Genomic DNA, 63,361 nt, shown 5'->3' on the forward strand with positions numbered 1-63,361 from the left:
AGAGAGGGTTTGTTGAATGAATTATGAGCATTAGAATGAGATAAGCACAATTGGGTGTGTGTATTTAAAGCAAAGCAAATCAAAGCAGTAGGAGTAGAGTGAGTGAGTGAGAAGTAAGAAAAGTAAAACAATGGAATCACCATATATATTATATGATCATTATTATGATTATGGGGGCTGAGGGCTGAGGGCGTGGCACTCTATCAGCATTTATAATTTTAATTCTTTCTCACCAAGCTTTCTAACGTTAACATTTTTTTTCATCTTCCCCATTTTACCCCTCGGCTTTACTATTTATTTCTCATACCCGCCCACCTTCTCTTTCAATTCAAATATAAATTTTAAATTATTGATACCTCCATATGTTTCTATACTCTAGTCCAAATGGTTTTTTTGGTTTTGTTATTGCATGTAGTAAATTAAGTGGTGTATATAAATAAATTAAATATATTCCTCAATAAATTAATCAACAGAATTGGAAAATTAAGGGGTGGGTTTCCCTTGGACAACATTGTATTTAACTACTATAGTTGGCTAGCACAAACTACAAACTACTGAAGAGACAGACATTGGATGCAAAACAAGTACTTCTATCAGAAGGTTGAAAGATTGACAACATTAAGTGCCCTATTGACTTCTACAACTATGGAATGAGTACTTCCTTTTTCTTTTTCTTTTTTTAATGTAAAGACAGAGTTTGTAATCAAATTTCAATGAGAAATGCCTATTCTGTTAATTATGGATTTCATTTATGATTTTTTTGCTTCATGATTGATTATAAATTTAATAATGATGCATTAAAGCTTGATTATTGGCTTTGGATTATTATTTAGGTTAAAAAAATTTATTCTAGAAGCCCTAATGTCATAAGGCATGCGATTGCATTCTTTTTCTTTATTGATGAATAGATTTCTTTACTTGTATGACTTAGAATTCTCGTAATTCTTAAAAAAAAACAATTCGATTAATGGGCTTCTCTAACTAGGTTTCCTATTTAAACAAATATTAGCAAGAGTATTACGTGAGAGATTATACATATAATAGATGAACGACATAATTGTAAAGAAGGCAATCAATTTCACAATAATGGATTTTTTTTCATAAAATAAAACGTAAAAAAGAATATTATAAACTGATGGTGTCACAAATAATCCCAAGTCCATAACTCGTCCATATGTCTCGTCCAACGACAGAAGCAACAATAGGCGGAGAGAATTGCAAGCGTACCAGCGACCCTCGTCCGTATATGGACGAGCTTAATACCTCAAGATCTACTCGTCATTTATGAACGACAAGCCTTCCAAGATGATCTCGTCCGTCTTTCACTAAAAGTGGACGAGATCATCCTGGAGGTCTCGTCCATCCTTACTATGGATGGACTAAAAGTGGACGAGCTCCTCATGAAGGTCTCGTCCATCCTCACTATGGATGGACGAGTTCATCGGCCCGACCGACCTAGGTAACTTCCACAGCGGTTACTCCCAATTCTCCGGACTCCTTGACACTGGGAACGGTTACCAAACAGATAACCGTTCCACACACACACTATATAAGGCTTCTTCGATGAAGGAAAAAGGTATTCAGACATTTTCTTACTTTTAAGAGAATACTTCTTCGTTACAGAAAGTTCAAAGTAACTAACTTGATCATCGGAGGATTTTTGGCCGGTCATCACTGGTCCCCTCTGATTCTGTGTCTTTGGTATTATAGGAGATAGCCCGAAGATCAACGTTCAAGTCTTATCAACCCACTGATAATCAAGGAATCATCAGTTGGCGCCGTCTGTGGGAACAATTGTTTTACAGTTTGTTTCTCCGTGACAAAGGGTTGATGGTTCGGACTAGATCAAGGGCTGCTAGCCCAGGCCATCAGGGAAGCAGCAACCCGCTTCGCGATCGCCAGTCTGCACCGGTCATGCAGTCATCTTCCCAACATGCACAATCTATGGCAGACGCTATGGCGGAGTTGACTCGCCAAAACCAAGAATTACGAATGGAGATTAATATGAGGAGGCAAACACAAGAAGAACGTGAAGGAAGACAAACAGATGGTCATGGTGGAAGAGAGAATACCGAAGTCGGAAGTCAGTTTAGAGGCACCACTTCGCGAACGGTACCATACTTGAAGGAAGAAATGGACCAAATGAAGAGAGTTATGGAGGAGATGAAAGAGAATATGAAAAGAGCGAATCCGATAGAAGACTTGGTTCACAGGACTGATTCTCCCTTTACGGCCTCCATCAACGGTCACCCACTACCATCAAAGTTCAAGTTGCCTTCTCTGGATTCATATGATGGAACACGTGACCCGTTTGATCACATAGCCACTTTCAAGACCACCATGCATCTTCAAGGAGTGCCTGATGAGATAATGTGTAGGGCCTTCCCAACCACCCTTAAGGGTTCGGCGCGAGTTTGGTTTAGTAAAATACCTCCAAATTCGGTGAGTTCTTTTGAAGAGTTGAGCAAGTTATTTGTTAACAATTTCATTGGAGGACAAAGGCACAAGCGTTCCTTGTCCAGTTTGTTGACGATAGAGCAGGGAGAGAACGAGAGCCTTCGGTCATTTATCACCCGTTTTAACAGGGAAGCACTCAGTGTGGACGAAGCAGATGATAAGCTTCTACTGGCAGCCTTCCACAACGGGGTGAATTCAGATCTGTTTATACATAAGCTCTACGAGAAAGAGCCCTAGTCCATGGCCGAACTCGTCCATTCGGCTCAAAATTTTATGAATGCGGAAGATGCAATCATTGCTAAGAAGAGGAAGAGGTCCGAGAGAATGGACGCAAATCCCAGTCGTCAGCACGAGCAGGGTACTCGTCTAAAGAAGGGACGGATGGAGGAAAGGAGAGATCGAGAAAGTAAGAAGCCAGGTCCTCCAGTACGGAACCAGCAGTATACCCCTTTAAACGCCCCACTTGAGCAAGTCCTTATGCAAATCAAGGATGATCCTTCCCTGAAGTGGCCGGAGAAAATGAAGGGTGATCCCAACAAGCGCAACAGGAACAAGTACTGTCGTTTCCATAGGGATCATGGTCATGACACGGACGAGTGTTTTGACTTGAAGCAACAAATTGAAAATCTCATAAGGCAAGGGAAGCTGAGGGGTTTCCTTGGACGAGACCAGAGGGACGAGAAACAAAAGGGAAAGATGGAAGATTCATCGCGACCACCACTCGGGGAGATAAGAGTCATCATTGGGGGAAGTACAACTGGCCAGTCGTCCAAGTCCAAGAAAGCTTACTTGAAGGTAGTACAAAGCGTCCAGCTTTCTGGACGATCACCAATAGCAAGATCCACGGACGAGCGGGCAATTACTTTCACGGACGAGGACGCTGACAGAATTCATCACCCTCATGATGATGCCCTCGTCATCTCCTTACTAATTGCAAACTACACAACCAGAAGAGTGCTTGTGGACAATGGAAGCTCAGCAGACATTTTATATTATCCAGCTTTTCAGCAGATGAGATTAGGACGAGACCAGCTCCGTCCAGTGAACTCCCCCCTAGTAGGCTTTGGTGGGATGAAGGTGCAACCAGTGGGTACCATTTCCTTATCCGTGATAGTGGGGGCATATCCACGACAGATTACCAAGGATGTGAACTTCCTTGTGGTAGACTGTCCATCCTCTTACAATGCCATCATTGGGAGGCCAACTTTGAATAGTTGGAAAGCTGTTACCTCTACTTACCACTTATCAGTCAAGTTTCCGACAGAACACGGGGTAGGACAGGTACAAGGTGACCAACTGGCAGCAAGAGAGTGTTACTTGGCCATGCTGGCCATGGATGAACAAGTTCAAGCAATGAACATTGAAGAAAAGAGGGTTGTAGCAGAACCTACTGAAGCATTGGAAGATATTCCCTTGGATGAAAATAACCCTGAGAGGTGTACCAGGGTTGGAGCAGATTTAGAAGAGAAGATTAAGACGGACCTCGTCCAATTTTTGAAGAACAACATCGACGTGTTTGCATGGAGTCACGATGATATGCCGGGTATAGACCCTAGTGTCATTACCCACCGTTTGAATGTATGTCCTTCCTCCAAGCCTGTGCGGCAAAAGAAGAGGGTGTTTGCCCCAGAAAGAATGGTCAAAAAAGCGAATGGAAAGTGGAGAATGTGCGTTGACTTCACTGATCTGAATAAGGCTTGCCCCAAGGACAGCTATCCGTTACCGCGCATTGACCAGTTAGTAGACTCAACTGCAGGCCACAAATTGCTCAGCTTCATGGATGCCTTTTCAGGATACAATCAGATAAGAATGGACGAGGCTGATCAAGAGAAGACATCTTTTGTCACCAGACAAGGCTTATTCTGCTATAAGGTGATGCCGTTTGGTTTAAAGAATGCAGGGGCGACATATCAGAGGTTGGTCAACCACATGTTCCGTCCGCAGATTGGGCGGAATGTGGAAGTCTATGTAGATGACATGCTGGTGAAAAGTCAGGACGAAGGAAGACATCTAGACGACCTGCAGGAGACATTTGAGACATTGAGGCGGTATCACATGAAGCTGAATCCTAGCAAATGTGCTTTTGGAGTATCATCAGGGAAATTCCTTGGCTTTATGGTATCCCACAGGGGAATTGAAGCAAATCCAGATAAAATTCAAGCAATACTGGACATGAAGCCACCGCAAAATACCAAGGAAATCCAATCCCTCACTGGACGAGTCACTGCGCTTAACAGGTTTGTCTCTAAAGCTACTGATAAATGTTTGCCATTTTTTAAGGTTCTCAAAAAAGCATTCGAATGGACCGACGAGTGTCAGAGAGCTTTCGAAGATTTGAAGGTATACCTTACCAGGGCACCGCTGCTAAGTCCATCAGTGGAAGGAGAAGAACTATATTTGTACCTAGCGGTAACCCCATATGCTGTGAGCTCAGCATTGATAAGAGAGGAAGATAAAGTCCAAAGACCTGTGTATTATACAAGCAAGGCATTGAAAGGAGCGGAAGGACGATATCCACAAATGGAGAAGTTGGCCTTCGCACTAATCACAACTTCAAGGAAGCTGAGGCATTATTTCCAAGCACATGTCATTAATGTTATGACAGATCATCCTCTCAAAAAAGCAATGAATAGACTGGAAGCTGCAGGGCGATTAATCCAGTGGGCTGTGGAGCTAAGTGAGTTCGATATCAGATATCAACCAAGGCATGCCATAAAAGCTCAAGCCCTAGCAGATTTTATCGCAGAGTTTACCCCAAGTCGTAATGAGGCAGAGGACAGCAAGAGATGGATCGTCCACGTGGATGGTTCGTCTACACGGCATGCAGGAGGAATTGGTGTGGTCCTGCAGTCCCCAGAGGGAGACAAACTGAAACATAAAGTCCGTCTACAGTACCAAGCGACAAACAATGAAGTCGAATATGAAGCCCTCCTCAAAGGGCTAGAATTGGCGAAGTCCGTGGAAGCCAAGTCCATATGTGTCATGGGAGATTCCCAACTGATCATGGGGCAAGTGAATGAGATGTATGAAGCGAAGGAAGGACGAATGAAGAAATACCTTGGTAGGGTGATGCGCCTTGTGAAAAGGTTCGAAAAAGCTGACTTCGTTCAAATCCCCAGGGAGGAGAACGTGGAAGCTGATACTATAGCAAAAGAGGCCTCAGCAGATGAATCATTAGAGAAGTCAGATGAAGTTCAGTATATGCCGAGTATAGATGCCCAGGAAGTACAGCAGGTGGATAACAGAGAAAATTGGATGACTCCCATTATATCATATTTGAAAGACGGACGACTACCAGAAGAAAAGGACGAGGCCAGAAAGGTGAGGGTGAGATCAGCTAGATACGTCCTTATGATTGAAGTGCTATACAAGAGAGGCTTCTCTCAACCTTACCTTAGGTGCCTAGCTCCGGACGAAGCGAACTACGTGCTGAGAGAAGTTCACGAAGGGGCATGTGGCAATCACTTAGGAGCCAGATCACTTGTCCACAAGGTCGTCCGTGCAGGATATTACTGGCCGAACATGCAAGCTGATGCAAAAGCATACGTTAAAGTCTACGACCAGTGCCAGCGATTTAGCAATGTCCCCAGGCAACCATCGGAATACCTCACCCCAATGGTAGCACCGTGGCCCTTCGCACAATGGGGATTGGACATTTTGGGTCCCTTCCCTTTGGGAGTAAGGCAGATGAAGTTTTTAGTTGTGGGCATCGATTACTTCACCAAATGGGTGGAGGCAGAACCGTTGGCAAATATCACACAACAGAATGTTAAGAACTTCGTGTGGAAGAACATTGTCTGCAGATTTGGAGTGCCGAAGGTATTGGTGTCTGACAACGGACGGCAATTTGACAATGCACTCTTCAAGGACTTTTGCTTACACTTTGGAATTCAGAACCATTACTCCTCGCCTGCACACCCCCAAGCCAACGGCCAGGCTGAAGTAGCAAACCGATCCTTGTTGAAAATCATCAAGACTCGGCTTGAGGGGGCAAAGGGAATATGGCCAGATGAATTACCAGGAGTTTTATGGGCATACAGGACCACTGTGAGGACCCCTACAGGGGAGACCCCTTTCAAGTTAGCCTATGGAAGCGATGCAGTCATACCTGCAGAAGTGCATATGGCTAATCACAGGGTGATGACGTATCAAGACAAGGATAATGAGGACCAGCTTCGTCTGAACCTCGATCTAATAGACGAGGTAAGGGCAAACGCAGAATACAGGGCAGCAAAGTATAAGAACCTCATGGCTAGGCAGTATGATGCGATGGTGAAGCCTAGGCGTTTCAATATAGGAGATCTCGTCCTGAGAAAGGTCTCTTTGTCAACCAAGAACCCAGCACATGGGAAGTTGGGCCCAAACTGGGAAGGACCCTATAGAGTAATCAACTGTAAAAGGCAAGGATCCTACTACCTGAAGGCCCTGGACGGGAGAAAATTGGAACATCCTTGGAATGTGGAGCACCTGAGGAGGTACTACCAGTAAGAGTGAACCTATGGACGAGACTTGGGTCTTATCTGTCTACTAGCGTACTATTATGAGTGATGCTGTTTGATACTACTATGTTTGGTATTGTTTGTGTGTGAAGTTTGAAACTATGATTTACTTTTTATAGTTGTGTTGTGGTTATGGACGAAGTCATGAAGTATGTATTTATTAAATAAAAAGGCATCAGTGTGCATGTGCCTTGTCTGTAAACAATATTTATGTTATGTACAAAATGTTGTGTGAATTCTCCATGATATTGTCGTCCAATTCAATCCTCAAGAGGGTTGAAAGATCCAAGACGAACAAAATCTCTGGACGCAGAGATGTAACGTCCAAATTTTCTTGAATAAAAGAAACCACATCCATACTCGTCCAACTCATGGACGAGGTAAAGCCAACTGAAACAATCCAAATTCTGGACGAGACAAAAAGTTGGCAAAATAAGTAGATGGTATGTAAAATTAGTTTGCAAGTCTTAAGACGAATCAAGCTAATTAAAAATACTACCTGCTAAGACGAGTTAGACTACATGAAAAATATGTATTCTCGACATGGACGAGCTAGGAGTAAAATAGCTTAGCAGCATCCGTCCATGCAAAGAAAATGAAATCACTCGTCCATACAAAGAAAATGAAATCATTTATCCATGCAAAGAAAATAAAACTTCATTCAAAGGGTGGACATCCTACGTCCAAAAACCCTTGATTAGTTTGAAAAGCAGAAATAGTATACTTAAAAAACCCGTCCTAAAACCATGGACGAGTATAATGTATTCTTGTTACATAAAGAAGGTCCAAAAACAAAGGACCAAACACAAAAGTTACAAAAAGAAAGAAAAAGCAAAACTACAAAGGTTAAAGTCTCGTCCTAAGAAGGGGGAGCATTCACAGCAGGCTCGTCCTGAGGAGGCTGAGTACTGGCGTCGTCTTCCACGTTGATGTCATCAGAGCCAGTCTGGAGGAGAGAGCTTGTGGCAGCAGCAAGGTTAAGCTTGATTGTGCTGAAGTCAACTTCAGGAAAGTTTTCAACAACGTCCATTCTGAAATCTTCAAAACCAGCTGCATAATTGCGATCCAAAGTGTCTGTATACTCTTTGGACGACTTGAACTCAGCCGCAACGTCCTCTCTTGCCTTGGAAAGACGAGCATTCAACTCATTGTTCATCTGTTGTAAGTGATCAATGCGCGTCTCCTTCTCCAATGCATCCGTCCTTAGCTCCTCAATCAACTTGTTACGCTCTTTGACCTCGTCCTTAGCTTTTTCAGCAAACCCAGCCCATTTCTTACAATCAGCGTTCACCTCCTGAATCCTTGTCTCCAACAAGACTCTCGTCTTGTCCAGCTCCGTTGCCTATCTAGACGCTGCTATAAACTTCGACATGGCCTGTGAATAGACAGAACAACATAGAATGATTAGATGAGGAAAATTTAATAACTGAACAAGGACGAGGGATACTGGCATACCTTGAAGAGGTCATGGACGCCTGAATGTTCAAATTCCTTCAAGCCCATGTTGTAGCACATGTTTATATCCTCGTCCTTGACGGCTGTCTGGAAACGTTCCCAAGCCAGATCTTCGCTCTCAATAATGTTCGTAGAAGGCTGGGACGAGCCAGGCATAGTAAACTTGGCTAAAGGAGTTCTGGGCGGAGTCTTGGACGGAGTGGATTCAACTGGAGTGGACGAGTCCACGTCGACTATTTGGACGGCAGGCTGAGTCTGAGGAGGTTTTGACTTAACCACCTTGGACGAGCTCTGCTTAACCCTTTTGTCTCTACGACTGGGGAGCCCTTCCAGGTCAATACTCTTTGGCAAGAATTTTCTTTTGTCCCCAGCCGTTGGACGCGTCTGACCCTCAGGACGATCCTGGGCTACACCCTCAGGACGCTTCCCTTCTCCAGCAATTTCCTTCCCTTTGTTCTCTTTCATGGTTGACATTCCTAAGACGAGATGAACAAGTTAAGAAATGTATACAAAGAAGAAAAGGGAAAGGAAGTTTAGCTAAAAACTTACTTTTCCGCACAGTAACCTCGTGAGCTATAGCTTCATCTGAAGGCTCGGGACCTAAACCCCACTTGGCTAGACGTCTAAGCGTGACAAGAGAATGGAAGCTCCTATCTGCGTGTAGACGAGCCCTGTGGACGCGGTCACGGTGAAATTTGCTCAAGGACGGACGTTTGGCAGCTACAACACAATGAACAAATAAAGGTTAGAAATTGTAAATGTACCAAATAGGAGTAAGAATAAAAATAGACAAGGGGAAGGGACGTACCTTCTGGACGAAGGTTCCCTAAGTCCCCAGTGTAAGGGGGAAAGGGATCCCTGCCAACGTCCACAGGGTTCCCTGCCCAGAAGCCTGAAAGAAAAATGAACTCCGTCTTCCACTTCCTATCAGACAAAGCTAGGGACTTGATCAACCTACAATCATTCCCTCTAGCAGTAAACTGATAAAAACCTTCAGACTGACTTATGGCAGAAGGTTTATAACAATAAAGGAACTCGTCCACTGTAAGAGGACGGTCCCCACCAAAAACTTCCCTCCACAAAATTTGCATGGAGATAATTAACCTCCATGCATTGGGATTGAATTGACAAACACCTAAACCTAACTTGACTAGTAACTCCCTAGCAAAGGCATTTAAAGGAAACCTAAGGCCACCTAAGAAATAAGATTCATAGACGCCTATTCCAAAACGGGGCTCACAACACCACTCTCCACGGACGGGTAGCCTAGGGTTAAACTCGTCTGGGATTTGATACCAGGACCTAAGGTTACCTAACCTTTGTTCGTCCGTCTTAGAATGGACGCCTACAGCGCAACTAAAGACGGTCTCTACCTCGTCCGTAGGATTGGACGGAGAACCAGCTTGAGAGCCAGAAGCTCTCCTAAGCTGTTCTTGGACGACTTCAATAGGGAGCCCAGGGGCCCCAGAAGAGTAGTTCTCGTCCGTGCTTCCTCCACTCTCATCACTAGCACTGCTAGAGCTAGACCTATCACTAGTATCATCACAATACTCGTCTATAACCTTATTAAGGCTATCTGTAGACGAGGAAGCGACAGACATCCCTAACAAGAAACTTAAACCTAAAGACGAGAAAAAGAAGAGTACCTGGCTCTAGACGGAAGAAGACTCTAGACGCAGAGAACTCCTAGACGAGGCTCTAGACGGTGGATGTCAAGGAAGAAAATTTCTGGAATGAGGAGGGTCAAGGGAGGCATTCCACTATTTATAGGATGCTGACCTGGGTAATCGAAACGACCCAACCAATACAGAAGCAACACGTGGCATCTACCTCGGAAAAATAAATCGACGGAATCAGTTTCTAATAAGAAAAAGACACGTGGTACAGTAATTATTAACCAATTGTGTCCAAGAACGTTCAACCTTTTGGACGACTCACATGGACGAGGGGGCAACTGATGGTGTCACAAATAATCCCAAGTCCATAACTCGTCCATATGTCTCGTCCAACAACAGAAGCAACAATAGGCGGAGAGAATTGCAAGCGTACCAGCGACCCTCGTCCGTATATGGACGAGCTTAATACCTCAAGATCTACTCGTCATTTATGAACGACAAGCCTTCCAAGATGATCTCGTCCGTCTTTCACTAAAAGTGGACGAGATCATCCTGGAGGTCTCGTCCATCCTTACTATGGATGGACTAAAAGTGGACGAGCTCCTCATGAAGGTCTCGTCCATCCTCACTATGGATGGACGAGTTCATCGGCCCGTCCGACCTAGGTAACTTCCACAGCGGTTACTCCCAATTCTCCGGACTCCTCGACACTGGGAACGGTTACCAAACAGATAACCGTTCCACACACACACTATATAAGGCTTCTTCGATGAAGGAAAAAGGTATTCAGACATTTTCTTACTTTTAAGAGAATACTTCTTCGTTACAGAAAGTTCAAAGTAACTAACTTGATCATCGGAGGATTTTTGGCCGGTCATCACCGGTCCCCTCTGATTCTGTGTCTTTGGTATTACAGGAGATAGCCCGAAGATCAACGTTCAAGTCTTATCAACCCATTGATAATCAAGGAATCATCATAAACCATTAAGATGGCAATGATAATTATTAGCAAAAATAAAATGCAAGCATTGAGAAACATAAGTACATACTAAATAACACACTCTCGTCCATACACCTAAAAAATAAAACAAAAATTTTCATTTGTCAAAAAAAAAAATCCTAATAATTTCAAAAGTAACAAATTAAGCCCTATAAAATATCAAAAAGTAAAAACTTAACTCTCAACTCATCTAAGTGGTTTAATATAGGTTGGATGTTTGATTTTTTACTTTTTGAAACCTCAAGGTTAGGGTTTGGTTTGTAAATTTGTTGACAATTTCACGTTGTAGTTACTTTTGAAATCACATAATTTAATTTGTTATACTTCATACATTATAGGTTTTTAAATGTAATCTATCAACATAAAAAATTATTTACCTTTTCTCTTTCTTCTAAAAAGTGATGAAGAATTAAAAATATCATATCATATTATATCTTTATATGATTAAAGTTGAATCCTATAAGATGTAGTTGAGCAATGTTTATGGTACACAAAATGAGCTTTTGTCATGTGCTTCATTAATTATTAAGACAGATTACTTTAAGATGAAACCTTATTACCAAAATATCAAGTGCTTTATTAATTGTTAAAATTGTGTATTTTAAGTACAACTTTATTACCTAAATTTCTAGAAATTTAAAATGATACTCAAACTGAAATTCTATTTCCAAAAGTTTCAAGAATTTTCAAAATAAAATTTATTTTAACTATTTGTTATAATTTTGTGCTTTACAATAATAAAAGTTACATCCTATTTATCGTTTTTACCCTAAGTGGCTCAACATTTGTGTTACAAATTATAAAAATTATAAAATTAATTTTTTTTTTATCAAGTGACCCATTAATTACTAAATATTTCATTTATTCTAGGTGCAAAAAGTTTCACGTTGTTCATTAATTATTAAGATAGTTTTCATAAATTCTTAAAATATTTTTTAATTAATGTGTGAATCATGTGAGAATATAGACAGTGTAGTTCAAATTAAAATGAAGGTCAAAAAAAAAAAAAAAAGATAGAATCAATAATAAAATGAAAGCAAATACAATTTTTTCAACCAAAAAAAAAAAAAATAAAAAGTCTATAGTCCAAAGAAAAGAAACCTTGTTTCAAAAAAAAAAAAAAAAAAACTGGGGTTTAAAAGTAAATAAACCAACTACACTAAAGAATTTAAATTTACTTGCTCCTCGCGTCTAAACCGACTTATGGAGGCTATATGTACAACGGCTATAAAAAAATTGCTTCAACACAAACCAAAAAAAATCAAAGAAATTTTGGTGTCAGTGCAACTCTCTCTCCTTTTCTCTCTCGGAAAAAGAAAGTTCTTCAACAATCAACATAACCCCACAAACCCATTCGTCAAAAAGAAATCAAATCTTGAATCAAGATTTCAATTTTGGTGAAACTCACTATTGCTGGAGACAAGCTCTTTGCCGCTGGTGCCGGCACAGCAATAAGATTAAGATTGAAACTCAGATCTTCTGAGTTTTTTATTTCTTAAACACAAAAATAAATTTTATAATCTGACATGTCAATTTTAATAGTTGATGTGGCATTTATTTTAAGAGTAATGCTACCGAATTATTTTATAATATTTTTACAAAAAGTTGATGTGGCCAACATCTTATTTTAGGCTTATTATTAATATCACTTTTTTATTTACCAATAATCACTCATCACATCAGCAATTTGTAAAATATTTTGTAAAATAATTTGTATTTCTAGCATTATTTTTATTTTAAGGCAGGGGTTGGCTCTTTAACAACAGAAAAGATCCATTTAATTGGATGAAAATCATTAAGCAATAAAACTGTAAATTTTTTGCTTCCCTGCATTCTACTATCTTTGTTTTATGAAGATATATATATATATATATATATATATTTTCCCCCCTTTATGTGGCCTTGACAAAACAGACATTGCAATGTTGAAGCAATAGGTGTGAATCGGTCAACTAGTCATTGCTGCTTTAAAGGCTATCCATAATATTATAATGACTCCTATGTAAGATGACAACTTGAAAGAACATAACAAATTAATGGTTACAAATTTTTTATAGATGCTCCATGAATTTTTATATTTGAGTTATATTTTTACCTTTCCCTTTCCTTTGCTCTTCTTCATTGAGTTATGCTTTCAATTGAATTAATACTTATTGAAACCAAAGAAATAAGATCAGTAAGGTTTCTAAATTCCAGATTTCAGTGATCTTGAGATCACCAAAGACAGAGATTTATAGCCTGCTATGCTGGAGAAAAAATGAGGCATTACTGGACAGTGACCCAGTAAAGCTGTCAGCATATGGTTGTCAAAGCTCAAAGATTCTGCTTATGATACTGACAACCTGCGCAATCAGTTTAATTCTAAAAAAAATGCTCATGGTGGCTCATAAAAATGATAATCAGTTATGAATCCTTTGATACAAAACCAACATCAGTAATTGTGATCAAGGCGAGAGAGATGCTTCAGACATTAATAATTCTAATATTAGTGTCAATGTTCAATACTTGAATCTTTTAGAAAATACCAAAAATGGTAATCTATACAATTCAACCCAAGTTCATGATAAACCAGAAAAGGAATACAAAAAATAAAGAAATGGAACAAATTTGTTGTCAGTATGACTAATGAGTGATTGTTAATGCCTAATGAGCAATTGTTTCAGTTGTTTTGTCAGGCCAAGGTAGAGTTCCTAGCACCTGGCATTGCATATCATTCTTCTATGTTGATCTCGTTGGTTCCTATTGATATTGCTCGCTTCTAGCCACTTAAATTCTTCAAATTCTGGTGGATTATAAAGATTTCCAGTCTATTGTTCAAAAGGGTTGGAGTAATCAGGTTTTTGGTAATCCATTGTTCAGAGCGAATAAAAGCTCGAGATTCTTTAGGCTAATTTCAGGAGGACAATTTGGCAGTTTGGAGAATAATTTATTGATGCCTGATTGGACATGGAGGAGAATCGAAGGGCTGTTCCAGCTAATCCTGGTTAGCAGGATTGTATTAAGAGAGAGAAGTTGACGCTGCATGAATTTTTGTCCTTGAGAAGACCTGAGGAGTCTGTTCAAAAAAAAAAAATCCTAAGTTGCTTGGTTGAACCCGGGAGACCAAAACACTGCATGCTTCCATACTATGGTGAAAGTGAAAAACGCAAGAAATTTGATCAAGTGAGAAGTAGATGGAGAAGGTAATAAGGTTGAACATATTGGAAAAGAACTGTGTAGACATGCACAAAGGGGCAGCACAACATGCTGACCACAAGAAGTCACCTTGCTCAACCCATGACATGCCTCCCTCATGCACATAGGTAGTTGAGTACAAGATGCCATATATAGCTTATAACTGGACCGTCCTTAAAATATTCTTGGGAGCACTGTAACCATGGCATTGCTATTTTTTAATGAGCAGACTGGTCATATTCCCATGTTAGTTGGGCAAGGAACATAAGTCCAAACAAAATTAACAAATAAAACAATATCTATGTTTGTCAAGTCTTAGAAAATAATTGTCAGCATAGGTCATAACCACTATATATGGATGCCTACAACTTCTGAGCTCCAACCACACCAAAGAGTGAGAGAATAAATGAGAAAAATGAATAATTCCGGTAGGTGTCTGCTTGTCATATTGGTTATGATCGGCGCACTAAAGATGTTCAATTTTTGTGGTGCTGATCTTACTGATGGCTTCACCCTTGTGCCATTAACAGAGTCAAATTTTGAGCTAAAGAAGCCATATGACATACCCCTAGACCAATGCTACAGTTTTGTTAATGGGGTTCACTATTTATGGGTCTATGCTGATGACAAGCCACACGACCCCGGTAGTCATACCCAGCCACGTACTGAAATTCGAATAAAGGTAATATGTATGCATGAATTCAGGTTTTTATTTATGCTCATAAATGCAAAAAGCATTAAGCAACTTCTTCCTTTTGTAGGGGCTTGACTATTCAAGTGGAGTCTGGCAATTTGAAGGCTATGGCTTTGCTCCAAATGGAACATCTGGTGCTACAGTAGCACAGATTCATGGTGCAGCTCAAGGTGCCACCACTTTGATACTAAGAATCTATGATGGGGACATGAGGTATTACAGTAGAGATCTGGTGGCTACTGATCTCTATGATAAGTGGTTCAGACTTAATATAATTCATAATGTTGATATGGGGATGGTAACTGTTTTCATTGATGGTGTCCAAAATTTTCAAGTAAAAGATGAAGGACCAGGAGACTTGTACTTCAAATGTGGTGTTTATGCTGCACCGACTAATATCAGCTACTACATGGAATCAAGATGGAGAGATATCAAAATATATAAACATTAATTGAGATAAATATATAAAATAAAAGATTTATGTTCCTATGTTGGTCTGTCCTGCAGACTTCTAAAATTAGACCTTGATCAGTTGACCTCTTCAGCGACCCAAAGATGTCTATAGCATCTGTATCTTTCTTCATAATATGATCAATTATCTCATTTTTTATCTGTTTCATGTTAGTACTAATGTTCAAAATTTGGTGTAAGGAAGAGGGATGCGTTGGTCACAGTTTGCTGACCCATCCTGCATCAAAGCTATGTTCAAGGAGAGAGTAATGCCAGACACAAATTTTCACAACATTTTTCACAACAGAAAAAAAAAAAAAAAAAAAAAAAAATTCATATCATCTAAGCAACAATTATAACAAGGTTACAAAAAGACTAAAATGGTACATTTCAAAATTTAGACTAAAACACAATGTATGTTTTTATTCCATAGCAATAATAATGATAATAGTAATTTTTTTTTAGAAACAAATACACACGTAAGGGAGAGGATATGGGGTTCTAAGTTTGACTCAAAGGCATACCACAAACTCCACTCAAAAGCCATGAAAACATAATAGCTATTTATGAAACTTGATTCTTTGATAGAAAACCAACATCAGTTAGTGCAGACCAGGTGAGAAAGATGCTTTAGACATTAATTAATTTTACTATTAGTGTCAATATTCAATACTTGAATCTTATAGAAAAAACCAAAAAGGTAATCTATTCATACCAAACCAAGTTCAGGATAACCAAGAAAAATAATACAAAAATAAAGAACTGGGACAACTTTTGATGTCAATATGACTAATGACTAATGAGTGATGGTTAATGGTTAATGGTTAATGGTTAATGGCTAATGAGCAATGGTTTCCGTTGTTTCCCTAGGTCAAGGAAAACAGTTCCTAGCACCTGGCATTTCATATCATTCGCCTATGTTGATCTCTTTGATTCCTGTTGATATTTCTGGCTCCAACCATCTAAATTCTTCAATTTCTGGTTGGAGTATGAGAATTTCTAGTCCATTGTTCAAAAGGGTTGGAGCAATCAAGTTTTGAGTAATCCATTGTTCAGAGCATATAAAAAGCTTGAGATTTTTAAGGGTGATTTCCGGAGGACAATTTGGCAGTTTGTAGAATAAATTTATTGAAGCCAGATTGAAAATGGAGGAGTGCACGATGTCATCCTATGTAGCCACAAGCCCACAACTCTTGTATCTCACGGGGCTTTAACACTCTATAACTGGGCCCTTATTCCTTGGTAGCATCGAAAACATGACATTGTTGTTTGCTAATGAGCAGATGTCATATTCCCATGTTAGTTGAACAAGGATAAGTCCAAACAAATAAAACAATATCTATGTTTCCAAATGCTTAGAAAATTATGGCCAGCAAAAGTCATGACCTATATAAATATAATATATGGATGCCTGCAACTTCTAAAGCTCCAACCACACTAAAGAAAGTGAGAAAAATGAATGATTTTCGTAGGTCTGCTTGTCTTATTAGTTCTGGTCGGCTCACTAGAGATGTTCAATTTATGTGGTGCTGATCCTACTGAAGGTTTCACCCTTGTCACATTAGCAGAGTCAAATTTTGAGCAACAGAAACTATATGACATACCACTCGAGCAACGGTACAGTTTTGTTAACGGGGTTTACTGATTATGGGTCTATTTCGATGACAAGCCATATAATCCCAATAGTCATACCAAACCACGGACTAAAACTCGAATAAAGGTAATATGTATGTATGAATTCATGTGTTTATTAATGCTCACAAAATGCAAAAGGATTAAGCAGCTGTTTCCTTTTGTAGGGGCTTGGCTATTCAAGTGGAATCTGGCAATTCGAAGGCTATGGCTTTGTTAAAAATGGAACATCTGGTGCTATAATATCACAAATTCAAGGTGCGAGAGAGATATTTTGTCAAACACATAATGTGCATGTTCCAAAATGGGAATGAAAAAATTATTTTGTAACGTGAATCCACTCAAATATTACACCAAAGACAAACTAAGTACATTACAATTGACAAAATTTTCATAAATCAAAATTTCCATGATCATACTCTTACATTAATTGACAATAGAAAATTAAAAAAAATAATAATAATAATAAACAATATTGACAACAGAGAAAGTTAATAGGTCATGAGTTATAACATATTGACATGATCTTGAATAAACTCTAAAGAAAATATCTAATTAAAAGAAAAATTGTCAAATAAAAAGGCCAAAATTAGTGTCATGCTGATTCCATATCTCTATTTTCTGCATCTCCGACTCTGCTACTGACAATACCGTGTACCCATTCTCTTCATTGGCTACTGCTACTTGCTCCCTCATTGCCACTACCACTACATTTGTTCTCTCCTGTGTTGACCACAACAAGAGCCTGTTTAGTTCCTCAACTCGTTCATTATATAATGATACCTTTGTCCGATATCTATTAATCATAGTATGAAAAATTTAGCAGAGGGCCCTGAAGAATTCAACTCAAGTTGATAAACATTTTTAAAGAATAACAGAGAAAGTCATTCTCTCAGATAGAATCAAGATTAGGATTCATCTCCGTCAGTTGGGCTTCGAGCAGTGCTACAATTTCAAGAGCCCTCTTTAGGTCACAAGCCTCACTAAGAGTTTCATCAGTCAAGATCACCTGAAGCTTTTCAGGGTCCACTAAGTCTTTCTGAATTCTGCAACCAGTACACAATGTTAAGCATGCTTCAAGATCATAATGATCCCCTGCTTCTTAAGAGTTCCACAAAAAGGACATACTGTTCCATATGCTTTATAAGAGCATTTTGCAAGTCGACAAGCCTTTTTTTTTTACACCAAAGACAAACTAAGTACATTACAATTGACAGAATTTTCATAAATCAAAATTTCTAGGAACTTCATTAATCAAAAATTTTAATGAACAGACTCTTTACATTAATTGACAATAAATCCCTATCTAAAATTAAGAATAAAAATAAAAAATACTAATAAACAATACGTCATGAGTCATAACATATTGACATGGTTGCTCTCTAATAAACTCTAAACAAAATAACTAATTACAAGAAAATTGGTCAATTGAAAAGGCCAAAATTAGTGTCAATCCATATCTCTTCCTTGCCTGCTGCTACTTGCTCCTTCATCGTTCTCCCCTGTGTTGACCACAACAAAAGCCAGGCAGAGTTGATCTTCATTACCAACTCTAAAAGACCAAATTTGGATCACTTGGTTAAGCTTTCTGCCAAGATCATTTTTTTCCACCACCTCATTCCAAGATTTTATCAGCACATAGCATGAGCTTTTCTTCCCTGAATCCTTGGGCATGTCCCATTGCCTCAAAACAATTTGTTTTACCTTACCAGAGGCCTCCATGAATGGGACTTCCATTGCTTGTTGTTGATCCAGATATTCTCTTTCTGCCTCCCTCAAGAAACTGCCATTGATTCGGCTTAAAGGCATGGACAACCGAGCGTTATGTCGGTTTAGGTCAGTCTTAGTGAGAGGCTTCTGTATGACCAAAACCAGTTGGGTTCCACCCATTTTGTCAATGATATTCTGGAAAGTTTGAGGCAGTTTTGGTGATGGGTTTGAGAGTGAAAGGGTTGGGTTCAATTTGGGCTTCTTTGGTGGCTTTTCTTCAATTTGGTCTTCCTTGGTGGCTTTTCTTCGCTTCTGGGTAACAAGCTTCAAACCTTGACAGTTGAAGCCATCAACTACTCTGGGTGGCGTGGGTTTGGGAGATTCAGAGTGGTTGGGAACAGCAATGGATGAAGCAGCAGAGATTCCCAAATGGGGTTTCTTGGGTGGGATTATTTTGAGGCGTGTGATGATCTTGGGGGAAGCACAAGCAAAACCCTCTGGTGGTAGTGAAGCTTTCCATTCCGGATCTGCAATGCCAGTGGATTGAGAAAATCTCTTCCTTTTGACGTTCAAATTTGGCAATTGGTAATGGGTACGAGGCTTGGAAGAACCAAGATTAGATCTTTTTCTTTGGAAGGAGCTCCAGGTGGGTTTGAAACGACATTGAAGTTTCTTCTCTTCTGAAGTCAGTGGCAGAGTGGGTTTTTTAGGGTGGAATAGAATCAAGTCCTCCAAAACCCTAAGAGTGAGCAAGTCCAAGTCCAGTTGTTCATCTCTGGTGCACTCTCTTTTGAGTTCATTAAATGACTCACACTCACAAAGTGAACCGGGAGTCACCATGGTTTTGATGATCAATTCTCTGTGAGTTACAGAGAGATAGAACAACAAGCAAAAAACAGAGACGAGAAAGAGACTCCAAATTCAATTCTGAAGTTGAATTGGCCTCCAAGAATCTTAATTTCTGTTTCTACACTCAGAAAAGGAAAGCAATTGTGGGCTACAAATTGGGTTTTCTCTGTGAGTTTCAGAGATAAAACCAGAAACAGAGAGAGAGAGAGAGGGTTTGTTCTTGGGTATGGAAATATGAGTGTTTTTTTTTTTTTTTTTTGTTGAGCAATGAGTGTATTTATATTAATTAAAAACATTGTAATATATCCTTCTCTGAGTGGGAGAATAAAAGCAGAGTCGGTCTCTCCGTCTCAGTCTCCGACTCGGAGTCGGAGAGACCAAAACAGAGGAGGGGTTGTATTTGTATGATTCAAAAATAACGGCTAGTTGGGATTTCTTTGTTCCCTATTTTACCCCTATCTTTTTACATTTATTTCTCATACCTGCCCAGTGCCCTCCCTGGTCAGCAAAAAAAGGCCACGCAATTAACCCTACCAACACAAATCAAATGACAATTTTGCCCTCAAACCCCCGCCACCGCCAGCAACTTTCTACCACTACGGAATATTTATTTATTTTATTTTATTTTGTAAGATGTAAGATCATTTTTTTTTTCCTTTCCTGTAAGTTACTATCTTTGATTAAATATTCATATTTTGGAATGTGTTTTCCTTGCAATTTTACTTACTCGGCAATGGCATGGGGAGACTGGAGAGTAAGGATTGGGGGTGACACACTGCATTGAGGTATATCTTTGTATTAGTGGTTTGATAATCTTTTTATTATTAGCTTTAATTAATGTTCTCTAAAAATTTGCAAGTCCATGAGTAAATTTCCACACTTCATATTTTGAAAATGAAAGCTTTCGGAATCGTGTCTTCCATCTTGGACAACCTTAAATTTTTTCAGGTTTCTTTAATTTTCATCCGTTCACACTTCACACTGATGTGAAATTCTTAGTAGCTGTACTACAAATATTGTTTTTTGTTTTTTTATTTTTTTCAAAAAGTTTTCATAAATGCTAGAAAAACAGGTCAGAACTACTTGAACATGCAAGAAAACCGGAGATTGATGATATTGCTATAGTGGGACCAGCAGTTTCTGCAGAAAATTTTCTTCATGGAAAAATTGATTACAAGGATTAAGTTTGGTATCTTTTTTTTTACTTGATTGGATTTAATGCTAGCTCTCCCACTAGGAACTACTTGGACACAGAAACCCATCTCATAGCAATTTTGAGATTGTACATGAATTTGCTGAAATCTGTCTTTGGCTATCAAAAATCCTTTTTTGCACAGTACAATTTCCGGAGGTCTGAAATCTAGCCTGTCTTTGATACTGAGAACTTCTCAAGAACATAAATTTGGTTAATGAATGGAGAGATGATAAAAAGTAGAGTGAAATTCATTGGTGCAATTAATTGGTTGGGTTTGGATGTTTTCATGGTGACGAATATATACACATGTGTGTGTATTAACTGTTAGTGACAATAATCGCACCTAATAAAAACACATCAATCCATAGTTTAAAAAAAAAAATCAATGGGCTTGTAAAAACTGTTAATTGCATAAAATTTTATTTATCAAGAAAAAATAATGATTGTCTTAGGGTTGATTCTTATTTGGCAAATGCTACTCATAAAAGCATAAAAAACTGAAGGTCATATTGGTCAGCTGCTTGCTCAGAACCCAGAAAGTCGTATGACATGCTTCATATTCAATGTTTCAGCTGAATATTGAGTATAGAATTATTACGGTGGCTTGACATTGCCAATGGTTATGTTACTTGTTTTGTGAATTCTCCCATACCAAACGCCACATAAATTCAATTTAAATTATATATACTTCCATTCATGTGTACCTTATCTTCTTCTGTCATCATAACTGCTACCACTGTCCATCTAAATCTAGGTTTCATTTTATTTTATGCTGAGGTGTGTTTATTTGATTTTGATCCACTCGGTTGTCTAAGTTATGTAATATAATTTTGTTGTGAACTTGGTTCTTCAAAAACAGTTAGTTTTATATCTCAAATGTGACTTACCCGTCTATACTGTAACTTCTTTGTGTAGTGATGCCAGAGAAATTTATGCAAAAAAAACTTACCAACTTCATTGAAAAGCGACTCAAGTCAGAAAGGGCTGCTTCTGTAAGCTTCAACCATATGCACAATTGTAATGTTTACAAATTTTGGTTTTCACTCTGAAGCAATACTTGTATGTTGATTCTTTGTTTATAGAACCATAGAGGATCTTACCCACTTTTCCTTCCCTTTGCTCAATAGACCTCCAAATAATCTACTTTCGTCTCTAACTCCTAACAGCTGATAAATTTAGGAATGTAAGTGTGATTTGGTTAACATTTTGGAATTAGTTTTCTTGCTTTAAGAAACAAATTGGTAATTACTGTTCCAAGATATTAACCACGCAGTAATATAACTGTTGAGGCCTTGGGGAAGCTTTATTTGTACACTTTTGGCTTCAATGTCTAAAATAGGTGACAATAGCTGGACCATATAGTCTTGGCCTTGAATGAGTAAATGTATTAAACTATTACTTAAAAAATGAAATATGTCTATTAATTTTTGACTATTTATACTTAACTAAGTGCTAATTTCTTTTTGGCTTTGTTGTGGTTTAGATTTGGACAAGCACATTGCAACAAACTATTGAAATGGCCAGAAAGTTAGAAATAGTTTTGTAAGCGATGTTGTGGAGACTTATGGCTTGAAATGGCTAAAAGATTTAGGTCCTGCATCTTTTGGAATAAGCGTAACAGAAGTATGATTTAACTTAGTAAGCACTCTCTACCACTATGGAATATTTATTTATTTTATTTTGTTGCACATAATTAATTCCCTCCTTGTTGATAATCTTAATCTTCCATTCTGACAAAAAAGGACAGGGAAGCCATTTAGACTTGGAGCCTTGAAGGTTTGCATGGACTTGATGTTATCGACCACCTAATCTGCAATAGAAAGTAGACAGCTCAACATTCTCAATCTCATCATTGCACTGCTGAAAGAAACCTTCAAATCCTCTAGCCAAGAAGGATTGGATGAGGTAAATAGCTCTCTAAAATTGGCTAAGAAGTATTCCTCAATCTCTTTGGATCATTTATCCACTAGTTATCCAAGTTTATCGTATCAATGTTGTTGGGCTTTCTTTGAATGATTGTGAATAAATGAAATTTTTTTGTATTTCTGTCACCTTCTTGAAGCCAAAGTTCTCTAGATTTTTGTGTTGATTCTCAATCATAACTGCATTCTCTGGAGTAGAACCATTAGCTTGGTAGACTTCTAGAAGCTGGAGCAATTCTTGTTTTTCAGATTGACACCACCCAAAGCACCTTTGTTCCACTTCCTATGAATTTACCCTTAACTTGTCCAACTTTCTCATAAATTGAAAATATATTGATCCATTGACACTCACATCCCACAAACTTCTAATTACATCATCACTCCTTTCATCTCTCAACCAAGTAGCCTGGTCTTGATCTTCTCCCTAATTTTATATTAGGATTTAGTATAATTGGGTTGTGGTCATTTTGTGGTTGACAAGAGCCTCATCCCCCCTGGTAACACACTGCCTTATATAGCCTCTATCTTATGCTGGAAATTTCTCCCTTTTATTACACCAAGTATGCCTAATTCCAATAAAACCCAAATTTATTCTTACATGAACTCTTTGAGACCTCTTCTTGAGGAAGAGCCAGCCTTGCATCCAAACTTTTTCTTCTCTTACAAGACAGTTGAAATCCCCACAGCAAACTCAAGGGCCTTAAATGCATTCACTGAGCTTGAAATGATCTTCCAGAATCTCTATTTCTTGAATCTTGGCAAAATAGGAAGCCCATAGCTGCGTACAAACAACCGATCCCTACAACCTGATTAAGAGATTACACCACTTACTTGCTAGGCAGATGCATCCACTACTTTTAAAACAACTTCCTTTTTTCCATAAAAAGCGCACTGGTACACAATGACAATCCACATAACCTAAGGTCATCGATTTTATTAATCTTATCCTTTTCCACCATAGTCTCAAATAAGAAAATAATGTATGGGTCATGGTCCCTCATGAAGACTCTAACCCTCACCATCTAGGCATTACCAATTCTTTAACAATTCCACACAAATACTTGCATTGCACATACTCTAAAACACTAAGAAAAAACTAGGAGGAAAATAAAGGGTCACCAGCTGACTCTGATCAATCAAATCCCCACTAAGAATGAAATCTTGTAGCTATTATACCTTAGTTTAGATTGAAACAAAAGCATGACCTGGTAAGGTAGTTGGGCAGTGATCAAGCAATGCAGGTGGAGAATGACAATAGAAACATACTAATGACCAGTTCCAGGAGAACAAGCTTGAGTCGCATCTAGACACATGAGGCAGAGGAGGAATCCAAATAACTGGGTGGGGATCAAAGCATTTTGCAGAGTGGAGCTTGTGATCAGCTTGGGAAAAGCTCAGTGCACTATAGCAAGAGGAAGTTATCATGTGTCTAGGGGAACGACATGGGGAAAGCTGCACCCTTTCATTAGGTGCTTTGGTTTACAACTTTAAGTTTCCTTGAAGGCTTGAAGCACTTTTTTGTACATTCAACCGTTTGAAAGAAATCTATTCATTATAGTTTTCATTTTTTGTTTTTTTTGTTTTATATATTCATTTTATTATTGTATGAAGAGTTGCAAATTTTAGTAGAATCTGTAGACAACTTCATATGCAGGTATTTGGTGCATGCCAATGGAATCTATGCCAGTTATTCCCTTCTTTCAACCATCATTGTAGCCATGCCTCGCCCCACTCCATGATTGTTTTCAAAACCTTAACTAATTGTACTTAGAATCATCATAAAAGCGAGAATTAAATCTTTAATTCTGGCTGCTGGAGACAACCATTACTTGAAGTGCAGCTTGTGGGTCTTTAGGTGCATTTTGTCATAAGGCCATAAAATTTTATAGCCCCGAAATTCATTGTAGTGGCTTGCCATGCAGTGCTTTGAATCATTTCCTTAAATGAACTTTTCAGCAGATATGTTCACCTGTGGCTAACCCCAGCAAGGACATTGACAATTCTGCCTTCCAAGGCTGACCACAATTGTGTTCTTACAGTGTATGTATTTAACGTGACGTCTTGCTCATACCATATATATATATATATATATATATATGCTTGATGGCCATTAGCGGTGCTGTTTGTAATCTTGCTAGTTTTGTGTATGCATTATGTTACTTGTTTTTGCTACTCATATGTAAGAAGTTTTCATTTTCAGGTTCCAGATTTTTATAGTTTTGATAATTATCATTGCTATAGAATTCACTCTTTCAAAGAGAAAGCAATGAGATATGGTCAAATATTGTACTTTAGGACCTGCATTAGCATTACCAAACCGATGCAAGTTCATCAAGTCCTGAGTGATTTTTAGTACAGGTTAATCAGAAGCCACTATTACATTTTACCATCATTGGTTCCCTGAAAGCATTAGACAAGCCCGATCACATGAGTATTTCTGTCATGGTGATGCAAGTGTAATGTAATATAATGAACGGGTAAAGTTGGCCAACCAATAACCATATTTGATTATTATATGTAATGGACAACTACCAGTGAACCTTAAGTCACTTACGAAAGTTTTAGCAAAATTGTAGTGTATCATTGCTGTTGGTCATCAACAAATTATTGATCAACCAAAAAATTAAAAAAAAGTTTATTGTGAGAACATAAATAAATAAACATTAAGACTTTAACACTTCGTTCGGAAGTTTATAAAGGAATGAAAATATTGTGTTTGGAAGAAAGGACACAAATAGTTTACTTCTAAATTAAAAAATAACAAGGTAGATACAATTAGTGTGTGTTTGGCAAAAATTAAAAAGTCAGTTTATTTTACTATCTAGCTTATTTTTGCCATTATTTATAGGTCTCACTGCACTTTTTGGTATTATTCATAAGTCTTACTGTACTATTTCAGCTAATTTTTACCTTTATTTATAGTACTTTCAGCAAAAAAAATTTAGTTTCAACAAAATAATCGGACCCGAAAATATACCCTTTATCTTTTTTCTCTTTTCTTTTGTTTTTTGGAAGATGAACCCAACAGTTTTGTTAAATACAGCCATGAATATTTAACATATTTCCAGCTTTCCTCCACTTATAATCACTGGCTTTTATTTGACATTCATCCAATAGATGATAAAGAAATACTTTGTTGTCAACTAATTAGACCTTGATTAAGGTTCACTCTACATGTCAAATTTCCACTCCATGAAAACTGGAAAGGTAGCTAGTAATTGAAGATTCTGAACCTGACAACACACTTTGCTTTCTTTAAGTCTTAATCAATAATTAAAACTAAAAAATCTACATCGCCGACCACAACTATGACCAGATAATTAAGTTCAAGCAGCCAAATAAAGTCAAAAAAAAAAGAAGGTGAGTGGTGGAATTCAATTTCAAGCTTATATGCCATTGAATGCAAGACTGAAGGTTTAGCCAAAAAAAAAAAAAAAAATGCAAGACTGAAGGAGTGAGACAAGACTTTTTTTTTTGGAGAAAGTGAGACAGACTTGGGATTGATGTTTATGTCTATTACTCCTTATTTTTTTAGATCCAAATTTTAGAATATGGTTTCACATAATTAAATCATTGGAGTTCTACGGACTGTTTGGTGTGATAAGATTACTCCACAACTTTTTGATTTAAGTCTCCTACAATTCTTCGTTGAGCAGTAATATTGATTTTATAGTACTAATTGGAGGTAAATTTTTTTACTAATCCCTCTTTCAAATTAATTTGTGCATTGGGTTTGGGTAGAAACTATAATTTAACAAAACTGGACTTAAACCCAATACATTTAAATTTTTGGATTAAGTCAAATATTAAAAAAAAAAAAATGGTAGAGGGGCGACCTGAGTTGGCGTCTTCCACCTAAGCATGACCATAGTGACACTCTACCTGCTGAACCCAGGCCTATATGTTCCTAATTTAACATTAAGTAATGTTCCTATATATTATTTTAACCTCAATAATATTCTTCCTAAGGTTTTATTTCCCCAATCTATATCTATATGTTACTAAAAGCTAAAGCGTAGTATTTTATGTTGCTTCGCTCACATTGAGCCATGTTAGCAGCCATATCATTCCCATCCTCTTTTCTAAATTTATCCTACAATTTTAAAATAATTTTTATCAATTTTAAAATACTAATAAAACTAAAATTATTTCCAAACTATCTCCACCATAAAACCCACTTCTTTTAAATTTAATTCCACCAGCCCATCACTTATTAATTAAATTCTAACTTAAAGCCTAAACCCAAGCCTTCTAAACTGAAAACCCTTTGAAAATCACAGTTTCAACCTCCTTAATTTCCTTCCCTTTTGTTTCTCACGTGTTCCTTCCCATTCCCCACCTTCTAACGGCAGTTTTCTCATGCAAATTTAATGTTGCTTCACTCACATTGAGCCATGTTAGCAGCCATATCATTCCCATCCTCTTTTCTAAATTTATCCTACAATTTTAAAATAATTTTTATCAATTTTAAAATACTAATAAAACTAAAATTATTTCCTAACTATCTCCACCATAAAACCCACTTCTTTTAAATTTAATTCCACCAGCCCATCACTTATTAATTAAATTCTAACTTAAAGCCTAAACCCAAGCCTTCTAAACTAAAAACCCTTTGAAAATCATGGTTTCAACCTCCTTAATTTCCTTCCCTTTTGTTTCTCACGTGTTCCTTCCCATTCCCCACCTTCTAACGGTAGTTTTCTCATGCAAACTGTGTGACTTCCCCTTCCCCACTTTCTAACCGCAGACTTCTTACGCAAAATATGTTCCTTCCCCTTCCCCACCTTCTAACGGCAGCCTCTCTATCTTCCTTACTCCTTTCCTCATAGTTTATAAATACTAACAGAAGCTGGATACTTCAGTTCAGGTATCTCTAAATCTCAGTTTGTTTTCTGCTCTATTCTTTTTGCTTGATTGCTTGATGTTTTTATTCACTTCTTACATTTTGTTACTGCCTACTGCCTCTTGAGTGTTGTGATGCGACTTAGATTAGTTCGTGTAGTATGTGCAAAATAAGGCAATATTGTTGCAGCTAAAACAATTTTCTGTGTTCTAAAACAATTTTCTGTGTTTGTGTCAATGTAGATTTAATGGATTTGATTATATACTTATATTTTGGTCGGACTGATGGGTTAAATTTGATTTTGATTAAGGAATATGGGTAAGAATGCTTTAAGTTTGGGGTGTTCGAGTTAAACTAGGGATTGGGTTTTATTTTTACTTTTCTCTTTTATTTCTTAAATCTAAACATGGGATGTGGAGTTTTTTTTTTGGGGGGGGGGGGGGTGGGTTGTGGGAATGTTTCTTTTTAATCTATACGTGGGAGTGTATTTCCGTGGCATTGGAGTGTTCTTTTTATAATATATGGATGCCTGCAACTTCTAAAGCTCCAACCATACTAAAGAGAGTGAGAAAAATGAATGATTTTCGTAGGTCTGCTTGTCTTATTAGTTCTGGTCGGCTCACTAGAGATGTTCAATTTATGTGGTGCTGATCCTACTGAAGGTTTCACCCTTGTCACATTAGCAGAGTCAAATTTTGAGCAACAGAAACTATATGACATACAACTCGAGCAACGGTACAGTTTTGTTAATGGGGTTTACTGATTATGGGTCTATTCCGATGACAAGCCATATAATCCCAATAGTCATACCAAACCACGGACTAAAACTCAAATAAAGGTAATATGTATGTATGAATTCATGTGTTTATTAATGCTCACAAAATGCAAAAGGATTAAGCAGCTGTTTCCTTTTGTAGGGGCTTGGCTATTCAAGTGGAATCTGGCAATTCGAAGGCTATGGCTTTGTTAAAAATGGAACATCCGGTGCTATAATATCACAAATTCATGGTGCAAGAGAGATATTTTGTCAAACACATAATGTGCATGTTCCAAAATGGGAATGAAAAAAATTATTTTGTAACATGAATCCACTCAAATATTACACCAAAGACAAACTAAGTACATTACAATTGACAAAATTTTCATAAATCAAAATTTCTAGGAACTTCATTAATCCAAATTTCAAGGATCATTCTTTTACATTAATTGACGATTGATCCCTATCCAAAAATTAAAAAAATAATAATAAACAATAGGTCATGAGTTATAACATATTGACATGATCTTGAATAAACTCTAAACACAATATCTAATTAAAAGAAAAATTGTCAAATAAAAAGGCCAAAATTAGTGTCATGCTGATTCCATATCTCTATTTTCTGCATCTCCGACTCTGCTACTGACAATACTGTGTACCCATTCTCTTCACTGGCTACTGCTACTTGCTCCCTCATTGCCACTACCACTACATTTTTTCTCTCCTGTGTTGACCACAACAAGAGCCTATTTAGTTCCTCAACTCGTTCATTATATAATGATACCTTTGTCCGATATCTATTAATCATAGTATGAAAAATTTAGCAGAGGGCCCTGAAGAATTCAACTCAAGTTGATAAACATTTTTAAAGAATAACAGAGAAAGTCATTCTCTCAGATAGAATCAAGATTAGGATTCATCTCCGTCAGTTGGGCTTCCAGCAGTGCTACCATTTCAAGAGCCCTCTTTAGGTCACAAGCCTCACTAAGAGTTTCATCAGTCAAGATCACCTGAAGCTTTTCAGGGTCCACTAAGTCTCTCTGAATTCTGCAACCAGTACACAATGTTAAGCATGCTTCAAGATCATAAAGATCCCCTGCTTCTTAAGAGTTCCACAAAAGGGACATACTGTTCCATATGCTTTGTAAGAGCATTTTGCAAGTCGTCAAGCCTTTTTTTTACACCAAAGACAAACTAAGTACATTACAATTGACAAAATTTTCATAAATCAAAATTTCTAGGAACTTCATTAATCAAAAATTTCAATGAACAGACTCTTTACATTAATTGACAATAGATCCCTATCTAAAATTTAAAAAAAAAAAAAAAAAATACTAATAAACAATACGTCATGAGTCATAACATATTGACATGGTTTCTCTCTAATAAACTCTAAACAAAATAACTAATTACAAGAAAATTGGTCAATTGAAAAGGCCAAAATTAGTGTCAATCCATATCTCTTCCTTGCCTGCTGCTACTTGCTCCTTCATCGTTCTCCCCTGTGTTGACCACAACAAAAGCCAGGCAGAGTTGATCTTCATTACCAAGTCTAAAAGACCAAATTTGGATCACTTGGTTAAGCTTTCTGCCAAGATCATTTTTTTCCACCACCTCATTCCAAGATTTTATCAGCACATAACATGAGCTTTTCTTCCCTGACTCCTTGGGCATGTCCCATTGCCTCAAAACAATTTGTTTTACCTTACCAGAGGCCTCCATGAATGGGACTTCCATTGCTTGTTGTTGATCCAGATATTCTTTTTCTGCCTCCCTCAAGAAACTGCCATTGATTCGGCTTAAAGGCATGGACAACCGAGCGTTATGTCGGTTTAGGTCAGTCTTAGTGAGAGGCTTCTGTATGACCAAAACCAGTTGGGTTCCACCCATTTTGTCAATGATATTCTGGAAAGTTTGAGGCAGTTTTGGTGATGGGTTTGAGAGTGGAAGGGTTGGGTTCAATTTGGGCTTCTTTGGTGGCTTTTCTTCAATTTGGTCTTCCTTGGTGGCTTTTCTTCGCTTCTGGGTAACAAGCTTCAAACCTTGACAGTTGAAGCCATCAACTACTCTGGGTGGCGTGGGTTTGGGAGATTCAGAGTGGTTGGGAACAGCAATGGATGAAGCAGCAGAGATTCCCAAATGGGGTTTCTTGGGTGGGATTATTTTGAGGCGTGTGATGATCTTGGGGGAAGCACAAGCAAAACCCTCTGGTGGTAGTGAAGCTTTCCATTCCGGATCTGCAATGCAAGTGGATTGAGAAAATCTCTTCCTTTTGACGTTCAAATTTGGCAATTGGTAATGGGTACGAGGCTTGGAAGAACCAAGATTAGATCTTTTTCTTTGGAAGGAGCCCCAGGTGGGTTTGAAACGACATTGAAGTTTCTTCTCTTCTGAAGTCAGTGGCAGAGTGGGTTTTTTAGGGTGGAATAGAATCAAGTCCTCCAAAACCCTAAGAGTGAGCAAGTCCAAGTCCAGTTGTTCATCTCTGGTGCACTCTCTTTTGAGTTCATTAAATGACTCACACTCACAAAGTGAACCGGGAGTCACCATGGTTTTGATGATCAATTCTCTGTGAGTTACAGAGAGATAGAACAACAAGCAAAAAACAGAGACGAGAAAGAGACTCCAAATTCAATTCTGAAGTTGAATTAGCCTCCAAGAATCTTAATTTCTGTTTCTACACTCAGAAAAGGAAAGCAATTGTGGGCTACAAATTGGGTTTTCTCTGTGAGTTTCAGAGATAAAACCAGAAACAGAGAGAGAGAGAGGGTTTGTTCTTGGGTATGGAAATATGAGTGTATTTTTTTTTTTTTTTTTTTTTTGTTGAGCAATGAGTGTATTTATATTAATTAAAACATTGTAATATATCCTTCTCTGAGTGGGAGAATAAAAGCAGAGTCGGTCTCTCCGTCTCAGTCTCCGACTCTGATTGGGAGAGACCAAAACAGAGGAGGGGTTTGTATTTGTATAATTCAAAAATAACGGCTAGTTGGGATTTCTTTGTTCCCTATTTTACCCCTATCTTTTTACATTTATTTCTCATACCTGCCCTCCCTGGTCAGCCAAAAAAAAGCCACGCAATTCAACTTACCAACACAAACCAAATGACAAGTTTGCCCTCAAACCCCCGCCACCGCCAGCCACTTTCTACCACTACGGAATATTTATTTTATTTTATTTTGTAAGATGTAAGATCATTTTTTTTCCTTTCCTGTTAGTTACTATCTTTGATTAAATATTCATATTTTGGAATTCTACTTACTCGGCAATTGCATGGGGAGAGGCAGGATTGGGGGTGACACACACTGCATTGAGGTATATCTTTGTATTAATGGTTTGATAATCTTTTTATTATTAGCTTTAATTAATGTTCTCTAAAAATTTGCAAGTCCATGAGTAAATTTCCACACTTCATATTTTGAAAATGAAAGCTTTGGAATCGTCTCTTCCATCTTGGACAACCTTAAATTTTTTCAGGTTTTTTTTTTTTATTACAAGGATTAAGTTTGGTATCTTTTTTTTTTTTTTTTTTAACTTTACTTGATTGGATTTAATGCTAGCTCTCCCACTAGGAACTACTTGGACACAGAAACCCATCTCATAGCAATTTTGAGATTGTACATGAATTTGCTGAAATCTGTCTTTGGCTATCAAAAATCCTTTTTTGCACAGTACAATTTCCGGAGGTCTGAAATCTAGCCTGTCTTTGATACTGAGAACTTCTCAAGAACATAAATTTGGTTAATGAATGGAGAGATGATAAAAAGTAGAGTGAAATTCATTGGTGCAATTAATTGGTTGGGTTTGGATGTTTTCATGGTGACGAATATATACATATGTGTGTGTATTAACTGTTAGTGACAATAATCGCACCTAATAAAAACACATCAATCCATAGTTTAAAAAAAAAATCAATGGGCTTGTAAAAACTGTTAATTGCATAAAATTTTATTTATCAAGAAAAAATAATGATTGTCTTAGGGTTGATTCTTATTTGGCAAATGCTACTCATAAAAGCATAAAAAACTGAAGGTCATATTGGTCAGCTGCTTGCTCAGAACCCAGAAAGTCGTATGACATGCTTCATATTCAATGTTTCAGCTGAATATTGAGTATAGAATTATTACAGTGGCTTGACATTGCCAATGGTTATGTTACTTGTTTTGTGAATTCTCCCATACCAAACGCCACATAAATTCAATTTAAATTATATATACTTCCATTCATGTGTACCTTATCTTCTTCTGTCATCATAACTGCTACCACTGTCCATCTAAATCTAGGTTTCATTTTATTTTATGCTGAGGTGTGTTTATTTGATTTTGATCCACTCGGTTGTCTAAGTTATGTAATATAATTTTGTTGTGAACTTGGTTCTTCAAAAACAGTTAGTTTTATATCTCAAATGTGACTTACCCGTCTATACTGTAACTTCTTTGTGTAGTGATGCCAGAGAAATTTATGCAAAAAAAACTTACCAACTTCATTGAAAAGCGACTCAAGTCAGAAAGGGCTGCTTCTGTAAGCTTCAACCATATGCACAATTGTAATGTTTACAAATTTTGGTTTTCACTCTGAAGCAATACTTGTATGTTGATTCTTTGTTTATAGAACCATAGAGGATCTTACCCACTTTTCCTTCCCTTTGCTCAATAGACCTCCAAATAATCTACTTTCGTCTCTAACTCCTAACAGCTGATAAATTTAGGAATGTAAGTGTGATTTGGTTAACATTTTGGAATTAGTTTTCTTGCTTTAAGAAACAAATTGGTAATTACTGTTCCAAGATATTAACCACGCAGTAATATGACTGTTGAGGCCTTGGGGAAGCTTTATTTGTACACTTTTGGCTTCAATGTCTAAAATAGGTGACAATAGCTGGACCATATAGTCTTGGCCTTGAATGAGTAAATGTATTAAACTATTACTTAAAAAATGAAATATGTCTATTAATTTTTGACTATTTATACTTAACTAAGTGCTAATTTCTTTTTGGCTTTGTTGTGGTTTAGATTTGGACAAGCACATTGCAACAAACTATTGAAATGGCCAGAAAGTTAGAAATAGTTTTGTAAGCGATGTTGTGGAGACCTTATGGCTTGAAATGGCTAAAAGATTTAGGTCCTGCATCTTTTGGAATAAGCGTAACAGAAGTATGGTTTAACTTAGTAAGCACTCTCTACCACTATGTGTAAGGTTGAATTTATTCAACCATCTAATTGGTTTTATTCCGTGCCAAATTTGCTTGTAATTCAGCATTTAGTAACCCTGTATTTAGGTGGGATTATTGTAAGGGTAGTGAGTGAGATAGAGTGAAGATTGCTCAAGAGTGTGCAAGAAAACAGAGTGTCGCGGCTGGGACTCGCGGGTGGACTCGCGGCTTCAACCCGCCAGAAGATGCACACGTGCCAAGCATGCTGGAAGATGAACAGTCATGCTAGCTGGAGCACTACAGGACAAAATAGGACAACTGGCCATACGGTTAACTCGCGACTGGATCTCGCGACTTGGTCAAGCCGCGAGGTCAAGCCGCGAGCCACCCCTGTTTTGGAAAAACTTGACGTTTCACATTCCTCTTCACTCCAGTATAAATACCCTTTTAACCCACGATTGAAAGAGAGCTTCCAGAGAGAATTTTGAGAGAGAAACCCTAAAGAAAAACAAGATTGTTTCACACACAATCCCTACCTTAGAGTCTCATCAAATTCCCTCACTCTCTTCCTCTCCATTGTTAAATCCTTGAGAGGCATTATACCAAATCTGGTTCTCACCATCATCATCTCTGTGAGACAGTCGTTTGGAGTTCTGGGAAGCAGTTAGGAAGGAGCCAATCTTCATTGGTTGATGCTACGGTCTAGTAGCGGAATCCGAGAAGCTAGAAAAGAAAAAAGGTTCGGCGCAACCTCGTTGGAGCAAGAAGCTTGGAGGGCTTAGGTGCATTGGGTAGATTAGGCTTGGAGGGTCTATTGCTGTCCTTGTATCCCAACTGTATTTTCTAGTGGATTGATTACCGCTTGGAGGGCGGCGGAGAGGTTTTTCGCCGAGGTCTTCGGTTTCCTCTTCGATAACACATCTGGTGTTATCTCTGTGTTTGCATCTTCCTTCCTCTCTATCTCTGCCTTTACATTATCTGCTGTGGTTTATTTTGTTATGGCTTAGATAGTTGTTTAACCAATTCCATATTATAGCATATGTTAAGTTTCCGCACACTAGTTGTTTGACATATTGCTTGTGTTGGTTAAGTTGGTTTTTGGGGGTCTAAACGTTCAAAAGTGTTTTTGTACACGTTTTTGAACTTTCAATTGGTATCAGAGCGGGTACACTTGTTGTGGTTTAAATACCTAAGTGTGATCCTTGACCCCTTGTGTTTTTTTTGCCATGGATTGTGCTTTGTATGACTGTTTGCATGGTTTGGTTGGTGATGAATGTAACATGCCACGTGTTTGTGAAAATGCCTCTATGAGTGTTAATCCTCATAAGTGTGATGACATGTTATTTGAATCTTTGGGTGTTGTTGACAAACTCTTCAAGAAAAATGCTAAGAAGTTTCAAAAGAATTTGAGCAAGTTATTTTGTGAAAATGATGATTTGATTGCTAAGCTCAATGAATCCAACAAATTGGTTGAGAAATATAAAAAACTTGCTGAAATTTCTCTTGAAAAGCTGAAAGAGTTTGAATGTTTGAATATGGACTTGGATGCTAAACTTGTTTTGTCTAACAAACTTGTTGATGATCTTAAATGTGAAAATGAATCTCTTAAGATGCATGCCAAGTGTTTGATTGCTGAACCTATTGTTAAAAAGGATGATAATGTTTGTTGCAATCATGTTGTGGTACCCGATTTTGTGCCTAGTGTGTGTTCTACCTTAAAAGTCAAATCGGTGTACATTCCTCCACATAAAAGAAATCAAAAGGTGGAGAGAAAGGTTGTTAAGTCAAAGCCTTCGTTTAGGTCTCAACCTAAGGCTTTGGATGGATCTAAGTTTGTTCCAACTTGCCACCATTGTGGTGTGATTGGTCATATAAGACCTCAATGTCATAAGTTGAAGAGGGAACAAAACCATGTTGCTAGATCCATTCCCAAAAAGCCTAGTGGACCTAAACACATTATTTGTCACCATTGTGGTGCCTTTGGTCATCTAAGACCTCATTGCTCTAAGTTTCAAGCTCTTAAGAGAATCAAAAGAAAAGAGAAACTTGAGCTTTTTGGAAGTTGTGCTAAAAAGAATAAACTGGATTTGAGTGAAAATAGCATGTTGTTAAAGAAAATGTTTAATGCTCTTAACTCCTTGACTATGTGCATCTCCGGTTCTCATTCTTTCAACCCTCGTCTCGCTTCTCTTGAGACACTCATTCCAAACAATCGTTCCGTTTGGATGAGGAAGGGTTCCTATGGTTGAGCTTTTGCTCTTTTGGTCCTTGATCTAATTCTTTCGATCTTTGTAGGACCCTTCATGCATTAGATGCTTCATTGTCATGCATTTGTGCATCATGCATATCTTTATATGCATTGTTTTGTTTTTGTTTTGATCTTACTTTTATGTCTTTGGTTTGTGTGTGTAAAAATCCAAAACCACATAAAAAGTAGAAAATCAAAAAGCTTGATCGACGTTGTTGAGTTTTGTCTCAAAACTTGTTTTGCCTTGTACCTTTGTGCTAATGGCTTTGTGCATTTTCGAGCATTGCTTGTTTCTTTGCACTCATATCACTGTGGAAGTAATCTTGAAATCTATGTGATTGTTGTAAATAGATCTTCAAACTTGTCATGAATGATTAGTGAATGGTTATGTTGATCTTGAAACTTGCATAGACTTGTGTCTATATATCTTCCCACTCTTTATTTTTGTTTTTGCTAAGAAGAGCTCAGCAAATGTAAATCTCCCAATGAAAAGAGATATTGAGCTGCAAAAGCCTGTCGCACATTCTAGTATTCGACTAGGAAAAAGGGTAAGCGACTTTATATTAAAGAGAATGTTTATTTAAAAAGCCAAAGGCTTGTTCATTAAAGTGAAATATCAAATATCACTCTCACAATGAGAGGCGATTGTCTCAAGAGATCAAAATGATCAAATGTTATGGAGTCAAATGTAAAGCTCCAAGATATGTTATCAAGTTTTGTGGGAGGTCATATATACATATTTCTATAATTGAGATGGATCACTTGATCTAGTGCTAATTGTGTATGCCTTGGTTGAATTGATCATTGAAGCTTCACATTAGACTAAGGACTATTTCATTGTTGATATCCACACACAACACACAAGTTTATATTCAATAAATGTCATATTCATTTGTGTGATTGTACTTGATGAAATGTGTTTTCACATGCTCAATCTTTGTTAATTCAAGCCAAAAAGATTTTTGAGTGTTTTAGGTGTTTTTGGAAAGTATTTTGTTAAAAAATCTGAAATTTTTCAAGAAACCCAGTTTTGCCCTGTTTTGGCGACTCAGTCGCGGGTAAGTCAAGTCGCGAGACTCAGTCGCGTCTTCGCGGGTCATTTTTGGCAACTTGTTCGCGAGTGGAAGGTCCAGTCGCGAGGGTTACTCAGAGATTTTGGCGGCTCAGCTCGCAACTCCCTCGCGGGTAGACCCTCCAGTCGCGAAAAACACTTAGAAAATTTTTCAAAATTTTGTCTTTGAGCGTTTTGGCGGCTTGCCCTGGCGACTTAACTCAGTCGCGAAAATCGCGTGTTTTGCATATTGAGGGTTATTTTCAAAGTTGTTTTCAAAATTTTTTTTTTTCATTTTTCCCCTCATGCATCATTGGCATTGTTCGTACCTTCATCTCTTGCCCTTGTTTCTCCTTGACCCTTTGTCTATTCCTGACAAAAAGGGGGAGAGTATACTCTAATGAGTATGTCGGAGTGTTTTGTCATTTCTATATGACTCTTGTGCACATCCTTAGGGGGAGAAATTCTATTTCTCATGCACATTTGTAGGAGGAGAGATATTCCATAGGGGAGATGCATATACCAAGGGGGAGAAGACATTGAGATAATAAGAAAACTTTGTTTTGAACAAGCACAGGCTTTATGGTGCTTTGAGTTATGTTTTGTGATTCTCTTCGCATCATGTTTTTGTTTTAGACATGCATACTTCCTTATGCTATTGTGCTTCTTTGAATGCATGTTCGGATGATCAATTGCTTTGCTATGTGATCATTGTTGTCATTTCTATATGACTGTTTTGGTGTTTGATCAAGTTGCTCACATGTTTCACATCATGTTTACTTGATCGCAATTTACTTGTTACATTATACTTATCCTTTTATTACTTGCTTTACCTTGAAGGTCTAATGTGTTTTGCGCAAGTGTTTCAGGTTACAAGTATATATGTTCCAAGTGCATCACAGCTTCTCATCACTTTGAAGGGGAGAAACTTTATGCACTTTTAGTTTATATTGTTTAAGTTTTTATTCAATATAATGTGTTTGTACCCATATGCTTATGTAAGCTTTTAGGGTTATTGTTTTATGCATAGTTTGTAGGCTTTATGGTATGTACCTTGCTTAAGTGCAGCCTTTATGCTATGTTGAAATCAGTACCTTAATCTAAATGTTCTGCATTTTGGTTTTTGTACTGTCACTCTTGTGCCCTTGTAGGATTGTTCCTAGATGCATATGCCTTGTGTGCTATGCATTGGTTGAGTGTTGAGCATACAAGTGTCTTGCCTTGTGCTTGTTAACTTGTATGTCCTTGTGTTCATTCCAAGTGTGAATGAGCACTGTGATCACTACCTTGTGGTGTTCACTTGGTTGATCAAGCCATGATTTGTTTATTAACTCCATCTTTGCTTGATCTCATATTGACTGTTTCATATGCATTTATAATTTTCTGCTTACAATGATCATGGTGTATTGTTGTGTTTCAGGAGTTTATGTTCATATGATTCAAGTGCTTCACAGCTTCAAGAGTTAGGTGTGAGTGAATTTTGTTCAACTGTTCCCAACTCACATGTTAAGTCTAGAGTCTGTTTTAGGGTTTTGTCACGGAATAGCCAAAGGGGGAGATTGTAAGGTTGAATTTATTCAACCATCTAATTGGCTTTATTTCGTGCCAAATTTGCTTGTAATTTAGCATTTAGTAACCCTGTATTTAGGTGGGATTATTGTAAGGGTAGTGAGTGAGATAGAGTGAAGATTGCTCAAGAGTGTGCAAGAAAACAGAGTGTCGCGGCTGGGACTCGCGGGTGGACTCGCGGCTTCAACCCGCCAGAAGATGCACACATGCCAAGCATGCTGGAAGATGAACAGTCATGCTAGCTGGAGCACTACAGGACAAAACAGGACAACTGGCCATACGGTTAACTCGCGACTGGATCTCGCGACTTGGTCAAGCCGCGAGGTCAAGCCGCGAGCCACCCCTGTTTTGGAAAAACCTGACGTTTCACATTCCTCTTCACTCCAGTATAAATACCTTTTAACCCACGATTGAAAGAGAGCTTCCAGAGAGAATTTTGAGAGAGAAACCCTAAAGAAAAATAAGATTGTTTCACACACAATCCCTACCTTAGAGTCTCATCAAATTCCCTCACTCTCTTCCTCTCCATTGTTAAATCCTTGAGAGGCATTATACCAAACCTGGTTCTCACCATCATCATCTCTGTGAGACAGTCGTTTGGAGTTCTGGGAAGCAGTTAGGAAGGAGCCAATCTTCATTGGTTGATGCTACGGTCTAGTAGCGGAATCCGGGAAGCTAGAAAAGAAAAAGGTTCGGCGCAACCTCGTTGGAGCAAGAAGCTTGGAGGGCTTAGGTGCATTGGGTAGATTAGGCTTGGAGGGTCTATTGCTGTCCTTGTATCCCAACTGTATTTTCTAGTGGATTGATTACCGCTTGGAGGGCGGCAGAGAGGTTTTTCGCCGAGGTCTTCGGTTTCCTCTTCGATAACACATCTGGTGTTATCTCTGTGTTTGCATCTTCCTTCCTCTCTATCTCTGCCTTTACATTATCTGTTGTGGTTTATTTTGTTATGGCTTAGATAGTTGTTTAACCAATTCCATATTATAGCATATGTTAAGTTTCCGCACACTAGTTGTTTGACATATTGCTTGTGTTGGTTAAGTTGGTTTTTGGGGGTCTAAACGTTCAAAAGTGTTTTTGTACACGTTTTTGAACTTTCACTATGGAATATTTATTTATTTTATTTTGTTGCACATAATTAATTCCCTCCTTGTTGATAATCTTAATCTTCCATTCTGACAAAAAAGGACAGGGAAGCCATTTAGACCTGGAGCCTTGAAGGTTTGCATGGACTTGATGTTATCGACCACCTAATCTGCAATAGAAAGTAGACAGCTCAACATTCTCAATCTCATCATTGCACTGCTGAAAGAAACCTTCAAATCCTCTAGCCAAGAAGGATTGGATGAGGTAAATAGCTCTCTAAAATTGGCTAAGAAGTATTCCTCAATCTCTTTGGATCATTTATCCACTAGTTATCCAAGTTTATCGTATCAATGTTGTTGGGCTTTCTTTGAATGATTGTGAATAAATGAAATTTTTTTGTATTTCTGTCACCTTCTTGAAGCCAAAGTTCTCTAGATTTTTGTGTTGATTCTCAATCATAACTGCATTCTCTGGAGTAGAACCATTAGCTTGGTAGACTTCTAGAAGCTGGAGCAATTCTTGTTTTTCAGATTGACACCACCCAAAGCACCTTTGTTCCACTTCCTATGAATTTACCCTTAACTTGTCCAACTTTCTCATAAATTGAAAATATATTGATCCATTGACACTCACATCCCACAAACTTCTAATTACATCATCACTCCTTTCATCTCTCAACCAAGTAGCCTGGTCTTGATCTTCTCCCTAATTTTATATTAGAATTTAGTATAATTGGGTTGTGGTCATTTTGTGGTTGACAAGAGCCTCATCCCCCCTGGTAACACACTGCCTTATATAGCCTCTATCTTATGCTGGAAATTTCTCCCTTTTATTACACCAAGTATGCCTAATTCCAATAAAACCCAAATTTATTCTTACATGAACTCTTTGAGACCTCTTCTTGAGGAACAGCCAGCCTTGCATCCAAACTTTTTCTTCTCTTACAAGACAGTTGAAATCCCCACAGCAAACTCAAGGGCCTTAAATGCATTCACTGAGCTTGAAATGATCTTCCAGAATCTCTATTTCTTGAATCTTGGCAAAATAGGAAGCCCATAGCTGCGTACAAACAACCGATCCCTACAACCTGATTAAGAGATTACACCACTTACTTGCTAGGCAGATGCATCCACTACTTTTAAAACAACTTCCTTTTTTCCATAAAAAGCGCACTGGTACACAATGACAATCCACATAACCTAAGGTCAACGATTTTATTAATCTTATCCTTTTCCACCATAGTCTCAAATAAGAAAATAATGTATGGGTCATGGTCCCTCATGAAGACTCTAACCCTCACCATCTAGGCATTACCAATTCTTTAACAATTCCACACGAATACTTGCATTGCACATACTCTAAAACACTAAGAAAAAACTAGGAGGAAAATAAAGGGTCACCAGCTGACTCTGATCAATCAAATCCCCACTAAGAATGAAATCTTGTAGCTATTATACCTTAGTTTAGATTGAAACAAAAGCATGACCTGGTAAGGTAGTTGGGCAGTGATCAAGCAATGCAGGTGGAGAATGACAATAGAAACATACTAATGACCAGTTCCAGGAGAACAAGCTTGAGTCGCATCTAGACACATGAGGCAGAGGAGGAATCCAAATAACTGGGTGGGGATCAAAGCATTTTGCAGAGTGGAGCTTGTGATCAGCTTGGGAAAAGCTCAGTGCACTATAGCAAGAGGAAGTTATCATGTGTCTAGGGGAACGACATGGGGAAAGCTGCACCCTTTCATTAGGTGCTTTGGTTTACAACTTTAAGTTTCCTTGAAGGCTTGAAGCACTTTTTTGTACATTCAACCGTTTGAAAGAAATCTATTCATCATAGTTTTCATTTTTTGTTTTTTTTGTTTTATATATTCATTTTATTATTGTATGAAGAGTTGCAAATTTTAGTAGAATCTGTAGACAACTTCATATGCAGGTATTTGGTGCATGCCAATGGAATCTATGCCAGTTATTCCCTTCTTTCAACCATCATTGTAGCCATGCCTCGCCCCACTCCATGATTGTTTTCAAAACCTTAACTAATTGTACTTAGAATCATCATAAAAGCGAGAATTAAATCTTTAATTCTGGCTGCTGGAGACAACCATTACTTGAAGTGCAGCTTGTGGGTCTTTAGGTGCATTTTGTCATAAGGCCATAAAATTTTATAGCCCCGAAATTCATTGTAGTGGCTTGCCATGCAGTGCTTTGAATCATTTCCTTAAATGAACTTTTCAGCAGATATGTTCACCTGTGGCTAACCCCAGCAAGGACATTGACAATTCTGCCTTCCAAGGCTGACCACAATTGTGTTCTTACAGTGTATGTATTTAACGTGACGTCTTGCTCATACCATATATATATATATATATATATATATGCTTGATGGCCATTAGCGGTGCTGTTTGTAATCTTGCTAGTTTTGTGTATGCATTATGTTACTTGTTTTTGCTACTCATATGTAAGAAGTTTTCATTTTCAGGTTCCAGATTTTTATAGTTTTGATAATTATCATTGCTATAGAATTCACTCTTTCAAAGAGAAAGCAATGAGATATGGTCAAATATTGTACTTTAGGACCTGCATTAGCATTACCAAACCGATGCAAGTTCATCAAGTCCTGAGTGATTTTTAGTACAGGTTAATCAGAAGCCACTATTACATTTTACCATCATTGGTTCCCTGAAAGCATTAGACAAGCCCGATCACATGAGTATTTCTGTCATGGTGATGCAAGTGTAATGTAATATAATGAACGGGTAAAGTTGGCCAACCAATAACCATATTTGATTATTATATGTAATGGACAACTACCAGTGAACCTTAAGTCACTTACGAAAGTTTTAGCAAAATTGTAGTGTATCATTGCTGTTGGTCATCAACAAATTATTGATCAACCAAAAAATTAAAAAAAAGTTTATTGTGAGAACATAAATAAATAAACATTAAGACTTTAACACTTCGTTCGGAAGTTTATAAAGGAATGAAAATATTGTGTTTGGAAGAAAGGACACAAATAGTTTACTTCTAAATTAAAAAATAACAAGGTAGATACAATTAGTGTGTGTTTGGCAAAAATTAAAAAGTCAGTTTATTTTACTATCTAGTTTATTTTTGCCATTATTTATAGGTCCCACTGCACTTTTTGGTATTATTCATAAGTCTTACTGTACTATTTCAGCTAATTTTTACCTTTATTTATAGTACTTTCAGCCAAAAAAATTTAGTTTCAGCAAAATAATCGAACCGAAAATATACCCTTTATCTTTTTTCTCTTTTCTTTTGTTTTTTGGGAGATGAACCCAACAGTTTTGTTAAATACAGCCATGAATATTTAACATATTTCCAGCTTTCCTCCACTTATAATCACTGGCTTTTATTTGACATTCATCCAATAGATGATAAAGAAATACTTTGTTGTCAACTAATTAGACCTTGATTAAGGTTCACTCTACATGTCAAATTTCCACTCCATGAAAACTGGAAAGGTAGCTAGTAATTGAAGATTCTGAACCTGACAACACACTTTGCTTTCTTTAAGTCTTAATCAATAATTAAAACTAAAAAATCTACATCGCCGACCACAACTATGACCAGATAATTAAGTTCAAGCAGCCAAATAAAGTCAAAAAAAAAAGAAGGTGAGTGGTGGAATTCAATTTCAAGCTTATATGCCATTGAATGCAAGACTGAAGGTTTAGCCAAAAAAAAAAATGCAAGACTGAAGGAGTGAGACAAGACTTTTTTTTTTGGAGAAAGTGAGACAGACTTGGGATTGATGTTTATGTCTATTACTCCTTATTTTTTTAGATCCAAATTTTAGAATATGGTTTCACATAATTAAATCATTGGAGTTCTACGGACTGTTTGGTGTGATAAGATTACTCCACAACTTTTTGATTTAAGTCTCCTACAATTCTTCGTTGAGCAGTAATATTGATTTTATAGTACTAATTGGAGGTAAATTTTATTACTAATCCCTCTTTCAAATTAATTTGTGCATTGGGTTTGGGTAGAAACTATAATTTAACAAAACTGGACTTAAACCCAATACATTTAAATTTTTGGATTAAGTCAAATATTAAAAAAAAAAAAATGGTAGAGGGGCGACCTGAGTTGGCGTCTTCCACCTAAGCATGACCATAGTGACACTCTACCTGCTGAACCCAGGCCTATATGTTCCTAATTTAACATTAAGTAATGTTCCTATATATTATTTTAACCTCAATAATATTCTTCCTAAGGTTTTATTTCCCCAGTCTATATCTATATGTTACTAAAAGCTAAAGCGTAGTATTTTATGTTGCTTCGCTCACATTGAGCCATGTTAGCAGCCATATCATTCCCATCCTCTTTTCTAAATTTATCCTACAATTTTAAAATAATTTTTATCAATTTTAAAATACTAATAAAACTAAAATTATTTCCAAACTATCTCCACCATAAAACCCACTTCTTTTAAATTTAATTCCACCAGCCCATCACTTATTAATTAAATTCTAACTTAAACCCTAAACCCAAGCCTTCTAAACTGAAAACCCTTTGAAAATCACAGTTTCAACCTCCTTAATTTCCTTCCCTTTTGTTTCTCACGTGTTCCTTCCCATTCCCCACCTTCTAACGGCAGTTTTCTCATGCAAATTTAATGTTGCTTCGCTCACATTGAGCCATGTTAGCAGCCATATCATTCCCATCCTCTTTTCTAAATTTATCCTACAATTTTAAAATAATTTTTATCAATTTTAAAATACTAATAAAACTAAAATTATTTCCTAACTATCTCCACCATAAAACCCACTTCTTTTAAATTTAATTCCACCAGCCCATCACTTATTAATTAAATTCTAACTTAAAGCCTAAACCCAAGCCTTCTAAACTAAAAACCCTTTGAAAATCATGGTTTCAACCTCCTTAATTTCCTTCCCTTTTGTTTCTCACGTGTTCCTTCCCATTCCCCACCTTCTAACGGCAGTTTTCTCATGCAAACTGTGCGACTTCCCCTTCCCCACTTTCTAACCGCAGACTTCTTACGCAAAATATGTTCCTTCCCCATCCCCACCTTCTAACGGCAGCCTCTCTATCTTCCTTACTCCTTTCCTCATAGTTTATAAATACTAACAGAAGCTGGATACTTCAGTTCAGGTATCTCTAAATCTCAGTTTGTTTTCTGCTCTATTCTTTTTGCTTGATTGCTTGATGTTTTTATTCACTTCTTACATTTTGTTACTGCCTACTGCCTCTTGAGTGTTGTGATGCGACTTAGATTAGTTCGTGTAGTATGTGCAAAATAAGGCAATATTGTTGCAGCTAAAACAATTTTCTGTGTTCTAAAACAATTTTCTGTGTTTGTGTCAATGTAGATTTAATGGATTTGATTATATACTTATATTTTGGTCGGACTGATGGGTTAAATTTGATTTTGATTAAGGAATATGGGTAAGAATGCTTTAAGTTTGGGGTGTTCGAGTTAAACTAGGGATTGAGTTTTATTTTTACTTTTCTCTTTTATTTCTTAAATCTAAACATGGGATGTGGAGTGTTTTTTTTTGGGGGGGGGGGGGGGGGGGGGTGGGTTGTGGGAATGTTTCTTTTTAATCTATACGTGGGAGTGTATTTCCGTGGCATTGGAGTGTTCTTTTTATAATATATGGATGCCTGCAACTTCTAAAGCTCCAACCATACTAAAGAGAGTGAGAAAAATGAATGATTTTCGTAGGTCTGCTTGTCTTATTAGTTCTGGTCGGCTCACTAGAGATGTTCAATTTATGTGGTGCTGATCCTACTGAAGGTTTCACCCTTGTCACATTAGCAGAGTCAAATTTTGAGCAACAGAAACTATATGACATACAACTCGAGCAACGGTACAGTTTTGTTAATGGGGTTTACTGATTATGGGTCTATTCCAATGACAAGCCATATAATCCCAATAGTCATACCAAACCACGGACTAAAACTCAAATAAAGGTAATATGTATGTATGAATTCATGTGTTTATTAATGCTCACAAAATGCAAAAGGATTAAGCAGCTGTTTCCTTTTGTAGGGGCTTGGCTATTCAAGTGGAATCTGGCAATTCGAAGGCTATGGCTTTGTTAAAAATGGAACATCCGGTGCTATAATATCACAAATTCATGGTGCAAGAGAGATATTTTGTCAAACACATAATGTGCATGTTCCAAAATGGGAATGAAAAAAATTATTTTGTAACATGAATCCACTCAAATATTACACCAAAGACAAACTAAGTACATTACAATTGACAAAATTTTCATAAATCAAAATTTCTAGGAACTTCATTAATCCAAATTTCAAGGATCATTCTTTTACATTAATTGACGATTGATCCCTATCCAAAAATTAAAAAAATAATAATAAACAATAGGTCATGAGTTATAACATATTGACATGATCTTGAATAAACTCTAAACACAATATCTAATTAAAAGAAAAATTGTCAAATAAAAAGGCCAAAATTAGTGTCATGCTGATTCCATATCTCTATTTTCTGCATCTCCGACTCTGCTACTGACAATACTGTGTACCCATTCTCTTCACTGGCTACTGCTACTTGCTCCATCATTGCCACTACCACTACATTTTTTCTCTCCTGTGTTGACCACAACAAGAGCCTATTTAGTTCCTCAACTCGTTCATTATATAATGATACCTTTGTCCGATATCTATTAATCATAGTATAAAAAATTTAGCAGAGGGCCCTGAAGAATTCAACTCAAGTTGATAAACATTTTTAAAGAATAACAGAGAAAGTCATTCTCTCAGATAGAATCAAGATTAGGATTCATCTCCGTCAGTTGGGCTTCCAGCAGTGCTACCATTTCAAGAGCCCTCTTTAGGTCACAAGCCTCACTAAGAGTTTCATCAGTCAAGATCATCTGAAGCTTTTCAGGGTCCACTAAGTCTCTCTGAATTCTGCAACCAGTACACAATGTTAGGCATGCTTCAAGATCATAAAGATCCCCTGCTTCTTAAGAGTTCCACAAAAAGGACATACTGTTCCATATGCTTTATAAGAGCATTTTGCAAGTCGTCAAGCCTTTTTTTTTACACCAAGGACAAACTAAGTACATTACAATTGACAAAATTTTCATAAATCAAAATTTCTAGGAACTTCATTAATCAAAAATTTCAATGAACAGACTCTTTACATTAATTGACAATAGATCCCTATCTAAAATTAAAAAAAAAAAAAAAATACTAATAAACAATACGTCATGAGTCATAACATATTGACATGGTTGCTCTCTAATAAACTCTAAACAAAATAACTAATTACAAGAAAACTGCTCAATTGAAAAGGCCAAAATTAGTGTCAATCCATATCTCTTCCTTGCCTGCTGCTACTTGCTCCTTCATCGTTCTCCCCTGTGTTGACCACAACAAAAGCCAGACAGAGTTGATCTTCATTACCAAGTCTAAAAGACCAAATTTGGATCACTTGGTTAAGCTTTCTGCCAAGATCATTTTTTTCCACCACCTCATTCCAAGATTTTATCAGCACATAGCATGAACTTTTCTTCCCTGACTCCTTAGGCATGTCCCATTGCCTCAAAACAATTTGTTTTACCTTACCAGAGGCCTCCATGAATGGGACTTCCATTGCTTGTTGTTGATCCAGATATTCTCTTTCTGCCTCCCTCAAGAAACTGTCATTGATTCGGCTTAAAGGCATGGACAACCGAGCGTTATGTCGGTTTAGGTCAGTCTTAGTGAGAGGCTTCTGTATGACCAAAACCAGTTGGGTTCCACCCATTTTGTCAATGATATTCTGGAAAGTTTGAGGCAGTTTTGGTGATGGGTTTGAGAGTGGAAGGGTTGGGTTCAATTTGGGCTTCTTTGGTGGCTTTTCTTCAATTTGGTCTTCCTTGGTGGCTTTTCTTCGCTTCTGGGTAACAAGCTTCAAACCTTGACAGTTGAAGCCATCAACTACTCTGGGTGGCGTGGGTTTGGGAGATTCAGAGTGGTTGGGAACAGCAATGGATGAAGCAGCAGAGATTCCCAAATGGGGTTTCTTGGGTGGGATTATTTTGAGGCGTGTGATGATCTTGGGGGAAGCACAAGCAAAACCCTCTGGTGGTAGCAACGCTTTCCATTCCGGATCTGCAATGCCAGTGGGTTGAGAAAATCTCTTCCTTTTGACGTTCAAATTTGGCAATTGGTAATGGGTACGAGGCTTGGAAGAACCAAGATTAGATCTTTTTCTTTGGAAGGAGTTCCAGGTGGGTTTGAAACGACATTGAAGTTTCTTCTCTTCTGAAGTCAGTGGCAGAGTGGGTTTTTTAGGGTGGAATAGAATCAAGTCCTCCAAAACCCTAAGAGTAAGCAAGTCCAAGTCCAGTTGTTCATCTCTGGTGCACTCTCTTTTGAGTTCATTAAATGACTCACACTCACAAAGTGAACCGGGAGTCACCATGGTTTTGATGATCAATTCTCTGTGAGTTACAGAGAGATAGAACAACAAGCAAAAAACAGAGACGAGAAAGAGACTCCAAATTCAATTCTGAAGTTGACTTGGCCTCCAAGAATCTTAATTTCTGTTTCTACACTCAGAAAAGGAAAGCAATTGTGGGCTACAAATTGGGTTTTCTCTGTGAGTTTCAGAGATAAAACCAGAAACAGAGAGAGAGAGAGGGTTTGTTCTTGGGTATGGAAATATGAGTGTTTTTTTTTTTTTTTTTTTGTTGAGCAATGAGTGTATTTATATTAATTAAAAGCAGAGTGGGAGAATAAAAGCAGAGTCGGTCTCTGAGTGGGAGAATAAAAGCAGAGTCGGTCTCTCCGTCTCAGTCTCCGACTCTGAGTCGGAGAGACCAAAACAGAGGAGGGGTTTGTATTTGTATGATTCAAAAATAACGGCTAGTTGGGATTTCTTTGTTCCCTATTTTACCCCTATCTTTTTACATTTATTTCTCATACCTGCCCTCCCTGGTCAGCAAAAAAAGGCCACGTAATTAACCCTACCAACACAAATCAAATGACAATTTTGCCCTCAAACCCCGCCACCGCCAGCAACTTTCTACCACTACGGAATATTTTTTTTATTTTATTTTATTTTGTAAGATGTAAGATCATTTTTTTTTTCCTTTCCTGTAAGTTACTATCTTTGATTAGATATTCATATTTTGGAATGTGTTTTGCTTGCAATTTTACTTACTCGGCAATGGCATGGGGAGACTGGAGAGTAAGGATTGGGGGTGACACTGCATTGAGGTATATCTTTGTATTAGTGGTTTGATAATCTTTTTATTATTAGCTTTAATTAATGTTCTCTAAAAATTTGCAAGTCCATGAGTAAATTTCCACACTTCATATTTTGAAAATGAAAGCTTTTGGAATCGTGTCTTCCATCTTGGACAACCTTAAATTTTTTCAGGTTTCTTTAATTTTCATCCGTTCACACTTCACACTGATGTGAAATTCTTAGTAGCTGTACTACAAATATTGTTTTTTGTTTTTTTATTTTTTTTCAAAAAGTTTTCATAAATGCTAGAAAAACAGGTCAGAACTACTTGAACATGCAAGAAACCGGAGATTGATGATATTGCTATAGTGGGACCAGCAGGTTCTCCAGAAAATTTTCTTCATGGGAAAATTGATTACAAGGATTAAGTTCGGTATCTTTCTTTTTTTCTTTTTTCTTTTTTCTTTACTTGATTGGATTTAATGCTAGCTCTCCCACAAGGAACTACTTGGACACAGAAACCCATCTCATAGCAATTTTGAGATTGTACATGAATTTGCTGAAATCTGTCTTTGGCTACCAAAAATCCTTTTTTGCATAGTACAATTTCCGGATGTCTGAAATCTAGCCTGTCTTTGATACTGAGAACTTCTCAAGAACATAAATTTGGTTAATGAATGGAGAGATGATAAAAAGTAGAGTGAAATTCATTGGTGCAATTAATTGGTTGGGTTTGGATGTTTTCATGGTGACGAATATATACATATGTGTGTATTAACTGTTAGTGACAATAATCGCACCTAATAAAAACACATCAATCCATAGTATTAGAAATACAGAATAATTGTATTGTATTTCATAAATCAAAGAATATACATCAGTGCCTTAATATAGGAGACCTATGTGTACGGTACAAGTAAAGTATAGTACAAGTACAAGTATGCTATACAAGTAACCTAGCTGGGCCTAAAACCCATAACATAATATACGTTAACAGCCCCCCTCAAACTCAAGGTGGATGTGAGACCAGCTTGAGGTTGTCAACCAAATCACGAGTGCGTCCTTTAGGAAGTGACTTGGTGAAGATATATGCAAGTTGATCTTTGGAGGAGACGGAGAAAAGCTTAAGAGCACCATGGACAAGATGATAACGGATAAAATGACAATCAATCTCGATGTGTTTAGTTCGTTCATGGAAGACATCATTGTGAGCAATATGAATGGCACTCTGGTTGTCACAATAAAGGGGAGTAGCAGAGGATGTGGACACACATAAATCCTTAAGAAGCCATCGTAGCCAAAGGAGCTCAGATGTGGTATCAACAAGAGCACGATATTTTGCTTCAGTACTAGAGCGGGCCACAAATGTTTGTTTCTTACTTCGCCAAGAAATCAAAGAAGAACCAAGGAGAAAGCAATAACCTGTAGTGGACCTGCGATCAGTGGGATCTCCTGCCCAATCAGCATCAGAGAATGCACGAAGTACAAGAGGAGACTGAGCTGAGTAGAAAAGGCCATGGAAGAGGGTGCCCTTCAGGTATCGAAGAATGCGCAGAACAACAGCATAGTGAGTTGATCGTGGAGCAGACAGATACTGGCTCACCTGATGAACAGCATAGGAGATGTCTGGACGAGTAACTGTGAGATAAACTAGGCTGCCAACCAATCGTCTGTAAAGAGAGGGATTAGACAATAGTTTCCCCCCTGAGGGAGTCAGATGCGTATTAAGCTCAACTGGAGTGTCAACAGTTTTGCTATCAGTGAGTCCAGCTCTAGACAAGAGTTCAGAAGCATACTTGGCTTGAGTAAGATAAAGTCCATCTGTAGAATAAGTGATTTCAAGACCCAAGAGGTAGCTAAGATGTCCAAGATCTTTCATCTCAAATTGCTGACTGAGAAAATCTTTGAGTTCTTGAATGCCACTGAGGTCATCACCAGTTATGATCATATCATCCACATACAGGAGAAGTAAAATAGTGCCTTTGTCAGTGCGACGAAGAAATAAGGCAAAATCATAATGACTGGCCATGTAACCCAAATGAGAGATGGTAGAGCTGAATTTGGCAAACTAAGCTCGTGGAGCTTGTTTAAGGCCATAAAGTTCACGTCGAAGGTAACAAACCTTGTTTGAGTCAACAGAGAGACTAGGAGGAGGTTGCATATAAATTTCTTCATTTAAATCCCCATTAAGGAATGCATTTTTGACATCCATCTGAAAAAGATCTCATTTACGGGCAGCAACAACAGCTAAGAGGGCACGGACAGATGAGATACGAGCAACCGGAGCAAAAGTCTCTTCATAATCAATACCATACTCTTGTGTAAAACCTTTTGCAACAAGACGAGCTTTGTAGCGCTCAATGGACCCATCAGAGCGAGTCTTAATCTTATAGATCCACTTACAACCAATCACAGATTTCCCGGGAGGGAGTGTCACCAAATCCCAAGTATGGTTTTTAGATAATGCATCAAGTTCCTCTTTCATTGCAATCTGCCATAAAGGGTCAGTGGAAGCCTCACGATAGGTGTGAGGCTCATGTAGTGTAGCAAGAGCAGTGTAACAATGATAGTCAAGTAAATGTGCAGGAATAGATCTTACTCGAGTTGAGTGACGAGGTGGAATGTCTTGTGCAAGATCTTTAGGCGGAACAGGAGCAGGGGACCCAAGCTTAGGGTTAGGGTTGGGTAGCTCGTCTTCAACCTGTTCATCTTCCACCTGTTCATTAAAGGGTGAACTAGGAAAGAGATCAGTGATATCTGGTGGTTGGACAGAGAAGTCTACAAGAGAATCAGGAGCAACTACAGGAGGAATATGTGCCTCATCTGGAAAAAGATCTAAACAGAGGAGGAAGATAGGGAGGCACGAAAGTGAGAGAGCTCGACAAAGAGGCGATGTTCCTAAAAGACAACATTGCGGGAAACACGAAGACGATGAGAGACAGGGTCATAACACTGATACCCCTTTTAAGTTTCTCCATAGCCAAGAAAACAACAAAGTCTTGATCGAGGCTCAAGTTTGTTATGCTCATGTGACTGAAGAAGAACAAAACAAGCAGAACCAAAGAAGCGAAGGTGGTGATAGTCTGGAGATGACCCAAAAAGGCGCTCATATGGAGTTTGATTTTGGATAACCGGACTCGGAATGCGATTAATAGCATGAACAGCATGAAGAGCAGCTTCGCCCCAAAAAGGAGCAGGAACTTTGGCAGAGAGAAGGAGAGCACGAACAGTGTCAAGAATATGACGAAGTTTCCGTTCGGCTCTACCATTTTGCTGAGAGGTACCTGGACAAGTTAGTTGATGAACAGTGCCATAGGAATGCAAAACAACTTGGAAAGCATATTGAGTATATTCAAGAGCATTATCAGATCGAAAAATTTTGATGCGTTTGGAAAACTGAGTTTCAACCATTTTTGCAAAATTAGAATATACTTGTAATAATTCAAAACGATGTTTCATATTAAAAATCCAGCTATAGCGAGAGTAATCATCAACAAAGACAACAAAATATCGAGACCCACCAATACTAGAGACAAAGGAAGGACCCCAAACATCAAAATGAATAAGGTCAAAGATATCAGTGGATATTGATTCACTAGTATTGAAAGGCAAAGCTGGTTGTTTTTCTAATTGGCACGAAACACAATCAAAATTTTTTATAGACACTGAACCTAACAAACCTCTAGAAGCTAATTGTTGTACCCGAGAGGAAGATGCATGACCAAGTCGAGCATGCCAAAGTGCAAGGGAAGGAATTGAAGAAGCTGTAGCAGCTGCAGCAACAGAAACAGGAGCAACAAGTGGAAGACGAAGGTTGTCCACGGGAAACATACGCCCAACTCTGGGACCAGTCCCAAGCTCCCGTCTCGTCCTCGGATCCTGCACAATACACCCAGAATAATCAAAGATAATGCGATAACCCAACTCAGCTAATTGTCCAACAGAAAATAAATTATAAGAAAGGTCGGGAACATTAAAGACTCCAGGAACCGAGAGATTGGAGGTCGCAACGGAACCTATATTATGACCAGACATTGTGGAACCATTTGCTATGCAAATATTAAGAGGGTGCGGTGCAGGTTTAAGGTCAGAAAATAAGGACAAGTGAGGTGTCATGTGATTGCAACAAGCAGAATCCATAAGCCAAGAGGTAGGAGACATATCAGATAAAGCTGAGAGAGAAGAGGAATAAGATGCATTACCAACCATACGAATGACATTGGCGATGATATTTATAAGGTCATCTCTGGAAATGGTGAAAGTGGATCCAGAAGACTGAGACTTTGCAGAGACGGGAGCCATAGGTTGGACACTCTCAGTGTTAGCAACAGTAGCAATAGAAATGGAAACAGCTGATTTGTTGCGTTGATAGCAAGTCTCAATATTATGGCCAAAATGTTTGCAAAAATTGCAAAAACGTTTGTTAGATTGTCAGCGACGATTGTTGCAAAAGGAAGAAGACTTGTCCTTATTCATCATTTTGAAGCAAAATATGCAAAAATAGACTGCAAAAATGAAATCTACGCGAAAAACTGGGTAAGGAGAACCTTGACAGCAAAAGTCAACCTCGAAAAGTCAACGGTCAAAGTCAACGGTCAACGGTCAGGCAGATGACGTCACAAGATGACGTGGCGATGACGTCAGCAGATAAGTAGATGCTGACGCAGCTAGGGCTGACGTGGCAGATGTGATGATGTCAGCAGATCAGGTTCCGGCGCGTGGGAGCGCGTGGCTGCGCGTGGAGGCGCGTGGTGGCGCGTGAACGGCGCGTGCAAGAAAACTGCGACGCGTGGTGGTGCGTATGGAGTGTGATCAGCGTCACAGCAGCTTTGAACGGCGCATGGGGGCACGTGCGGTCTCCGATGGCGTCGAGGCTTCCACGAGTGTGTAGATCAGCGCAGGACGATCTCAGTGGTACCTTCAAAAATGAAATCGGAGCAATATTCGCAGCGGCGATGCAAAGAGCAGTGGCCTATGTAGTGTGAAACTCCTTAACGACGGCAGCTGCAGGTTCGGAACCCAAGGACGACGGCTGGATGACGTCGGAGGTTCAACGGCGAGAAGCTGCGGCGGCAGTTGTGATGGCGGAAGCGTTAGTAAAAGAAAGGAAGTCACACTAATGAAGACAAGACTGCTAAGAAAAGGTCAGAGTAGTGGCTCTAATACCATGTTAGAAATACAGAATAATTGTATTGTATTTCATAAATCAAAGAATATACATCAGTGCCTTAATATAGGAGACCTATGTGTGCGGTACAAGTAAAATATAGTACAAGTACAAGTGTGCTATACAAGTAACCTAGCTGGGCCTAAAGCCCATAACATAATATACGTTAACACATAGTTTAAAAAAAAATCAATGGGCTTGTAAAAACTGTTAATTGCATAAAATTTTATTTATCAAGAAAAAATAATGATTGTCTTAGGGTTGATTCTTTTTTGGCAAATGCTACTCATAAATGCATAAAAAACTGAAGGTCATATTGGTCAGCTGCTTGCTCAGAACCCAGAAAGTCGTATGACATGCTTCATATTCAATGTTTCAGCTGAATATTGTGTATAGAATTATTACAGTGGCTTGACATTGCCAATGGTTATGTTACTTGTTTTGTGAATTCTCCCGTACCAAACGCCACATAAATTCAATTTAAATTATATATACTTCCATTCATGTGTACCTTATCTTCTTCTGTCATCATAACTGCTACCCCTGTCCATCTAAATCTAGGTTTCATTTTATTTTATGCTGAGATGTGTTTATTTGATTTTGATCCACTCGGTTGTCTAAGTTATGTTATATAATTTTGTTGTGAACTTGGTTCTTCAAAAACAATTAGTTTTATATCTCAAATGTGACTTACCCGTCTATACTGTAACTTCTTTGTGTAGTGATGCCAGAGAAATTTATGCAAAAAAAACTTACCAACTTCATTGAAAAGCGACTCAAGTCAGAAAGGGCTGCTTCTGTAAGCTTCAACCATATGCACAATTGTAATGTTTACAAATTTTGGTTTTTACTCTGAAGCAATACTTGTATGTTGATTCTTTGTTTATAGAACCATAAAGGATCTTACCCACTTTTCCTTCCCTTTGCTCAATAAACCTCCAAATAATCTACTTTCGTCTCTAACTCCTAAGAGCTGATAAATTTAGGAATATAAGTATGATTTGGTTAACATTTTGGAATTAGTTTTCTTGCTTTAAGAAACAAATTGGTAATTACTGTTCCAAGATATTAACCACGCAGTAATATAACTGTTGAGGCCTTGGGGAAGCTTTATTCGTACACTTTTGGCTTCAATGTCTAAAATAGGTGACAATATCTGGACCATATAGTCTTGGCCTTGAACGAGTAAATGTATTAAACTATTACTTAAAAAATGAAATATGTCTATTAATTTTTGACTATTTATACTTAACTAAGTGCTAATTTCTTTTTGGCTTTGTTGTGGTTTAGATTTGGACAAGCACATTGCAACAAACTATTGAAATGGCCAGAAAGTTAGAAATAGTTTTGTAAGCGATGTTGTAGAGACTTATGGCTTGAAATGGCTAAATGATTTAGGTCCTGCATCTTTTGGAATAAGTGTAAAAAAAGTATGATTTATCTTAGTAAGCACTCTCTACCACTACGGAATATTTATTTATTTTATTTTGTTGCACATAATTAATTCCCTCCTTGTTGATAATCTTAATCTTCCATTCTGACAAAAAAGGACGGAAGCCATTTAGACCTGGAGCCTTGAAGGTTTGCATGGACTTGATGTTATCGACCACCTTTTCTGCAATAGAAAGTAGACAGCCCAACATTCTCAATCTCATCATTGCACTGCTGAAAGAAACCTTCAAATCCTCTAGCCAAGAAGGATTGGATGAGGTAAATAGCTCTCTAAAATTGGCTAAGAAGTATTCCTCAATCTCTTTGGATCATTTATCCACTAGTTATCCAAGTTTATCGTATCAATGTTGTTGGACTTTCTTTGAATAATTGTGAATAAATGAATTTTTTTCTGTATTTCTGTCACCTTCTTGAAGCCAAAGTTCTCTAGATTTTTGTGTTGATTCTCAATCATGACTGCATTCTCTGGAGTAGAATCATTAGCTTGGTAGAGTTCTAGAAGCCGGAGCAATTCTTGTTTTTTTAGATTGACACCACCCAAAGCACCTTTGTTCCACTTCCTATGAATTTACCCTTAACTTGTCCAACTTTCTCATAAATTGAAAATATATTGATCCATTGACACTCACATCCCACAAACTTCTAATTACATCATCACTCCTTTCATCTCTCAACCAAGTAGCCTGGTCTTGATCTTCTCCCTAATTTTATATTAGAATTTAGTATAATTGGGTTGTGGTCATTTTGTGGTTGACAAGAGCCTCATCCCCCCTGGTAACACACTGCCTCATATAGCCTCTATCATATGCTGGAAATTTCTCCCTTTTATTACACCAAGTATGCCTAATTCCAATAAAACCCAAATTTATTCTTACATGAACTCTTTGAGACCTCTTCTTGAGGAAGAGCCAGCCTTGATTCAAACTTTTTCTTCTCTTACAAGACAGTTGAAATCCCCACAGCAAACTCAAGGGCCTTAAATGCATTCACTGAGCTTGAAATGATCTTCCAGAATCTCTATTTCTTGGCAAAATGGGAAGCCCATAGCTGCGTACAAACAACCAATCCCTACAACCTGATTAAGAGATTACACCACTTACTTGCTAGGCAGATGCTTCCACTACTTTTAAAACAACTTCCTTTTTCCATAAAAAGCTAGACCACCATCTCCACACCAGCTCTACCACTGGTACACAATGACAATCCACATAACCTAAGGTCATCTATTTTATTAATCTTATCCTTTTCCACCATAGTCTCAAATAAGAAAATAATGTATGGGTCATGGTCCCTCATGAAGACTCTAACCCTCACCATCTAGGCATTACCAATTCTTTAACAACTCCACATCAATGCTTGCATTGCACATACTCTAAAACACTAAGAAAAAACTAGGAGGAAAATAAAGGGTCACCAGCTGACTCTGATCAATCAAATCCCCACTAAGAATGAAATCTTGTAGCTATTATACCTTAGTTTAGATTGAAACAAAAGCATGACCTGGTAAGGTAGTTGGGCAGTGATCAAGCAATGCCAGGTGGAGAATGACAATAGAAACATACTAATGACCAGTTCTAGGAGAACAAGCTTGAGTCGCATCTAGACACATGAGGCAGAGGAGGAATCCAAATAACTGGGTGGGGATCAAAGCATTTTGCAGAGTGGAGCTTGTGATCAGCTTGGGAAAAGCTCAGTGCACTATAGCAAGAGGAAGTTATCATGTGTCTAGGGGAACGACATGGGGAAAGCTGCACCCTTTCGTTAGGTGCTTGGGTTTACAACTTTAAGTTTCCTTTGAAGGCTTGAAGCACTTTTTTGTACATTCAACTGTTTGTTATAGTTTTCATTTTTTTTTTGTTTTTTTGTTTTATATATTCATTTTATAATTGTTGGTACAGAGACGGTGCAGTTCGTTATTGAAATCATCATTCTAAGCTTTTATCACGTTAGACCAAGACCGAGACGATGGCCTCCTAGATATATTTTTCAAATGGGAAAGTCTTCAAAAATCAATTATTCACAAAATTTGGGAAAATTATAAATTATCTTTTAGGAGTACAATAATATTGTACTTCAACCTCTTACATAAATAGTAAATATTACCGTAAATTTAATTTATAGAATATACTGTAATGTGAGAATAAGTTATACGGCATTGTACTTTTAAAGTGTTGTACAATTTTCCAAAAATTTGTTGTGTGTTGTTATTAGACCCATGGTTTAAGTTTGATTTTAATTTTGGTGGGACCATGCGTGTGGGGTGAGAATACATTGTTGGTATATTTAGGAGGAAACCCGAAACCATTGGAAATATGAGGAATTAAAGTGCGGCTTTCAGTAGGAACAAATAATTCATGTAACAAAGATTGGATGGAAGATAAAGATGAGATTGTCCCAACCCATAGAATCATTTCTAACAATGTGAGTCATAACTACTAAGTTCCAACGTAGGTTAGCCAAAGAAAAGTGGCTAATACTACATTATTCTAGACTTTTTTTTTTTTTTTTGGGATACCATTTATAATAATAAAAAAAAGAGTGGATTGTACTTTGCCACAACTCTGTTTTGTATATATATATACTAATGATTAGAGCTAGACAATGGATATCTAATGAAGGACACCTCAAGTTGATTAAATGATAATTTTCAAACCATAGTAGACTTTGTTAAAATCAGCCAAACCATAGGTGAGAGTTAACTCTAGTTAACTCTTTTTTTTTATTTAAATCATTAATTTTTTTTTTTAAATTTAAAAAACTCAAAATTTTCAAAACAACATCGTTTTTTAAGGCACTTAATGGCACAATGTGATAAAAAGACTGAATTGATAACAAGTGAAAGTTAAAAGACTGAAAGGAAAGGAAAAAAAAATATTTATAAGATTAAATTGAATTTTAGTCAAAATTAGAAGATGTAAATTGTAATTTTGTCGTATCTAATTTGTTGCCACTTCATTATTGGTTCAATTGGTCATATTACAAAAATTGCATATTAACACTCTGCTTCTTTTGCTGTAAAATTATATATCTGACATTTTTCCAAAAAAAAAAAAAAAAAAGCACGCAAAATTAATCATACTGGTTTTATTCAACTAAATATCATGAAGGAGAATGTTTGGGTTTTCTTTTTGTAGAGAAAATTTTGTGTGTAATGGAATAGGTGTAATTGTAAAGTCTCTCGTACACCTACCCCCTCACACACTTGTTGCCATACAAGAAAACTCGCATTAGTGTTTGTATAATAGAAAAATGACCACATTTTTGCTAATTAAGTTCAAAATTTATCCACATCAGGTCATGTAAAGTTGTGTAAAAATAAATTGATATTACAATAACCATATAAATTTACACTAACATTATTCATTTTGCATTCAATATTTTTATTATTATTTTTTTTTACATATTTTGAGAATAAAAAAAGAATGGAAGATGGTTGTTGTGTGTAAAAAAAAATAATTAAAAAATAAAAATAAATTGATATTTATAATAAAGTATTTTGAAAAGTAAATACATAAGATAGAAAGTGTAAATTAAAATGGACATAAAGTTTTGCAAGAGAATGCTCCCATACACTTTTACCTTGACCATCTGTCACTGCCAAAGGCCAAAAAGAATGTGATGTAGCGAGCAGAGAGCCAAGTGTGGAACACGACAGCCACCAAGATTGACTCACCTCAGCTCTCCATGCCTAGTTGCCCAACTACCACGTGGAATGAGCCTCGTAGTTACGTAACCATTTCAAAATGCTTTCAATAATTTCGTTCTTTGGGTCAATGCCAATAGCCTCGAACATGTACGTAAGATTCATTTTTTTCTTTTTGATATGACCTATTTTGGCCTTTACCTTTTGGGATTTCTTTGCTGTCACTGACTCCAAGTCCAAGTTTTGAATCGCAGGAAGTAGAAGATGTCGATCTGCGAATCTCCACCTTCAAATTCATCACCAGAGTGTATGAAGGTGGGTCAACTTTGTTACTGAAGGTGTTGACTAGGATATTTTAGTAGAAGTGAGAGTTTACCGGGAAGTTCATCCGATTACCAACAAAGTCTTGAATTATGCAATTGTTTTTTTCTTTAATTTGTTGTTACTTTGATTCTAGGATATATCAACCAGCAACTAGTGGAACTTGGTATTTGATTTTGGGTTTTTTTCTTCAATTTGTTGGTACCATTTGTATTTAATGTTATTTTACAAATTAAAAAAGAAAAAGAAAAAAGTTCAATCAATCTCATCAAGCCCAACACCCCTTTGATGAACAAAACTTTAAATGAACATCAAGATTTGATTGAGAATGCCCAAATCGGTCATGGCACAGCTGAAGATTGAAGTTGAAGATTTGGAATGGATAGTGAGGTTGAAGCGGCCATGGCACTCTCAGGTTGAATGTGAAGGTGGAGGTGTGTATATTGGCGGTGGCTAGATTTGACTATTGGTGAAGATTTAAAATTGTTTGGTTATATGGTTAATGTGAGATTTATTTGGATAAGTGGTGAAATGTATTAGTGGCTTATGAGACCATTCATATTGCTGGCTAGGTGATGATGTGTTTATTTTCATTTGTAATTATTTTATTATTGGTCCAATTGGCATTTTTAATACTATTAAAATTTATTATTATTATTTAATTAGCCATGTTAGCTTCATGTGTGACAATTGTGTAATCCGTTAGCCACGTGGGCATTTTTCGTTAGTGAGTTAACAGTTTTGACCAAATTGATTGTAAGTTGAAAATAACAAGAACCAAATTGACTACTACCAAAATGGAGGGACCAAATTGACTGTTACACCAAAATGTAAGAACCAAAATAGTATTTTCGCCTTTTTTTAATTTAGTGTTTCCCAATTGGCATTTGTTTTGTATTACATTTTTCCTTTGGTGTATTGGGTTTGAGAATGAGTGTGTCCCTAGCATTACTCCACTTTATGAGGAAACTTTCATTTATTAAATTTAAGTAAAATATTAAATTTTATTTTTAAAAAAATAGAAATGAGAGAAAATATAAATAATTTAATGATATGGAAGATGTGACTAAATTTAAATGTTGACTAAAAAAAGATGAGAAGAAAAAAAAAAAAATATATAAGATATAACAATAAGCATCAAATTATTCAAATCATGCTATGTAATAGAATGTTATTATATTCTTATATACTATCTTTAATTCTTTATAATGCAATAAGATAACATGTAACAATAAAAAAAAAAAAAAAAAACATAAAACACAAAACTAAATCGTATCAACCCAAAGTAGAGTTCTAAAGAATTCAAAAAATTATCAACCTAAAGGAGAGTTGAAAGGAAAAAATTAAAAAAAAAAAAAAAAATCCACCAAAAAATTGAGAGAGAAATAACTTTCTTTCTTTTTTTGTGAGGGAAAATTATATATAGAATGGAAGAGAGATTGAAAATTTTATATTAAGATGATAAGAATAAAAAGAAATAAAATAAAGGAAGATAAAGGGAAAGAGAAAGAGTGATATTAATGTAAAGGGTAGTGGGGAGATGAAAGATAAATGAAAGGAAAAATGTTTGACAAAGTATAAATGTAGGGACACGATTCTCAAGCGGCCCAACAATGACGTTGGGCTTGCGCATGACGGATCCCTCACAATAACATTTGTAGAGAGTGGGCTTGAAAGGCCAGCGTTGAGTCACAGGGCACTAGTTCAGGCCGGATTTTAGATGAGCTAAGACAAGAAAAGGTTTTAGTCCGGATATCTAAGCCCATTAACTTTATAAATTGAGGGATTGGGCTCCTCGGATACTGTCCGAGGAGCACTAGTGTTTTTCTCCGGTTACCCGTCGATGGGTTTTTCGCGGAGGAGCACGTATACTACCCGGGCATTCTCATTCCTGAAGTTTTTTCCAGGAAGTGGGATGGATCCCCCCTCACTTTGTCACCTTGCGTTTTCTTTTATACTAGCCTACGTTCATTACCCCCCGTCCACGTGTAGGGTCGACTTTCCCAGGACAGAGATTTGTCCCATCAGTCTAATCCCGAAATTGTGGGAGATGGTCAATAAAGCCTAAGAATCCGGCTCTGTTAGGTGCGGTGTCATGTCAATGAAGGGTATTAAGGACTATTTCCCTGAGATATTTTCTGATCTTTTAAGTTTGCTTGTATTCCACTTTCGTCAATGGGATTCTGGGTCTTCCGAGGACTGAGCGGTCCTCGGACGTATCTTCGGGCCACTTCGGGCTCGCTATTTTTGGGCTTGGGCCCTGGCCTCCTTCAGTTTGGGGTCTGTGAACTCCCCATAAGTGAGCGGGCCGAGCCCACAAACTATTGGACCCACAATAAATGTAAAGGAAAATGAGTACACTTTTTTTAGGATAATTTTATTTATTTGAATTTAAATAAAATATTATGTGTTTAATTTCTAAAAAAAAAAGATAATATAAATAATTTAATGATATGGAAGATGTGACTGAATTTAAACGTTGAATAACATAAGATGAGAAGATAGAAAAGTAAAAATAAAAGATATAACAATAAAAACCAAATTATTTAAATCATGTTATATAATAGAATAATATTATATTTTTATATGCTTTATTTAATTCTTTATAACGCAATAAAATAACATTTAACAATCATAGAGAACAAAAAGAAAACAAAAACAATTTAAAAAACAAAACTAAATCGCATTAGCCCAAAGTAGAGTTCTAAAGAATATAAAAATTTATCAACCTAAAGCCGAGAGATGTGAGAAAAAAAATCCACCAAAAAATAAAGGATTGAATCCCCATGATTCTAAGTGTTTGTTATTGAAATCATCATTCTAAGCTTTTATCACGTTGGACCAGGACTGTGACAATTGCCTTCTAGATATATTTTTCAAATGGGAAAGTCTTCAAAAATCAATTATTCACAAAATTTGGGAAAATTATAAAATATCTTAGGAGTACAATAATATTGTACTTCATCCTCTTACATGAATAGTGAGTATTACTGTAAATTTAATTAGTAGAATATAGGTGGGGGTGGATGGTACTTTACCACAACTGTATTATATATATATATATATATATATATATATAAAACAAAAACTAATGATAAAAAAAAAAAGAGTGGATTGTATTTTACCACAACTGTGTTATATATATATATATATATATATAACAAAAACTAATGATAAGAGCTAGACAACAGATATCTAACTAAGTAGGAAGTACATCTCAAGTTGATTAAGTGATAATTTTCAAACCATAGTAGACTTCGTTAAAATGGGCCAAACTATAGGTGGGTTAACCCCAGTTAACTCTTATCTAAAAAAAAAAAAAATCACTAATTTTTTTTTAAATTTAAAAAACTCAAAATTTTCAAAACAACATCGTTTTTTAAGGCACTTAATGGCACAATGTGATAAAAAGACTGAATTGATAACAAGTGAAAGTTAAAAGACTAAAAGGAAAGGGAAAAAAATATTTATAAGATTGAATAGAATTTTAGTCAAAATTAGAAGATGTAAATTGTAATTTTGTCTTATTCTAATTTGTTGCCACTTCATTATTGGTTCAATTGGTCATATTACAAAAATTGCATAATAACACTGCTTCTTTTGCTATAAAATTATATATCTATCATTTTTCCACACAAAAAAAAAAAAAAAAGCACGCAAAATTAATCATACTAGTTTTATTCAACTAAATATCATGAAGGAGAATGTTTGGGTTTTCTTTTTGTAGAGAAAATGTTGTGTGTAATGGAATAGGTGTAATTGTAAAGTCTCTCATACACCTACCCCCTCACACACTTGTTGCCATACAAGAAAACTCACATTGGTGCTTGTATAATAGAAAAATGACCACATTTTAGTTAATTAAGTTCAAAATTTATCCACATCAAGTCATGTAAAGTTGTGTAAAAATAAATTGCTGCTATAATAACCGTATAAATTTACACTAACATTATTCATTTTGCATTCAATTTTTTTTCTTTACATATTTAGTAAATAAGAAAAGAATGGATGATGGTTGTTGGGTGTGGAAATAAAAATAAATTGATATTTATAATAAAATATTTTGAAAAGTGAATACATAAGATAGAAAATAGACATAAAGTTTTGCAAGAGAGGCTCTCATACACTTTTACCTTGTCCATCTGTCACTGCCAAAGGACAAAAAGAATGTGCTGTAGCATGCAGAGAGCCAAGTGTGGAATTCGACGGCCACCAAGATTG

General features: G+C 37.1%; 1 protein-coding gene and 4 long non-coding RNA genes across 6 annotated transcripts; all 5 read left to right on the plus strand.

Annotated features, from left to right (window-relative positions):
* The first annotated feature begins 14,603 nt into the window (after nucleotides 1-14,603).
* On the plus strand, nucleotides 14,604-15,441 carry LOC126706576 (citrate-binding protein-like). Its single transcript, XM_050406108.1, has 2 exons — nucleotides 14,604-14,883; nucleotides 14,963-15,441. Exons 1-2 carry the CDS (start codon nucleotides 14,608-14,610, stop codon nucleotides 15,344-15,346), a joined length of 660 nt encoding a protein of 219 aa, XP_050262065.1. The 5' UTR covers nucleotides 14,604-14,607; the 3' UTR covers nucleotides 15,347-15,441.
* Nucleotides 15,442-20,151: 4,710 nt separating this feature from the next.
* On the plus strand, nucleotides 20,152-41,165 carry LOC126706711 (uncharacterized). Of its 2 annotated transcripts, none has more exons than XR_007648693.1 (4): nucleotides 20,152-20,321; nucleotides 21,647-21,723; nucleotides 22,215-22,369; nucleotides 22,474-24,226. It is a non-coding gene; the product is annotated as an uncharacterized LOC126706711 (long non-coding RNA). The 2 variants fall into 2 exon arrangements; XR_007648692.1 differs by lacking the exon at nucleotides 22,474-24,226 and adding an exon at nucleotides 39,461-41,165 and having other exon boundaries at nucleotides 20,153-20,321.
* LOC126706714 (uncharacterized) lies at nucleotides 31,370-33,343 on the plus strand. The gene is made up of 3 exons (XR_007648695.1): nucleotides 31,370-31,568; nucleotides 32,698-32,774; nucleotides 33,266-33,343. It is a non-coding gene; the product is annotated as an uncharacterized LOC126706714 (long non-coding RNA).
* A 7,284-nt stretch (nucleotides 41,166-48,449) lies between the features above and the next one.
* On the plus strand, nucleotides 48,450-55,143 carry LOC126706713 (uncharacterized). Its single transcript, XR_007648694.1, has 3 exons — nucleotides 48,450-48,586; nucleotides 54,447-54,523; nucleotides 55,015-55,143. It is a non-coding gene; the product is annotated as an uncharacterized LOC126706713 (long non-coding RNA).
* A 3,687-nt stretch (nucleotides 55,144-58,830) lies between these two features.
* On the plus strand, nucleotides 58,831-59,802 carry LOC126705874 (uncharacterized). The gene is made up of 2 exons (XR_007648445.1): nucleotides 58,831-58,969; nucleotides 59,074-59,802. It is a non-coding gene; the product is annotated as an uncharacterized LOC126705874 (long non-coding RNA).
* The last annotated feature ends 3,559 nt before the right edge of the window (nucleotides 59,803-63,361 follow it).

Source organism: Quercus robur, chromosome 11 (assembly GCF_932294415.1).
Source record: "Quercus robur chromosome 11, dhQueRobu3.1, whole genome shotgun sequence".
Taxonomy (NCBI): domain Eukaryota; kingdom Viridiplantae; phylum Streptophyta; class Magnoliopsida; order Fagales; family Fagaceae; genus Quercus; species Quercus robur.

What these genes read in the sequence shown, in the direction of transcription:
- LOC126706576 (XM_050406108.1), top strand. Translation starts at nt 14,608, where the DNA reads ATGAGAAAAATGAATAATTCCGGTAGGTGTCTGCTTGTCATATTGGTT. An exon ending in GTACTGAAATTCGAATAAAG is followed by an intron (nt 14,884 to 14,962) that starts GTAATATGTATG and finishes TTCCTTTTGTAG; the next exon opens with GGGCTTGACTATTCAAGTGG.